We start from the raw sequence: 67,468 nt of genomic DNA, 5'->3' as shown, positions 1-67,468 counted from the left end.
GCCTGGGATTGGGCCACTGGGCCACCACCCTGGTAAGAGGATACATCTTTGCCTCATCCTACCCTAAGGATCAATAAAGCTTTGGGGACAGACGTAAGCCAGGCACTGAAGGTTGTGGGTTTGGATTAGTGACAGCCCAGGGGTTTGCAAATAGTTTTCCAGCCCTGCGTTCCAGCCCCCAACCCCAACCCGTCATTTTCTGTGCGCAGAACAAAGTTGAGGCTGGAACTGGAATCTATGTTGGAATCCCACAGCCCTTTTAACAGGAGCAGTTATCAGTCCTGGAGGTGGGGCAGTGGGGGACAGACCAAAAAATATCCTTCAAGGCCTCGCTGACCAGAGGGAATAAAATCCCAGTTTGTTCCACTCTCCATGGCCTTGGCTGCCCCATGTTGGGGAAGAGGCTGAGCCCAGGCTGAGGGCACCCCTCACTCCCGTATCATACCCCAGAGCCTCTTCACTAGAAGATGACGAATCTGGGGCACTTCAGCAGTGCATCCCCTCCTGCCCACTGGGCCCGGCCCAGGGGAGTGAGGGTCTCAGTGCCCACAGGGGACTTGGTGGGGGCCCCGTGCTGATGGGACCTCCCACCATTTTCTCCTTCTAAGAAGCAACAGCTGTTCCCTATTTTCCCTTTAAAGGAGGCTTGTTGGTGGAGGTATGTTACGGCCAAGGAACCAAACCAAACGAACCAGTTCAATATGAATCACACTGCAGTGCCAGGCACTGGGATGGTACCCTGGCGGCTGTGGGCAGTGGAGACAATGCTGGGCTGGCAGTCTGGAAACCAGGGTCTCAGTGCCAGCTGTAAGGTGAACAGTAGGACTTCGGGCATGTCCCCTGACTTGAGCCTGTTTCCTTCCCTACAAAATGGGGTGAACAGCACCCAGCCCGCAGTGCAGTGTGGGGGAAAGCACAGCCCTCCACACAGCACCACTGTCATCACTACTGCTACCGCCCGCCCGATCCCTGCCCTCAGGACAGGCTGGGCAGGTGCCTCCACCCCACCTCCCAGAGGCCAGCCTTCCCGCCCTCCCTGCTCCCGGAGGACACAGGGACATGGTGTAACCGGCTGTCCTCAGGGGACTGGGGTGTCCTCCCCCTTAGGCTCCAGGGACAACAGCTAGAGCAGAGTGATCAATCAGGGAACAAGGTTCAAGACCAACAGGCAGGGCCAGATGGAGGTGGGAATGAGGGCAGCCAGGTGCTCAGGGCAAAAATGAGGCCCCTCCTGGCCCGAGGGAGGGGGCAGGCACTGTGCTGGGCCTCTCCACATGCCTGCCCTCTACCCCACAAAGGCCCGGGCTCTCCCCGTCCTCAGCCCCCAGGGCTGGAAGGCAAAGGGCAGGGAAGAGCAACAAGGGGCCCGAGGCCCCTCTGAGGGGCTGAAGGTGACTCAGAAATCAGAACAAAAAAGGCCAAAAGGTTTTTACTCTGTGAACCCTGGGGAGGGCCAGGCAGAGCACAAGGTGTCCACAGGAGGATGAGAGAAAGGAGGGTTGGGGCCTGCAGTCTTGCTTTGCAGTGGGGGCAGGGGTGAGGGGAGATGAAGGCCCGGCGTGCCCTCCCCACAGGGTCCAGAGGGCTCCAGTCCTGGGCCCCAGCGACACCTGCCGCTCCTGAGTTCACACTGCGTTCTCGGCAGTCCCGAAGCCGCACGGCCTGCCTGAAGCCTGGCCAGGACAGAAATGCCTGGCAGAGGGAAAGGCCAGCGTGGGCTGACCGCAGCTATCCGAGTTCTTCCCAGAGCTGTGCCTCTCCCCGACAGGAGAGGACCCAGCGAGGCCGGGAGGACCCGGGGCCGGGAGAGCCGTCTTTGCCTGCCAGAGCCGAGCCTCAGATTCTTCCACCTCCACGTCAGGAGTCTGGGTTCAGGGGCTGCCAGGTTAGGCTCAAAGCTCATCAGGGGGGCTGTGTGTGAGGGGAGATGCCTGCTGGATGCCCTCGTCCTCCTCGGGGCCGGGGTCTCCCAGCTCCTTCCTCTGTTTGCTGCCGCTGCCACCGGAGGCCTTGGCCCTGCTGCTCTTCTTCTTGGACTTCTTCCCTCCCAGCGCGGCTGTGTCCCCCTTCTTGCCGGACCACTGCTCTGCTAGGCAACCTGGGGTGAGGAGGAGAGACTGGTTTGCTGGGCGAGGAGCACTGCTTGGGGAGCTGCGGGAGTGGCAGCTGGAATGGCTGCCTGACATCCAAGTCCCTATCCCACCTCCCTGTGGCCCAGGCCCCACTGGGCCCCGGAGTTCTCTGCGTGTTGCTCTGTACCTGTTTGGTGCCTCTCACCCACCGTGTCACGTCAAGCTCCCAGGGGACAGTGATGTCTTTATTTTAATTTTTTTAAACTGATTTCAGAGAGGGGTAGGGGGAGAAAGACATCGATCGGCTGCCTCCTGTACTACCCCTGGGATTGAACCTGCACCCTGGGCATGTGCCCTGACAGGGAATCGAACCCACCATCTTTCGGTGTACAGGACTGTCAGGAACCAAGAGTCGGTCAAAGGATTAACTCTGACCTTCAGTAAGTTACTGAAACTAGGCCCACTTCCTCTTGCCTGAGGACAAAGCATTCCTTCTGTAGCCGCCCTTCAACTGCCACACCCTTTATCTATAGTTACGACTTTAGCCGATATCTAGGTCAGCCCCCACCCCTCCTAGGCATCCACCCTTCTAGAAATCACATATAAGGAACGCTGTAAAAATAAAGTTTTGAGGCTTGATCAGAAACCCCTTTGTCTTGCCTCCATTCTTTGCGTCCCTTGTCTGTCTCTCATTCTCTTAGGTGCGCCGCCTCGGTACCCCCGCTAGAAGACCCCGCAGGTCGGGGAAACAGGACGCCGCCCAGCCAACCGAGCCACCCAGCCAGGGCAACACCCTCTCTTTCGTATTTCTTTTCCGTCCCCCCTCCCCACCTCCCCTGAGGGGGAGCACACAATGAAATCGAGGGCCACCCACCCTGCCTCCTCCCTCCCTCCCTCCCTCAGACTCACTGGTGTCCTTGCCCTTCAGCACGTGGTTGGCGCAGAGGAACTGCGTCAGGTCCTCCTCCTGGTGGTTCCGGTACCAGTCCTCGATCACCTCCTCAAACTCCTCCACCAGCACGTCGCACTGTAATCACAACCCTCGCGTTGGCAAGGCCCCGGCGCTGGGTCCCTTCAGAGGAGCTCAGCGGGGCCTCAGCCACACGAGACAGGCGGGCGGCCGGGTTCTCCTGAGCAGACATGGGGAGAGGCCCCATGTCCCGTGGTGGCCTTCTCAGCAGCAGAGCCGTCCCCACCCCCGGGGGCGCAGCGGCCGAAGGGCCTACCTGCTTCTTGAGGTCGGCCACCTCTGCAGAGGTCTCGTTCCACAGCTCGTAGGGGATGTCCATCACCACCTTGACCCCTTTGTGTACCAGGTTGTGTAGCGTCTCAAACGTCTCTGACATGCCCTGGAAGAGGCGACCGGACATGAGAGGGAGTCCCTTCCTGCCTCCTGCCCTCCTCGGCGGGGGCTGCTGGAGGCCCAAGACCAGCTCCGAGAAGCCAAGACCTCTAAGGTTCCTCACACTTGACCTCACCCTCCTCTCCCCTCTTTTAGGCGTACCTCCCTTAACCCCCACACGTGCACGCATGCACACGCACCCGCACACACGCCCTGTCCTGCCTCCCCACACCTTATTCTTTCCAACAGGTCTGCTGTTGCCCTCAGGCCCTCTGAATGGACACTCCTCCTTTTCCAGGAAATACACATTTGTCTTGGCTGCCCCCGTGCGCTGTGGCTGGGCTCACTCACTCCCCACACCCAGGCCCGCTCCCTGCTGGGGGTTCTTCTAGGGCTTGTCTCTCTCCTTGCTGGGGAGAGGGCGAAGGCAAGGCAGGAAAGACTCTGTTCCATTTCTGCCAGCTACCTAGGTTTCTCCCCGGAGACAACAAACTACCTTTCCAGAGATAATGCATACAAATACATGCCAACAGACATACAGATGCATCCTCCTCGCCCCACCCACACTTTTTTACACAGCAGTAATATATGTGTCACACACTATTCTGCCTTTTTTATCTAGTGATACACGCTGGAGAAAATCTTAGCTCAGTCCCTGCAGAGCTACCTCGTCCTTTGTTTCTCGGGTGTGTAACAGGCCACTGAACGGCCAATCCATCTATTTAGCCACGCCCTGTCTGACGGATGGTTAGGCTGTTTCTAACTTTCCTGTTATGAAAAAGAACTTTTAACATTCTTACATTAAAGCAAACACGAATTTATTATCAACTAGGGTACAAGATTCATGCAAATTTTATTTTAAAATAGTTTATTGATTTTGAGAGAAGAAGGGAGAGAAACATCGAAGTGAGAGCACAACATCGATAGGCTGCCTCCTGCATACCCTCCACCGGGGATGGAGCCTGCAACCTGGGCATGTGCCCTGCCTGGCCACCAACCCGGAGACCCTTTGGTGTATGGGACGACGCCCAACCAACTGTGCCACACCAGCCAGGGCGAAATTCATACTGATCTCCTTTGCTAGGAGGGGACTCTGGTGAAGCGATGTGCCAGGAGCTGAAGACGTAGACGCAGAAGTGTGGGCCTTGTTGTAAAAAGCTCCTTCTCCAGGGAGAGAAGCATTGGTGGTGTAGTAAGTGCCTTACACGTCACAGAGGCATCTGGATGGAGGGTGAGGTATGTGCCCTGGGGTCCCAGAGGAGGGCCAGGGTAATCACCGCCAAGAGTCTCTGGGCTCTTCTCTAAACCCTGATTTCCTGACTTCTCCCTGCACTGGGGCTTTAGGCCCCCCCGGGGGCTGCACTTTGGGCATTTCCGCCAGTCTGGACTGAGGCAGGATCCTGACGGGCAGGCCCAGCCGTTAGGAGTGTGCCTATCGCCCAGGAAAAGGCAGGCCACCCGGGACAGGCGGAGTGCAAACAGCAATCCACAAGGAGTGGGAAGAGGCCACGGAGGGAAGCTCCAGGGCAGGGTCCTCAATCACAGCCACACCAGCAGACGCACTCAGCCGCACGCAGGCCCCGCCCCCGCAGGGAACAAGGACAAGCACAATCCCACCTTGGCAAACCGGTTGCTGCCGGTCCTCTCCTTGTGCAGGCTATAGTCCAGGAGCCTCTTGCAAATGGTCTCAGTGACTTCGATTAACCGTAAGTCCCTGTGGAGACAGCAGCACGAGGGGCTGAGTCCCCCTCCCAGCCCCAGTGGGTCAGTGTCCGTCCCTCCAGCCCTGCTACCCCAACGCCTGCGCATCTCACCAACGGGAAGTCAGAGCTGGAAGGAAGATAGGTCATCTGGTCTGGGTGCTCTGAAATGCTGGAACACAGACCAGAGAGACAAAATTTTAACAGCTCTACGGGAAGGAATTTTTTTTTTTATAAAGCTCAAAGATTCTGTAGGTTTTTTGTGTTTTTTTTTTTTTTTTATAAAGCAAAATGTATAAAATTTTGATGTTAAAATATCACTTAATTTTGAAAGGATGACCATAGCTGATGGAAGTTTTATGTCGTTGTTCTTTTTTTTAATTTGTTTTTGATATTTATACCTGGCAAAATTCAATGTTGGTAATCTCGTGTTACCAATATTTTTTAAATTGCATTGGTCCATGAAATCCAAGAGTCTGGGAGTGACAGGCTAACTGGTACGGATGAGGAATGTGAAGCCAGAGCAGTTAAGGGATTTAGGAAAGCCGCCGAATTAGTTGGTCGCAGAACCCGTGGGTAAATTTAGGTCTCAGAGCTGCCTCCCTCTGGTGGGTCTGCCTGGCTAGAAGGGAGAAGGGAACTCCAGGCCGATGAAGCCTTGAGGAACAAAGCAGGCCGGGCCAGTGGGTCCCCATTCACTTACGACTTGGTGTATTTGACCCCGGAGGCCTTCCGGTCCAGGATGCCGTAGCCTGTGTCAAGGACCTCCTTGGTCTTGCCAGTTTCCTCAAAGGCTGACTTCAGCTCCACGGCGACATATTTACACACTGGGAGAGGGAGGCACAGCACAGCCGACTGAGTGCACGTGTCCTCTGGGAGCCAGCTCCCAGCAAAAGACTCAAGTCAATGCCTCTCCCAGCCTGGGCGAGTCCGCTGGGGCAGAGGAGGAGTTGGCAGTGCCCCATGTCCACCCTTGGCCCTTATACCACCAACTTCATTCCTCCCAGCTCCTTTCTTTTCCTCTGACCCCCACAATCATTTTAGTTTTAAAATTTTCAAACATATAGAAAAGCCGGGCCCTAACCGGTTTGGCTCAGTGGATAGAGCGTCGGTCTGCAGACTGAAGGGTCCCAGGTTCGATTCCGGTTAAGGGCATGTACCTTGGTTGCAGGCACATCCCCAGTAGGGAGTGTGCAGGAGGCAGCTGACTGATGTTTCTCTCTCACTGATCTTTCTAACTCTCTCTCCCTCTCCCTTCCTCTCTGTAAAAAATCAATAAAATATATTTTTTAAAAATACATGGAAGAGTACCATGAACATATACTATATACCTTCCGTTCATATTCAACAGTGGTTCATGATTTACCACTGGCTCTCTCCAATATATAACATAAAACAATGTGATAATATATCTCAACAATTTACGGAGTGAGCAAAAGTAGGTTTACAGTTGTGTCACATAAATAATACAATAATTAATTAATACAAGAATACACTGTTTTGCATGCTCACAACTGTGAACTACTTTGCCCACACCTGTATACATTGTGGTTTTGTTGTATACATTGTTTGTGCTAAGCCATTTTGAAAGCAAGTTGCAAACATCATGATCTTTCACCCCTGAATAGGTGATCACACATCTCCTGAGAAAAAGTACCTTCTCCTACCTAACCGCAAAACAATTTTGATTACTTGGAAAATGGACAATAATTCCAAGGTCATCTAATACTTAGTCCATATTCAAATTTCCCCAATTGCCCCCTAAATGTCTCCTATGACTGTTTTATCGCTGGATTTCACATGTTGTGCAACACCAGCTCTCTATTCCCGCAATGGTACCCTCCGGAGGCCTTGTTTCTATTTTTTCCTCCCTTCCAGGGACTCAGTCTAATGGAGCAGAAAGAAGTATAAACAAATAGTTCTCACTGCATAAGGAAGGCTGCGGCTGCCACTTCAGTGCCTCAAACCTTAGGAAATGCTTACTGCCCTCCAGGGGCCCTGGGGATTTTCTGCCCATTCTCCCAACTTCACCATAAAAGTCTCCTCCAAGAGGAATCCTTTTTTGTACAAGCCCACCTGCTCTTTCTTTCTTTTTTTAATCCTCACCTAGAGAGGAAGGGGAGAGAGAAAGAAACATGGATGTGGGAGAGAACCATCCATTGGCTGTCTCCCATACCGACCCTGACCGGAAATCGAACGCACAACCTAGATATGTGCCCTGACTAGGAATCGAACCCGCCACCTTTCAGCGTACGGACGACACTCCAACCAACTGAGCCCCCGCCATGGCTAATCCCACCTGCTCTGGGTTTCACCCCAGGACTGTGCAGCCTTTGGTCCTTTCCCGTGCCTCTCTAATCAGACCACAGGAGTACCCAAAGTGAGTGCATGTCCTGGATTTGTTCTGTATTCCTCTAGTCTGGGACTCTGTATGTGTTGGATACATGATAGGTATTGCTGAGGGAGGCTGTGTTTGTGGCTGAGCAGCTTCTGATGCCTCTGAAGAGACTACAGCCATCAGGGTTGTTATAACACGGACGGTAGAGTTCGGTAGAAAACCAATTACTACCACCAAAACAAATGCATGCCCTGGAGGCTTGCGTGGTGAAACTGTGTAACATATATATTAGTACACGGCTTGGAGAACTTGGGACACACGAAAATTCCAACATATAAGCTGGTGATCTCAGAGTCTGCAATGAATTGAGGGCGACTCATTTCCCTGGCTCTCCATCCAGGACCATCTGGGCTCCCTTCCCTCTCTGTCCTGCATGTTGTGCAAGGTCATCACTTTTCTGGCTCCTCTGCCCCCCCTCTCCCACGCCCTCAGCCTGTAGTATTCCAGGCCCAGAAGGTTGGAACCCATCAACCTCCCTCTCTTGTACTCATCAGCCAAAACCTTGCTTCTCAACTCTTCCAAACTTTCCCTCTTCAAGACCCCCCTCTGGGGATCCAGACTTGGGGGAGACTCATGGCGCCCACCCCAGACACTCCTGGACATGCACTGGCTCTTTTTCTGGGCAAGTTCTCCTTTCTCTGTGCCAAGGCCTGTTCCACTCGGGCTACTGAGCCAGGAGGCAGGCTTTGTGGGCCAGACACGGTCAGCATTTAATAACAAAATGATAAATGAAAGTAAATACACTATTAAGAGCCTAAGGGTTGGAGTTTGCCAAGCCATCCGGTGACTAAAAATCTTTTGAAGTAATCTTGCTCAATTACCTACAAAACAAGGTTGTGCTAAAATGGTCTCAAAGATCCTTGCCCAGCCCTACGCTTCTATGATCTGTGAATGCCTCTAAGGAAAAGAAATGTGAGCTTCTGAGCATAATCTGAGACACAGCAGGGGCTCTTTGGTATCAGAATAAAATAGCGAACAGAGAAGAGGAAGTGAAACCCCCAAAGGGTCTCCGTGGGCACTGGGGGCAGAGGGAAAGGAAAGCATCACAGCCCGCGGTCTATCCAAGGGAGAGAGGGAGAAGGTACCCGCTGGACTGCATCCCGGAAAACTCCCGCCCCCGACGGCGGCCCATCTCTGAAGCACCTCACCTTCCATCTCTCAAATGGAAGGATTATGTGTTCTAAACCCTTCCCGCCCCCCACTTCCCAGTGCTTAGGGGACATCTGGCCTGCTGTAGGCTGGGAATTGGGATGAAACAGATTCATAGCCAACTTTCTGGGTGGCCTGGGGTTAGGGAGGTGGGAAGGACGGAGGAGAATGGAAGGGAGGAAGGAAAGGTGGGCCCTTCACAGTCCGGATCTCTGCTTCATGTGCCAGCACCCTTTCTCTCTCTCCCCCTCTGGTTCCACACCTACACCCCTAGGTCTTTGGGATGCTCTCTTTTTCTATATTCCTAAAATCTTCCTCCCTCACAAAGTCCCCCCAGGTTCTAGTCTCTCAAAGAGACCTCTTAAGCCTCAGCCCCTCCTCCTTCCTCCACCCCCCCCCCCTCACAGCTCCCGTTTATTTATATTTATTCCAAAAATATCGGAGAGAAGGTCTCTGTCCTCAGGGAGCTCACAGCTGGTGCGGAGGCAGCCAGTCCCACAGATCGGGCTGTGGTGAGGGCACAGGAGGGTTCGGGTTCTTCCCCTCGGACCAGTCAGATGAACCCTTTCAGTTCCTCAAACCCGGCCTCTGCGGGGCGGTTTCCTGCGTGGGGCCCTCTCTTGTTACTTCTCTTCGCCCGGCCAACTCCTACTTTCTCTGCGCTTCCTCTGCGGAGCCTCTCCTGGCTCCCCTCTGCACCCAGCCTTCCCCCACCCCTGGGAGACTGGCTGGGGCTCACCTGGCCCCCAAACCCTGCATTTCATCTATCCAGGCATCTACTGCCCTGATGATAGTTGTTTGTTTTTACGGGTTTGTGAGCTCCAGGTGCACCGACACCCGCTCTTTCGCCCGCCCGTGTACCCCGGGGTCCCGCTCAGGAGCCAAGACCTTCCACCCCGAGCGTTCCCGCAAGCCCGGCCCCTCCCTCCCGCGGGGCGCTCCGCGGGCCCCGCCCCTCACCTTCGCATTTGCTGGGCAGGCGAACCCAGTCGGTCTCCTCGGCTTGGGCCTGGCTCGGGCCCAGCTCCGGGGCCGGCAGCAGCAGCAGGGGGAGCAGCAGAAGCCAGCGGGCCCCGGGCCGGGGCGCGGGCTCAGGCAGTGGCTCCATGGCCCAGCCGGACCCGACCCGGAGGGCTGCGCTTCCCACGGGCGCGCGCCGGGCAGCTTCTCGCAGACGCTTCCTGGACAGCACACGTGCCTCGCACCCGGGCCCCTGCGAGCCCAGCCCCCTCCCTCCGCTGGCCGCCGGCCCGCCCCAGAGCCCACGGAGGCCCGCGGGCTGCGCAGCCAATGGGCTTTTCGGGGTTCGCCCTCTAGCAAATGGAAGGATGAGCTCTTTTCGGTTTGGGCCAATGAGAGAGAGGATGGTGTCCTCGGTGACCAATGGCAACATCTTTTCCCACCCCCTAACGGAGGCTCGGGGCGGGGCTGGACTAGGACGGTGTGTGTGTGTGTGTGTGTGTGTGTGTGTGTGTGTGTGTGTGTGTGTGTGTGTGTGTGTGTGTGTGTGTGTGTGTGTGTGTGTGTGTGTGTGTGTGTGTGTGTGTGTGTGTGTGTGTGTGTGTGTGTGTGTGTGTGTGTTTCTCTCTGTGTGTGTGTGTGTTTGTGTGTGTGTGTGGTGTGTTTCTGTGTGTGTGGTGTGTTTCTGTGTGTGTGTGTTTCTGTGTGTGTGTGTGTGAGTGTGTGTGTCTGTGTGTGTCTGTGTTTCTCTGTGTGTGTGTGTGAGTGTGTGTGTGTGTGGTGTGTTTGTGTGTGTGTGTGGTGTGTTTGTGTGTGTGTGGTGTGTTTGTGTGTGTGTGTGGTGTGTTTGTGTGTGTGTGTGTGGTGTGTTTGTGTGTGTGTGTGTGGTGTGTTTGTGTGTGTGTGTGTCTGTGTTTCTCTCTGTGTGTGTGTCTGTGTTTCTGTGTGTGTGTGTGTCTGTTTCTGTGTGTGTGTGTGGTATGTTTGTGTGTGTGTCTGTGTGTGTGTGGTGTGTTTGTGTGTGTGTTTGTGTGTGTGTGTGTGTGTGTGTGTGTGTGGCGGGGTGGGGGCGGGGGGAAAGCGGCTGGGGGAGCAGCCGCTGGGCCGAGTCAGGGGTGCGGCTTGCTGGTCCTAGAAGAGGTGGGAAAGGCGTCCTCGCGGGCTCTCCGCTTCCTTCCACGTCACTTCCCCCCGGGGGTATAATGCAGAGCTCCTACTGAGCAGCTGTTCCTAAGTTTTATTATTATTATTGTGGTTGTTGCTACTGCCAGCCACTCTCATAGGCGCTGTGGGTGAGAGCCGACGACTCAAACAGCCCCCCGCCTTTAAATAGCTTTTTTCGTGCCCAGTGTCCCTAGATTTGTCCCAGTGAGAACTAAACACACCACTTCCCATCTGATCCTCGCTTTCTAGCGCGGTGATGACTAAGTGATCCTTCTAGCGGCTACCGGAGGCTCGCCGGCTCCTGGGAAGTTCAAATAGGTTAATGGAATTAAAGCTTATTGAGCAGATTGTGAAAAGTTCACGCATTAATTCTCGTAACATCAGTTCTTTAATGCCCTATTATTTATTTCTTTGGATTCTGAGCTCATAGAAGGCAGGAACTTGATTTACCTAGGTCCAGGAGCCCTCCTGAAAAATAACATTAAACCAGTCTCGGTGGGGGTGTAGTCTGGGGCAGGGCAGGATTGGGGGCATTGGGGCAAAATGGGGAGGGGTGTTGAAGCTAAGGGAACCCTGCTTCCAGAATGGGGAGACATTTACTGAGGCCAGAATTAGTGTGGCAGGAGCCCTGAGCTCAGCGTCGGGGCTGGAAACTGGGAAGGGATGATGACGGGATGAAGTCTGAGGCTACGGCTAGACAGGCCCCCACCCTGACCCAGCCCACCCCTCTCAGTCTGTGTGTTGGGGAAGCAGCTGGCCCTGTGGGGATGGTGGACAGATTCATCCCTAGAAGTTGTGGGACACCCCCCCCCCCCAATAATCCAAAAGGAGGTGGGAGAATCTTCTGACAGGCTGGTGAGAGGTGGGCAGTGGAGGAGACAGTGAGGGTTTTCATGGACCAGCAGCTAAGAGGGCACAGAGGCTCAAGGAAGCTGGCGGTGTCATTGACACCACATGGGGGGGTGGGGGGCGGTATTAGAGCATAGCTTCCCACCGACACCTTGGGGGAGACCGATAGCACCACCGGTCCAATAGGCTGCTCTGTGCGGCCCGGGGGCATCCACGCAGCAGCACGCCGTGGTGCCGGGGCTGATTCACTAGAGGAGCCTCTGGGAAGGGCGGTGCTGAAGGAACAGGGGACACGCCGCTTACACCCCTCATGGAGCCCCGTGTTCTATCAGTGCAAGAACCCTCTTTAGGAAAAACAAAACAAAAGAAAAGCCGCTTCAGCGCCTGGCTGAGTTGATGTTCAGTGAATGCTTGTGAAATGAATAATGACCTTTACTTGATTAATAAGAGTAAGCTTGGAGTGACCGACAATGCTCTTGGCGTTGAGCATACTCACTCCCCTTACTCTGGGGTCCTGGCCCTGCTCACCCCAGTCGTGTCTGCACAAGACTTCCCATCAGGCCCAGCACCCGCATTCCTGGGCTCCTGGGCTGCACGCCCCACCTCTCACAGAGCTTGGGCCAGGGTGAGGAGCCAGAAGGGGCCTGGCCTCATGCTTGGCGGGGGAGTAAGGAGACAGGCGGGACAGTGCCCTCCCCAGCCCCCAGCCCGGCGCTGCAATTCCCAGGGTCTTGCCCTCGGGAAGCCCTCCTCCTCTGGGAAGGCCTCCCAGATTTCTGCCTCCTCTAAACCTGCCAAATTGCCTCCTCCCAGAGAAGACGTGAATGAAAACACTTCCCGTTTGCTTGTGTCACTTAAGTTCTCCTTTAATCGTCCTCAGTGTTCTGCATCTCAAATATCAGTCTCCGTCCTCAGGGGGCTCCCAGTCGGATGGGAGAGACGCAGCCTTTCCCCCAGACCGGCCTCAGTGGAAGGAGGGAGACCGCCCGGCCCCCCGGAAGCTCAGGCCCAGGAGGAGGCAGGTCGCAGTATCCTCCGAGGCGGGAGGTCCTGAGCTCTGGGCGCTGGGTGGGCAGAGAGCACCCCTCCTCCCAGACGGGGCTCCCGCCAGGGTCGGGACCCGGAGGGCGGGTGTGAACCCCGCGGCGGCCCCGCCCGGGGCTGCCAGGCCGGCGGGGCAGAAGGCCTGAGCCCTCGGCCTCTCCCGGCCGCGACTGCAGTCGGCGGGGGCGGGGGCGGGGGCGGGGGCGCTCCTACCCGCCCAGGCTGCGGGCGGGCGGCCGGCGCGGGGAGCGGGGGGTCCAGCGGGCGGGCCTCGGCGGGCGGGGCGCGCAGGCGGCTGCAGGTCAGGAGCAGGTCAAACAGCAGCAGCTTGAGGAGCAGCAGCCGCAGCGCCCCCAGCCGCAGCGCGCGGCCCGGCGTCCCTGCGGGAGGGGAAGGGGCAGGCTGGGCCCGGGGCTCCTCAGCACCCCACCCCTGCGAATGCTCCCCCGAGAAGAGGGGCCTTGCCCTCTGCCCTTGCCATTCCTCCTCCATGTCGTCCCCCAATTTCAGGGCAGGTCCTTCCTGGTGTCTAACCGCAACTCCTCCTGGGAATAACAAATCCCTGCCTAACCTTCATTTTCTTATATCCCCCAGCCAGGGGGGTGCAGGCCAGGCAGGACTCAGCGTCGCTGCAGAGAGGAGCCCGCTCAGAAGTCTCCTTTGGCCAGGAAGAGACCCGGACGGTGGCCATGGCCGCAGGTGGTGGGAGTGACAGTCTCCCGCGACTCCCCGGGGACTCCCGAGGCCCTGATGCTGACGTTCACCTGGGCTGCCCTTCTCACAGTGCTCACCTGTGCTTCTCAGCTGGTGTCCAGGGACTGGGCTGGGGTCAGAGATCTTACCCACGGGTGGACAGAGGCCCAGGCTGGCCAGGGCACCAACCCAGCCAGACAGCCTCCTCAGGGAACCCCTACCAACCCCCAGTAGGACCCATCAGGCCAGATCCCAACAGCACCTACGGTCCTGGCCCCCAGTACTCACCCCCAAGAGGTTCCCAGAGGCAGGTCCTCGCTGAGGAAGTCTCTCCTGCCAGCCAAGGAGAAGGGAGTGAGACTTGGGATGGGCGGTTCCCTGCACCCCAGTACCGTGCCCTCCGCCCCAGTACTGTGCCCCGGCCCTGACGCAGGGCCCTGTTCATGGCATGTTGGATAAATGGACAAAGGAACCGGCAGTGGGAACCTGAGCCCATTCGCTGCAAGTCCTCCGAGGGGCCCAGGTCTCCCTGGCTCCCTGCCGCCCCCTGTTCTGCGTCCCTGGGAGGCGAGCTGCCGCAGCACTCCCGGACAAGGAATCGGTTTCTCAGCAGCCTTTGGAAGGCAGACAATTCGTTCAACAAATATTATGTTAAAACCAACATAATCCAAAAAGAGGAAGTCATCTGGTTGTTAATAAAGTAATAATAGCCCGGCCGGCGTGGCTTAGTGGTTGAGCGTCGACCTATGAACCAGGAGGTCACAGTTCGATTCTCAGTCAGGGCACATGCCCGAGTTGTGGGCTCGATCCCCAGTGTGGAGCGAGCAGGAGGCAGCTGATCAATGATTCTCTCTCATCACTGATGTTTCTATCTCTCCCCCTCTCCCTTTCTCTCTGAAATCAATAAAAAAAATATTTTTTTAAAGAATAAAGTAATAATAATAGATGACTTTGGACATATTACTTAACTTCTCTGTCCCCGAAAAGATGAGGGAAATTATATGACTTCATAAATGTAAAGTGTTTACAATAAATGGTACCTGGCAAGAGTAAGTACTGAATAAGTGGTAGCAATTAATTATTTACTCATTGTTTGGGTCTAATAGGTAGGTAATAGGTAGGGTGTCATATATAGGGTGATATTAGATATTAATCTTAGGTATATATAGAGAGAGTAGCCCTAGGTAGTAGGGTTAAGCTATATACCTTAATATATATCTCAATCCTAGGAGGGAGGAGGCATTACCACCTCGTGGAAGACATGCATCAGAGCCTAGATTTGGGTGAGATGTCACAGTTGCAAATCCCAGGCCTCAGGGCCTCAGGTGTCCCTGCTCTGAGCCCAGGCACCCCTTCACCTTGTTGGTCGTCACTTGGACACCCCTCGTGCCCCCATGGTCTGGGCCTGCCTTCCTTCCCCCCAAATCCTGGGTCCAGGGTGAGTGAAAGGGGCAGGGGGCATTCACAGGCCCCGGGCTCTGTCCCCACCTGACAGCTGTAGGGGCTGTGTGCTCTGGCTATGATCCCCAGCCCCAGGCCCGGTGTGACAGACCAAGGTTTCCCAGGATGCCAGCTCCTCCGAGGGCAGGGAGAGCTGGGCCACGCTAGTCCAGGTGCCGTCTGCAGCTGGGGAAGGGCCGTAGGTGAAGGCGTCCAGGGCGCTGCCGTTGCCAGCGGAGAACCAGATGGGGCTCTCAAGGCCAGGGGGGGCCGCATCGAGGACCAGGCAGACCACCAGCACCTGCTGCTTCCCACCCACCTGCATCGTGATGGGTGGGGCCAGCGAGGGGAAGGGGGTGCCGCCCACACCTGTAAGAGAGCATGCACCTGTGGGGGCCTAGATCTGTCCGTGCCCTCCCAGGCCAGCATCTCACTGTAGGCTTCTATGCTTCTATCTGTCCTTTCACCATCCATCTGTCCCTCCATCCTCTCAACCAGCCCTCTCTCCTTGCGTTTTCCCCTCTAAACACCCTTCCTTCCCTCCACCCTTTCATCCACCTCTCTATTCATTCACTCTTTTTCCATCATCCATGTTTTCTACAGAGATTCTCTCTACTTTCCATCTATATGTCCATCCGTCCATCCATCCATCCATCATCTTTCCATCACCCATCTATCATATCTGAACCTTTCTGTGCAAGGCATTAGGGATACAACATTAATTTATATACAACATTAAATTATATATAATAATTTATATATACATTGTCCCCACTTTCAAAGAACTCAGACTCATGGGAAACAAACATGCATAATACCTGGTTGTGCCAGCCTCAGGAGAGAGGTTGCCTCTGGGGAGGAAGGAGAGGAAATATGATCTGGAATGAGATTAAAGGGGCTTCAAATGTATCTGTAACTTTTGAAAAAAAATCTAGTTCAGCCCGACTGGCGTGGCTCAGTGGTTGAGTGGCAACCTATGAACCAGGAGGCCACAGTTCGATTCCTGCTCAGGGCACTTGCCTGGATTGCAGGCTTGATCCCCAGTAGGGGGCATGCAGGGGGCATCCGATCGATGTTTCTCTCTCATCATTGATGTTTCTATCTTTCCCTCTCCCTTCCTCTCAATAAAAAAATACACTTTTAAAAATATAGTTCAAATATGGCAAGATTATAACCATTTGTTAATCTGAGTGGCATATGGAAGGGTGTTTGTTGTATTATTCACCCCAGGACATGCTTAGAGAGAGGAAGGGAGAGAAACATTGATGTGAGAGAAACAGCCTCGACCGGGGATCGAACCTGCAATCCAGGTAGATCTGTCCTTTATTTTCCTGAATAGTCCTAATTTTCCACAAACTTGGTCTTTTCAGTAAGGATGATTCATTTAATATATAACAATGTTATTTTTGAACAGTTGGATATTTGCTCATAAAAATTAAATCTTAAAGGTTAAAACCTCCAAACAAATTAAAACTGTGAGTTAAGCCCTAGCTGGTTTGGCTCAGTGGATAGAGTTGTCGACTTGTGGACTGAAGGGTCCTGGGTTCGATTCCAGTCAAGGGCATGTACCTTGGTTGCAGGTTCGAACCCTGGCCCTGGCCAGGGCGCTTGCGGGAGGCAACCAATTGATGTGTCTCTCTCACATTGATGTTTCTCTCTCTCTGTCTCTCCCCCTCCCTCCCACTCTCTCTAAAAATCAATGGGAAAATATCCTTGGGTGAGGATTAACAAAAAAACAACACAACACACACACACACACACACACACACACTCACACCCCACAACTCTAAGTGTAGCCAGGCCAAAGAAATGCGCAGGCTGCGGGGACCCGTTCCAGGGAATTTTGTGGGGACGTAGGGGTGTGGAGTGCTCACATAGGATTTCTTGAAGGTCAAATAACTGACCTGTAGCATGTGGATGGTTAGTAGCCCACTCAGGATTTGAGCTCAGATCTTGGAGACTCCAAGTCCCACATATCACCCCACTTGGAAGGATGACTAAGATTTTGGTACGTGACAAAGTGGACCCACCTGGAACGTGGCCTCGGATAGAGTTGGTTTGTCTCATGCACTTAATATACTGAGCCTCAATGGTCCCATCAATATAATGGGGTTAATAACACCAGCCCCACAGAGTTGTTGTGTAGAATAAAGTTCATGAATGTAAAACACATGGCAGATGAGTATTCGCATTCTTATCGATGCTATCATTAATAAGGTATCACAAACAGAGGGAGGAGTGAGCTCCAGGAACCGCAGCTCCTGAGCCTGCGCAGTTGCACCGGTAGAGACACTCCCCAAGGTAAGTTAAGCATCTCCCTCCTCCACAAAGCCTCCCAGGATTGCTCCTCCTCACCCTGGCTGCGTCCTTCCCGGAGCTCAGTCGCCTGCCCTGGGCATGCCCTTCTCCACATGGGTATGGTTGGCCTCCTTAGGAGGGAGAGCTGTGACGCACTGGGTCAGTTTTAGCTCAAGGAGATGTCTTGATTCAAAGGTCAAGGACTCCCCCCGACCCCCCAAACACACATGCAAATTTGCACAGGCTCTAGACGAAGCTGGAATTCTCACAATTCTAGTCCTTTGGCTCCAGCCTTGATCTTTGGAGGCCTGGGGGTACATACACCCGGGAAGTCACTGAGGCCTTGGGACTTCTCCTGAGACCCCATTGATATGGGGGAGCTGGGAGTGAACACGAGGCACTCTGAACCCTGGTGGAAAGGGCACCCTGAGGGCAGGAGACCTGGACAGGAAGGGCAGGAGGGTCCTTACAACATTGCCCAGGTCCCATCGCTCCATATCGCATAACAGCCCTGGCTACTCCACCCGGCCCCCATGGACACCCGCCAGCTTGCTTTGTTTCTCTAAACCCCCAAGAGGTGACTACTCCCTACCAACACTGTGGACCCCAGGGGAGCAGGACGTGGGGCCCCAGAGCAAGGAAGCTGGGAGGTAGAGTGCAATGGGGAAGGGAAGATGGGCTTCTGGTGAGACCCTCCCAGAGGCCCCAGTGCCTCTGTTCTGCCTCCCTGCACCTCACCCACACCCGGACGCCCAGAGGGAGAGGGTGGTTCGGGGCAGACAAGTGGGGCACAGAGAGAGAAGCAGGCAGGGACTCACCTGCGGGCAGGGCTGGACACCCGAGGGCCAAGAGAAGCAGCAGCCAAGCCCCGGCCATGGCCCATTTGATAGGAGGCAGGTCACAGCTGCAGACCTGAGGTGTGGGCTGGGGGAGCCGGCACCCACAAGGCTGCCTCCCAGGCCACAGGCCCAGCTGCACCTCAGCTGCTCCACCACGGAGCCGTTTCCCTCCAGAGGGGCCCCTCCCACTCCACCGGGGCCCCCAAACCCCATCCTCTCTCATGGGCCAGGGAGCTCAGGCTGCCACTCCCACAGCAGGAGCTGGGCGCCCACATCCTTCCCATCTGAAGAGCACCCCGCCGTCACTGGTCCTGCCATCTGTAGGGTACAGAGCACGAGGCAGCATGTCAAGGGCTTAACACACAGCACTTCATGCCGTCCCCCTAACTACGGTGCGTCCCATTTCACAGGTGAGGCGACTGAGGTCAGAGAAACTGAGTGACCCGCCCAAGGCCATCCAGCTGGCAGGGGCAGAGCCAGGGCTTGAGCTGTTCCTGGTGGCTGCCCAAAAAGCCCCGTAAACTCATTTCCGTGTCACTCTGCCCCTTTTAAATAGAATTGACGTTTTAGAGCAATTTCAAGTTCACAACAAAATTGAGCAGAAGGTTCAAAGGTTTCCGATGTAATCCCTGCACTGTCACGTAAAACCCCTTAAAAAAAAAACTTGTTATAAATGCCATTTGCAGTGACTCCACTAAACTTTAGCTAGGTATCATTTTGATCCTAAAACTTCCCATCTAGGTATATACCCTAATGAAATAATAAGAGATTTGGTCATTTTAAGACAAAGATGTATGCACACAAAAAAACACAAAAGAGCAGGCCCTGGCCGGTGGTGCTCAGTGGTCAGAGCGTTGGCCCGTGCATGGAGGGGTCGTGAGTTCAATTCCCGGTCAAGGGCACATACCTGGGTTGCAGGTTCGATCCCTGGTCAGGCACATTTGGGAGGAAACCAATGCCTCTCTCACATTGATATTTCTCTCTCCTCCCTTCCTTCCTCTCCCTCCCACTCTCTAAACAGCAATGAAAATAAAGGGGACATATGTAATACTTTCAGCAATAAAGAATTATTTAAAAAATAAAAATAAATAAAAGTAATGTATATTTTAATTTCCATTGTAAGATTAATTGGATTTGAGGGAAGCAACTTTACTTGGGGGAAAGAGTAGAGTTATTAGCATTTTATCCATTTCCTCATAAGAAAAAAAAAGCAATGCAAAAATATCTGCTAGGGGTGGGGATGGAGTAACAAAAACCAAAAACAAATGCAAGAGCAATTACAAACAACCCAATTGCTCAATGCTGGGGAGGAGTTAAATTAACTCAAGTTTGGCATATTTATGTTAGTCAGTATTATGCAGCAGCTTTTCAAATCATGTTTTCAAAGAATGTTTGTGACATGGGATGTAGAATAGAGTTTGCTTCAGAGTGTGGGCCGTGAAGGCAGACCACCTGGCTTTCAACCCCGACTGGTCATTCAGGAGTTGTGTGACGTTCACCAAATTACTTACTTCCCTAATCCTCCACTTCTGAACTAGTTTAAGTGGGTTGGAAAATAATTATCTTATTTGTTTTTATTAATCTTTAAAGAAATGTATGTAAAGTTCACATGTTTAAACAATTATTTTTATTCATTGCAGAGAGGAAGTGGGGGGCGGGGGAGAGAGAGAGAGATGAAAACATCCATGAGAGAGAGTCATGGATCAGCTGCCTCCTGCACGCCTGCGCCTGGGGTTCCAGCCCAGAATCTGGGCATGTGCACTGACCGGGAATCAAACTGTGACCTCTTGGTTCATGGGTGGATGTTCAACCACTGAGCCAGACAGTTCATATTCCTTTCAATGTTTAGTATTAGAAGTGCTTTAGGTTTTAGAAGTATTGTGATATTTTTGTGCCCACAAATATACTGTAGACACAACTCATGCTTATATCGCTTAGCCTATGGTAAAGATTACTTTTCTTATGCATCATTTTGCTTAAAGTCAGTTTAAAAGAACCTATGGACAATGAAGACTGTGCATAGCAAGAAGTCATAAATGATATCTTTTTCTTTATATATGTAAATACATAGTTATATACACAGGAAGTTTAAACAAACAGTCTCCAAATCTAAGGAGAAATAATATACTCAATTTTGCATAAGAAATATGTAACTATTCCTAGGAGAAAGCTTTTCAAATGTTCGCACTGTTATTTCTCTGTGGTAGGTTTTTGAATAATTTCCTTTTCATCTTTCTAATTGTTTATTTCCGAAATTTTCTACAATAAATCTGAATTATGTTAAAAATCAGGAAATAAACATTATTTTAATATATATTTTATTAGACTTCAGAGAGGAAGGGACAGGGAGAAAGAAAGACATAGAATTATCAATGATAAGAGAGAATCATTGATCAGCTGCCCTTTGCATGCCCAACATTGGGGATGGAGTATGCACCCCGGGCAGGTGCCCGGACCCAGAATCAAATGGTGACATCTTGATTCCTAGGTCAATACTCAACCCAGAACCATGGCGGTCGGGCAGGAAATAAACGTGATGACAAATAGAACTACAGATGTACTCTAGTTTATTGAACCTTTATTGTTAGGCATTTGGGACAGGAGACAGGTGTGATCACACAGCAGTTTCCAAACCCATAGTCATGTCCTTCAAGCACTGGGCGGTAGTGAGCGCTGGGTCTCGGCGTCTTGTCCAATCTTCCAGATGACCAGGTGCAGGCAGGCGCTGGCGTCCTCGCGGGAGCTGTGGCCATGCACGCCGTCCTGGATGACGCGTCCGAGGTAGTGGGCCGCCAGGCTGCGCAGGGAGCGCCTGTAGGGGAGGCCCAGGCGGTGCGGGAAGAGCACGGAGGTGTCCAGCACGGTGCTGTGGATGAGCTTCAAGGCCAGCAGGTCGCTGTGCAGGCTGTGTCCGATGAGGATGGTGTCGGCGTGGAGGAGGGTGAGCAAGACGGCCTGCACGTCGCGCAGCGAGACGCTGGTGCGGGCCAGGTGAGCCGCGGTCACTCCCGAGAACCTGGTGTTGTAGTCGACGATGTCCCGCTGGGGCCTGACGAAGGTGTCGAACACCACGCTCCCGGCGCTGTCCACCACGGTGACGCGGGTCAGCTCCAGGCCGGCGGTGGTGTAGGACATCTCGCAGTCCAGGGCGTAGATGCCGGGGTGAGCGCCCGGGGGCAGGTCTTTGGCAGAGGTCTGCACGAAGCCCTGCAGGTCCTCCTGGCGGCCGTCCCGCACGTGCTGCTGGGCCACCTGGCAGCCAGGGGAGCCGATGGCGGCCGAGCAGCAGGTGTACTGGACCTCCCAGCGCCCAGCCGCGGGAGTGGGGCGCAGCCGCCCCCAGTGGTAGTGACAGGCTTCCTGGCGCACACAGCGGCCCGAGGGCGCCACGAGGTACTGGGTGCCACAGCGGCAGCAGAGCCTGCGGGAGGGGTCTTGGGGCGGCTTCTCCTGGTTGGTGAAGAGCACGGCGCCCCCGGGCGTCTCGGGGTGCGGGAAGGGGTAGCCCAGCTCCTTCAGCTGGGCCTGGGTGAGCAGGTGCTCCTTGAGGCGCTGGTACAGGGCGGCCCCTTTCCCGGGATCCTCCCCGCGGGGGCTGTCCGGGCGCTGGAGGGACAAGCAGGTCTGGGTGTCCATCTTGCCCCCCAGATCCACGTCCCGGGACACAGCGCTGCGGCCCCCGGTTTGGCAGGGCCCGGGCCCGGGGCCGGGGGCCAGGCCGCGCAGCTTGTGGAAGGTGCTGGCGGCCAGCTTGCGGTACTTCCTCTTGCTGGGGCTCTGGCGGTAGGCCGCCTTCTCCTCCTTGAGCGCCTCCTCGATGGCTTCCTGGGTGGAGGGGCAGAACTTGAGACACTGGTCCAGGAACAGGCCGAGGTAGCGTTGACGGGTGACAGCCGGGACCTTGTCCCCACCCTCCTCTGGTGGAACAGGCTTCAGAGAACTCTGCACAGGGGGGCCGCGGGCCAGGCGCTTGGGGGGCCCGGTGCTGGAGGCCATGGACGCCTGGCCCGAGGGGGCGCGTGTCTCTGGGAGCTGGCTGCCCAGCCCCTGGGCCTTGGGGGGCGGGCTGCTGCTGCTGCTGTCCGGGAGGGGCCTCTTGGCACCTGCAGCCAGGCGGGGCTTGGGGACCAGGGCCATCCTCCTCCTGTCGCCGTCTGCAGCTGAGATGTGGATGGAGGAGTGCTTCGGGGCCGGCTGCTCGGCAGCCTGGGGCAGGCTGGCTGAGTCCCTGGAGGCCTGGAGGTCACACAGCTCCTGGGCGGTGGGCAGCCTGGTGCGGGGGGCCAGGCCTCTCCTCACGGACTCTGGCTGGATGATGAGAAACTTGGGGGCCCAGCTGTCTGTTGGGGGCCCCGAAGGCCGGCCGCCAGGGCCAGTAGGCTGGTGGCAGGGAGGCAGGGGCACCAGGGTTGGGGCTGGGCAGGAGGCACCCAGCCCGGCCTCCAGAGCTTGCAGGTGTCCGGGAGGAAACCAGCTGGGTGCCGTGGCCCTCAGCAGGCCTGGAGCTCGCGCTGTCCCACTTCTTCCGGGCGAAGACATGGTCCTGCTCTGCTGGGCTCTGGTGTCTAATGGCTTAGGCTCGGAACCCTCTCCCCTTATATAGGCAGAAAGCCCCGCCTCCCAGCAGATTGACTCGCTAACCCAATGAATTCTACTTGATCTCATGTCCTTTCTTCTGCTTACAGAACTCTATCCTGAACCCACCCTACTTAATCTGATCTTCTCTGGACTGGCTTCTAGAATCCCAGAGCTCCTTGGGGACCCCATGCACAGGAGGGAGCTCCCAGTCCAGAGGGTGGGCCCCATCCTCTGCTCAGTCCTCCCTGTGCCAGGCCACTGAGGGCCCCTCACTCACCCCAAAACCACTCCCGTCTCTGTGCCACGGGGTCGGGGGGGGGGGGTAGCCAAGGCTCACAGAGGTCAAGACCACGCAGGGCAAGTCAGGTGCACGACAGGGACCAGTCACTGTGACCTTGTGGGAGGGCTCACCCGCATCTCCCTCTCCCTGCTCTGGTCAATCCCCACCATCCTGTTCCCGCCCACCCAGGCCAGCTTGAGCACAACTCTGATTGAATGTGGGTCCCTGCACTCATCTGCCAGGACCCGAGGCCTGTTGGATTGCGTCTCTTTGCCTTGCTCAGTGAGAGAGAGGTCCTCTATGTCCTCTGACAGGTGGTTAGACGAAATGGCTCCTTATCCCCCGCCTTCTCTTCTGTTGGGGGGCTGGAACACGTGTTCATCCCTCCATAAGTAAGGTGACCAGACGTCTCGCTTTTGGCAGGACTGTCCCGATTTTTAACAATTTGTCCCGCGTCCCTTGGCGATTTGAAAAAGTCCCGATTTTTGGAAAGAATGCACGACAAGCTAGGGAACGGCGGGAGAACGGGAAGGGAATATACGGTTTTTGGCGGCCATGTGGCTATTTAGCCAGGCTATGAGTTTTATATTATTTTTGTAATGTTAAACTTTAATAATAACAAATAATTGTTGAGAACTGCTTATCCAAGTTCGCATTGTTGATCAGTTGTTAGAATTTGACCACCATTGTTTGGACTTAATGAACAATGGCATTTTTTGGGATTGGCAACGACGAAAACATTTTGTAACCATCTCTCAGACGATACACATCGTGCTGCGTGCTAGTAAGCTAGTTAAACAAGTGATGTCATTACAAATCAGCTATTCAGATAATTTAGGTAAGTAATTTATTTATTTATTTCATAAATACATAAATTTTCTTGAATTTAGCAGACAGTACTCGTATTATTATTATTATTATTATGTTTTTTTAAATGTCCTCAGGTGAGGATTATTAAAAAATATATATATTTTATTGATTTTTTTTTTTTTTACAGAGAGGAAGGGAGAGGGAGAGGGAGAGTTAGAAACATTGATGAGAGAGAAACATCGATCAGCTGCCTCTTGCACACCCCTACTGGGGATGTGGCCACAACCAAGGCACATGCCCTTGACCGGAATTGAACCTGGGGCATTTCAGTCCGAAGGCTGACGCTCTATTTGCTGAGCCAAACCGGTTTCGGCAAAATTAAAATAATTTTTAAAATATAGTTACTTTATAACAATCAAATTAATTTAATTTATAAACTAACAAAATATTTTCATGTAATTATGTACCTACTTACTCTGTTTTTAAGCAATATGTATATAATTTATGATATAATTTTAAATTATTTTTTTTTAGATTTTTAACATAATGAGTAAGAAAAGAGGATGCAAATTCAATGATGATCTAAGAATTTAATTTCCTTTAATTAAAAAAACCAAAAGCGACTACAATAGAGACCAAATTTTTAATCAAGAACCCTACTCCCCCCACTTCCCCCCCTCCTTCCCCGGTCAATGGAGTCCCGCTTTACCAATGTTAAAATCTGGTCACCTTATCCATAAGGCTCGTCCCCTCTTTTCTCATCTGGCTAAAGGGAACCTCCGTACCCATGAAACACCCTAACTCTCCCTCCTTCCCCCCCAGTCCCTGGCTGCTACATTCCACTTTGGTTCTCTGTGCATTTGACCACCTCATGAAAGTGGAATTCCACAGAACCTGTCCTTGTGGGCCTGGCTGATTTCAGGAGGCATCATACCTCAAGGGTCATCGTCCATGTGGGAGCATGTGTCAGAATGTCCTTCCTTTTATAAAGCTGAGCACTGTTCCCTGGTCCCCGTCTGTAATCCCTTTGTTTCTCATCCTTCCACCTCTCAATGCACCTCCCTCAGGGCTGCTTCCACTCTGAGACGGTGTGAACACAGGGGCCCACCATCCCTTCAGGCCCCTGCTTTCCCTTTTTGTGTGTAAATACCCAGAGGGGGCATTGCTGGCCCATTTGTGATTTTATTTAATTTTTTCCTTTTCATTTGCTAATAATCCTCACCAGAGGATATTTTTTCCATTGATTTTAGAGGGAATTAAAAGGGAGGGAAGGGGAGATATAGAGGGAAAGTGAGAGAGAGAGAGGGAGGAGAGAGAGAGAGAGAGACAGACATTGATTGGTTGCCTCCCCCACACCCTTGCCTGGGAGCTGGTGGTCAAACCCTCCACTGAGGTGTGTGCCCTTGAGCGGAAATGGAACCCTCGACCCTTTGATCCAAGGGCTGATGCTCCGGCCACTGAGAAAACCGGACAGGGCTGTTCATTGTATTTATTTTTTATTATCGTTATGATTTCTAAATATATATTTTTTAAAATTATATCTCACAGAGGAAGGGAGAGGGAAGGAGAGAGAGAAAGAGAGACATAAATGATGAGAGAATCATTGATCAGATGCCCCCTGCATGCCCCACATTGGGGATGGAGCCTGCAACCGGTGATGACAAATAGAACGACAGATGTACTCTAGTTTATTGCACCATTCCTTTATTGTAAGACATGTGGGCAGGAGACAGGTGTGATCTCTCAGAAACCCCAAACCCATAGTCATGTCCTTCAAGCACTGGGCGGTAGTGAGCGCCGGGTCTCGGCGTCTCGTCCAATCTTCCAGATGACCAGGTGCAGGCAGGCGCTGGCGTCCTCGCTGGAGCTGTGGCCATGCACGCCGTCCTGGATGACGCGTCCGAGGTAGTGGGCCGCCAGGCTGCGCAGGGAGCGCCTGTAGGGGAGGCCCAGGCGGTGCGGGAAGAGCACGGAGGTGTCCAGCACGGTGCTGTGGATGAGCTTCAAGGCCAGCAGGTCGCTGTGCAGGCTGTGTCCGATGAGGATGGTGTCGGCGTGGAGGAGGGTGAGCAAGACGGCCTGCACGTCGCGCAGCGAGACGCTGGTGCGGGCCAGGTGAGCCGCGGTCACTCCCGAGAACCTGGTGTTGTAGTCGACGATGTCCCGCTGGGGCCTGACGAAGGTGTCGAACACCACGCTCCCGGCGCTGTCCACCACGGTGACGCGGGTCAGCTCCAGGCCGGCGGTGGTGTAGGACATCTCGCAGTCCAGGGCGTAGATGCCGGGGTGAGCGCCCGGGGGCAGGTCTTTGGCAGAGGTCTGCACGAAGCCCTGCAGGTCCTCCTGGCGGCCGTCCCGCACGTGCTGCTGGGCCACCTGGCAGCCAGGGGAGCCGATGGCGGCCGAGCAGCAGGTGTACTGGACCTCCCAGCGCCCAGCCGCGGGAGTGGGGCGCAGCCGCCCCCAGTGGTAGTGACAGGCTTCCTGGCGCACACAGCGGCCCGAGGGCGCCACGAGGTACTGGGTGCCACAGCGGCAGCAGAGCCTGCGGGAGGGGTCTTGGGGCGGCTTCTCCTGGTTGGTGAAGAGGACGGCGCCCCCGGGCGTCTCGGGGTGCGGGAAGGGGTAGCCCAGCTCCTTCAGCTGGGCCTGGGTGAGCAGGTGCTCCTTGAGGCGCTGGTACAGGGCGGCCCCTTTCCCGGGATCTTCCCCGCGGGGGCTGTCCGGGCGCTGGAGGGACAAGCAGGTCTGGGTGTCCATCTTGCCCCCCAGATCCACGTCCCGGGACACAGCGCTGCGGCCCCCGGTTTGGCAGGGCCCGGGCCCGGGGCCGGGGGCCAGGCCGCGCAGCTTGTGGAAGGTGCTGGCGGCCAGCTTGCGGTACTTCCTCTTGCTGGGGCTCTGGCGGTAGGCCGCCTTCTCCTCCTTGAGCGCCTCCTCGATGGCTTCCTGGGTGGAGGGGCAGAACTTGAGACACTGGTCCAGGAACAGGCCGAGGTAGCGTTGACGGGTGACAGAGGGGACCTTGTCCCCACCCTCTTCTGGTGGAACAGGCTTCAGAGAACTCTGCACAGGGGGGCCGCGGGCCAGGCGCTTGGGGGGCCCGGTGCTGGAGGCCATGGACGCCTGGCCCGAGGGGGCGCGTGTCTCTGGGAGCTGGCTGCCCAGCCCCTGGGCCTTGGGGGGCGGGCTGCTGCTGCTGCTGTCCGGGAGGGGCCTCTTGGCACCTGCAGCCAGGCGGGGCTTGGGGACCAGGGCCATCCTCCTCCTGTCGCCGTCTGCAGCTGAGATGTGGATGGAGGAGTGCTTCGGGGCCGGCTGCTGGGCAGCCTGGGGCAGGCTGGCTGAGTCCCTGGAGGCCTGGAGGTCACACAGCTCCTGGGCGGTGGGCAGCCTGGTGCGGGGGGCCAGGCCTCTCCTCACGGACTCTGGCTGGATGATGAGAAACTTGGGGGCCCAGCTGTCTGTTGGGGGCCCCGAAGGCCGGCCGCCAGGGCCAGTAGGCTGGTGGCAGGGAGGCAGGGGCACCAGGGTTGGGGCTGGGCAGGAGGCACCCAGCCCGGCCTCCAGAGCTTGCAGGTGTCCGGGAGGAAACCAGCTGGGTGCCGTGGCCCTCAGCAGGCCTGGAGCTCGCGCTGTCCCACTTCTTCCGGGCGAAGACATGGTCCTGCTCTGCTGGGCTCTGGTGTCTAATGGCTTAGGCTCGGAACCCTCTCCCCTTATATAGGCAGAAAGCCCCGCCTCCCAGCAGATTGACGCGCTAACCCAATGAATTCTACTTGATCTCATGTCCTTTCGTCTGCTTACAGATCTCTATCCTGAACCCACCCTACTTAATCTGATCTTCTCTGGACTGGCTTCTAGAATCTCAGAGCTCCTTGGGGACCCCATGCACAGGAGGGAGCTCCCAGTCCAGAGGGTGGGCCCCATCCTCTGCTCAGCCCTCCCTGTGCCAGGCCACTGAGGGCCCCTCACTCACCCCACAACCACTCCCGTCTCTGGACCACGGGGGGTGGGGGGCTAGGCAAGGCTCACAGAGGTCAAGACCACACAGGGCAAGTCAGGAGCACGACAGGGACCAGGCACTGTGACCTTGTGGGAGGGCTCACCCGCATCTCACTCTCCCTGCTCTCCTCGACCCCCCCCCCCTCCAACCCTGCCAGCGTGGATCATAATCTGATTGAAGGTGGGTCCCTGCACTCCTCTGCCAGGACTGGAGGCGTGTTGGACTGCATCTCCTTGCCTTGCCTGGTGAGATGAGAGGTCCTCTCTGTTACCTTCCCACGGGACAGAGTGGTCAGACGCAATGGCTCCTTATCCCCCGCCTTCTCTTCTCTGGGGGCTGGAACAGGTGTTCATCCCTCCATAAGGCTCGCCCCCCATGTTTCATCTGGCTAAAGGGAACCTCTGTACCCGTGAAACACCCTAACTCTCCCTCCTTCCCCCCTAGACCCTGGCTGCTACATGTGCATTTGACCACCTCATGAAAGGAGAATTCCACAGAACATGCCCTTGTGGGCCTGGCTGATTTCCGGAGGCATCATACCTCAAGGGTCATCGTCCATGTGGGAGCATGTGTCAGGATGTCCTTCCTTTTAGAAAGCTGAACACTGTTCCCTGGTCCCCGTCTGTAATCCCTTTGTTTCTAATCCTTCCATCTCTCAATGCACCTCCCTCAGGGCTGCTTCCACTCTGAGACGGTGTGAACACAGGGGCCCACAATCCCTTCAGGCCCCTGCTTTCCCTTTGTGTGTAAATACCCAGAGGGGGCATTGCTGGCCCATTTGGTAATTTTATTTAATTTTTACTTTTACATTTGCTAATAATCCTCAGCAGAGGATATTTTTTCCATTGATTTTTAGAGAGAGTTGGAAGGGAGGGAAGGGGAGAGAGAGAGGGGAAGTAAGAGAGAGAGAGAGACATTGATTGGTTGCCTCTCCCACATCCTTGCCTGGGAGCTGGGGATCAAATCCACCACTGAGGTGTGTGCCCTTGAGTGGAAATGGAACCCTCGACCCTTTGATCCAAGGGCTGATGCTCTGACCACTGAGAAACCGGACAGGGCTGTTCATTTTATTTATTTGTTATTATCGTTATGATTTCTAAATATATATATTTTAAAATTATATCTCAGAGAGAAAGGGAGTGATGGAGAAAGGAAGAGAGAGAGAGAGAGAGAGAGAGAGAGAGAAAGATCAATGATGAGGGAATCATTGATTGGCTGCCTCTTGCATGTCCCATGTGTGGATGGAGCCTGCAACCTTGGCAGGTTCCCGAACCCGGAATCAAACCGTGACCTCCTGCTTCCTAGGTCGATGCTCATCCCAGAGCCATGGCGGCCTGTAGGGAGGTCTCTATGGTGAAGCCTTGTCCTGACCTGTGGCAAGGCCACTAACAAGTCCCAGTCTGGAGGGCAGAGCTCTCCTGGCATAATTAAGCCTGACCTTGTAGCCCTCCCTAATTCCTTCCTAAGCAGCTAATGGGCTGTGGGAGGTGCGGCAAGTGTTACCAAAACAAGAGCATTTGTATGTTGGAGAGTGGGAATTTTTGAGCACTACTGAGGCCGTGGACTATGCCCCAGATAGAGTTGTCTGTGCTGACACTAGGCCAGGCCTTGAGATAGGGTCACATGGCCCCTTCCTAGCACGTAGGCCTTCTTTCATAGATCATTGTCAGCTTTCTGACGAAGAGGATGACCCTTTGAATAACGTGGTCTTCAGTGGCATGACTCTGACGTTGCTTGGGAAAAACTGTTTTGTCTTGGGTTGCTTGTTCTGCAAAAGAGGGATGTGGTAAATGGGTTTCAAAGCAGTCCTACACAAAGGGTCACTGCTGCTCTCCAGTCTCCCTGCATGGAGAATGGGAGAGCAGTCAGCCGGCCAGGTAATAAAGGCTTTCTAAATTTTAATTTGGTCTGGACTCCAGTGGTTGTTCACTCGAGTTCCCTCCACAACATTGTATACCTGCTAATCTACCCTTGTTTTAATCAGACTATAAAACAAAGCATCGGCTTGCAGGCTGCACCTTTGGTGTGCTCATCCAGGCACGGAGATCCATGGGTGCCTAGCTGTATTCTCTGGTGTGTCTTTTCTTCAATCCTTCACCCACCGCCCCTCCTCAGGTTCACCCTTGGCAGTCCTGGCCTGGCACATGTGGCTTTATGTGGGGCCTGAGTACGGGGGAACTACAATTGCAAGATGAAAGCATGCTCCAGTGAAGCACATGCAGAAAGCTAAAAATAAGGTAAGGAGCGCAGTTTATGCAGTTTAGTAATAGCTAGGTGTAAAAAATGGGAAATTCAGGATGGCAGGAAAAGAACTTATACGTATGTATGCTTAAAGCTATGCTCCAAGCACGGGGCTGTTCTGTTAGACATCATCAGCTCCTTGATTTGTTGGATTCTGTAAATCAAACTTGCCCCTGGTTCCCAGAAGAAGGAAGGGTAAATGTAGAGACATGGTAGAAGGTAGGAAAGCAACTTAGAGAGCATTACATAGCTGAAGGTCCAGAGGGAATTCCTGCCTCTACTTTCAGTCCGTGGTCCCTGACTACCAGGGACCAACTCCGGAAAAGGAATGGGTGAATGTGGCAGGGGAAGGAAGAATGGAAGGCTACCATGGATGCCTCCGCTGCTTCTTCCAGTCCCTGGGGGTACAGCTCCTGTGGGGAGAGCCCTCAGCACAATGTTCTTCCTCCCCAAAGTGAATGAGAATCCGAGGAGGAGGCAGCAAGGGAACAGCGCCTGCGGGAATGGGAAGGCGGGGGTCAGGTGCAAGCATTTGGGGAGTTTACTGTTGCTCATAAGCCTCTCCTTTTACCCCCAAACAAGCAGAAACAAATATAGTGCCTTTGTCTTTACTCCAGCGGACTCTGCAGGAGGCCAGGCAGGCTGGGGAAGACACTTCAGGATTTAGTCTATACCCTGATCAGCCTGACCCTCAGAATGCAGGTCAGACGCTCCGTGGCCGTCAGTCTATACCTTTTAAATCTTTGAAGGAGTTGAAGACTTCTTGTTCTATGTGTGGACCAACTTCCCCTTGTGTGCGGGGGTTACTAGATACAATATCTGAGGAGGCTACGGCGCCTAGTGATTGGAACACTGTCTCAAAGGCTGGTCTCTCACCTGGAGATTAGTCATCATGGAAATGCAATTGGGCAGAGCTTAGTGGGGAGCAGGCTAACAGCCACCCAGCTCCTGGGGAAGCCGTTACAATTAATTTGCTCATGGGCACCAGACCTCTTGGGCTTTGCAGGCTCAGTTGGTAAACCTCATGCAAGCTTCTCAGCAGATAAATATCTGTGCCACCAAAGCCTGGAGCAGCTGCCACCAAAAGGGGTAACACTTCTAGACGTAAGTAAAATTAGGCAAGGCCCAGAGGAGCCATATCAGGATGTGTGGCTGCTTGTTCCAAGCAGTAGGCAGGGTTGTGGCTGACCCTGAGGCTGGAATGATACTCATGAAACAATTGGCTGTTGAAAATACAAATGGAGTGTGTCAGGAGGCTTTACCTACAGGAAGAATGGTACTGAACCTGATTTCATCCGTGTTTGTGCTGACATTGGACCAGCCTACATTCAAGGAGCAGTATTAGCTGCTGCATTAAAAGAAATGTTCACTGGTCAGCAGAAAAAGAAAGGGGATGCGTTAACTGTGGTAAGCTAGGGCATTTTTCTCAAGACTGCAATGATAGAAATGGAAGTCAAAAGGCTAAGGGAGAGGAAACAAGCAGCCTGGGCTATGTCCAAGATGCAGGAGAGGAAAGCATTGGGTAAATGAATTCTGCTCTGAGACTGATCTTGAAGATGACTTAATGCCCCCTAGGCAGGGAGACTTCAATCAAGGCCAGCCCCGGCTCCACCAAACAGTAGGGACCTTACCTTTGACCCCAATGCAGTCTTTCCAGCCTCCTCAATCCCAAAGCCAACTGTTGGAAACCTGAACTGTGCCAACCTGTTTCCTGCAGGATTGGACCTCAGTCCCACCTCTGGATATGTACTAACCCCAGAGATGGGGCCTCAGTCCATTGCTTCTGCCCAGTTGGGAGTGTGCATGCTCTTCTTCCCAAGGGCATGATGGGATTAATTTTAGGGAGAAGCAATTTAACATTGAAAGGATTTCAAATTCTCCCTGGGATGATAGATCAGGACTATACTGGAGAAATTAAAGTATTAGCACAAACATTGCTATCTAATAAAAGAGAAACATGCAACTTGATTGTACCTCTGCTACACCCACAAGCCAAGACCACCAGCCAATCAGGAGCAAGTATGCAAATTAACCCAACAAATATGGCAGCAGCCACCGAGCAAGCAGGAGCAAGCAGGAAGCTTGGATTGCCCCCAGAGATGGAGGAAGCCAAGCTTCCCGCCTGCCCTGCCTGACCTGGCCTCTGCTCAAGGCTACAAAGTTTCAATTAAGAAGATAAATAAATTCCAGGTCCCAGGCCCTCTGCTTGTTTCGCCGGGGTGTGTGGCTGGCCTGCAAACCACCACAGGCTCCTTGCCCAGGCCGCCCCATGCCCCAAGGGAACCCCCACCCTGATCCAGAACACCCTTCAGGGAAAACGTGCTTCCCCACCACCTGTGCACCAGGCCTCTATCATATCTAATAAAAGAATATTATGCAAATTGACCATCACTCCAACACACAAGATGTCTGCACCCCTGTGGTCAAAGATGGCTGCCCCCATGTGGACACAAATTGTCTGCTACAAGATGGCCAGCAGAGGAGGACAGTTCGGAGGGACCAGGCCTGCAAGGGAGGGCAGTTGGGGGCGATCAGGCCTGCAGGGGAGGGCAGTTATGGGTGACCAGGCCAGCAGAGGAGGGAAGTTGGGGGCGACCCTGCCTGCAGAGGAGGGCAGTTAGGGGAGACCAGGCCTGCAGGGGAGGGCAATTAGGGGTGATCAGGCCTGCAGGGGAGGACAGTTAGGGGCAATCAGGATGGCAGGGGAGCAGTTAGGAATCAATCAGGCTAGCAGGGGAGTGGTTAGGGGAGTGATCAGACTGGCAGGCAGAAGCAGTTAGGGGCAATCAGGAAGGCATGCTGGCGTGAGAGGGATGTGCGACTGTCTGTTTAGGTTTGATCCCCCTACCGGGATCGTGCCTAAACAGGTAGTCGGACATCCCTTGAGGGGTCCCAGATTAGAGAGGGTGCAGGCTGGGCTGAGGGACACCGCCCACCCTGTGCATGAATTTCGTGCACTAGGCCTCTCGTTAATACTATAATTCAGGTCTTTTGTGAAACAAAAATAGCATAAATTCTCCTTCGGTCTTACTATCCAGAAGGGCAATCTTTAACTGGTCAGCCCCCTGGTGCAGTGCGCTTTGGGTCCAGCAATGCCATATACTGGGCAAGAATAGTTAAGCAGGGCTGGCCTGAGTTAGAATTAGTATTAATGGGAAGCCTTTTAAATTATAGATACGGGGTCTGATGTGTCAATCATCATTTACAGACATTGGCCTCAGCCCTGGCTTTAATGCCGTGGCTTCTGAATTGCCAGGAGTGGGGCCTGTTACTCAACCCTTGCAGAGTGCTCAGCTCCTTTGATGGGAAGATCCAGATGGAAATACAGGTTGTTTTCAACCTTATGTATTGCAACAGTTACCTGTTAACCTATGGGGTCGGGTGATGCTAGAGCAGATGGGGTTTTAATAACAAGTCCCAGTTCCATTGTGACTTCTCAAATGCTTACTCAAGGATTTCACCCCCTAAAGGCACTAGGAGAAAATCATCCAAGGGAGACGGTCATGTATCCCAGTGTCCACTAGAAAGGGGAGGCACGGATTAGGTTACTAGAATTTTCAACAGGGGCCTCGATCGTCTCTCTGACCCAGTAAAAGCAGCCACAATTACCTGGCTTGCAGATACCCCTGTCTGGATTGATCAATGGCCCCTATTAGGAGAGAAGTTAAAAGCTGCACAAGAGTTGGTTTGAGAACAGCTTTACACAGGGCATACTGAACCCACTCACAGTCAATGCAACACACCCATATTGGTAATGAAAAAATCTGGCAAATGGAGACTATTGCAAGCCCTAAGGGCAATTAGTGAAACCATGGAGATTATGGGACCCCTTCAGTCGGGGTTACCATCCCCTATAGGTATCCCATTGCAATATCAATATTGGTATTAGATCTTAAGGACCGCTCTTTTAACTGTTCCTCTTCATCCTGAGGATTGCAAGAGATTTGCATTTAGTGTTTGTGTAATTAATATTAACAAACCCATAAAGAGGTATCAATGGAAAGTATTGCCCCAAGGCATGACCAATAGTCCTACATTATGTCAGGATTTTCTGGCCGTAGCCATACATCCTGTAAAGAAAAAATATCCCGAGGCTTATATTATTCATTATATGGATGACATTCTCTTAGTTCATAACAATGAAACACTTCCAAATACTATATATATATAAATATAAATATATATATATATATATATATATATATATATATATATCCATACACACACATAATATATATATTTGTGGGATTCCCTGCTAAAGTATGCATAGTATCTGAAAAGGTTCAAAGGACATTTCCTTTTTCTTATCTTGGTAGCATTATTGAGGGAAAACAATAAAATCTCAGAAAATTCAAATTGAGACAGACACGTTATTTACATTAGATGACTTTCAGAAATTATTAGGAGATATTAACTGGGTTTGACCTGCTTTAAAATTAACCACTGCTGGCTTAAGCCCTTTGTTTCATATACTTAGGGGAGATTCATCTCCGTCATCCCCGCGCTGCTAGACAGAGGAAGCCAAGACAGCCTTCGTAAAGTTGAGGCTGCCTTAAGTTCAGCACCACTTACTGAATGACTCCCTTCCCTTACAGGTTTTACTTTTCCCTACGGACACACACACCCACTGGGGTCATTTGGCAAGCTCCTGGAGGTGTTGTATGACGATATTGGGCCCATTCTCCAACTAAGGTATTAACTCCCTTTCATGATTTGGTTTCCCAGCTAATAGCTTGAGCCCACCTTCGAACAGGCCAGTTAGTTGGCTGAGACCTGACCTCATTGTAGTGCCATTTACAGCTACACAGCACGACTGGCTCTGGCAAGGATGAACAAGTTGACAAGTTGCACTTGCTAATTACTGCAGACAGGTTGATAACCATTATCCTACAAATAACGTCTACATTTTCTTTCAGTTACTACCTTTACCTTCCCAATGATAGCAAAGTCACACCCTATACCTGAGGCATTAACCATTTTGACAGATGGATCCAGTTCTGGAAAGGCTGGGTACCATTGCAGCAGGGGAGCAAAGGTCCTTTAAACCTATTATATTTCAGCAAAACGGGTAGAAATACAAGCTCTTATTTATGCCTTGACAGACTTTGCTATGGAGATCTTCAAAGTATATATAGATAGTGCTTATGTGGTAAGTAAGGCCAACATTATTGAAACAGCTACTATAGGGCACACTAATTCAGTGGACCTTTCTCATTTATTTTCAGCCTTGAAAAGGTTATTAGAGAACAACAATTTCCCTGCTTTATTGGTCATATCCAATCTCATTCAGGTCTCCCTGGTCTGTTAGTTATAGGCAATGACACTATTGATCACCTCCTGCTGTAATATAAGAGCCTATGCCATTTTCTCTTGCCCATGCATTGCATCATCAAAATGCTGCTGCCTTGCACAAACCATTCGGTATTTCTTGGGGTCTGGCTCCTCAAATTGTTAAGCAGTGCTCTCCGTGTGTAATTCAATGCTCTGTACAATCATTAGGAGTTAATCCTAGGGGTCTTAAACCTAATCAAATCTGGCAAATAAATGTCACCCCCGACTTGGAGTTTGGTAACCATAGATGGGTACATGTTAATGTAGATACCTGCTCCCGCTTTATCTTTGAGACTCCCCAAAAGGGAGAGAGTTCCAAGCATGTAACTAGTCATTATTTAGCTGCCTTTGCAGTACTACGAACTCCCTTAGGGCTAAAAACAGATAATGTACCCACATATGCTAGTTGTGCTTTTAGCACTTTTGTGAGCAATATCAAATTTGTCATAAAACTGGTATCCCTAACAAACCTCAAGGTCAAGCTAAAGAGGAAAGAGCCAATCATAGTCTTAAAATGCAATTACTAAAACAAAAAAAGGGGGAGACAGATGTTATGTGTCACGTCAAAAGAACCTCAGTCATGATCTTTATACTTAAATTTTTTGAATTTTGATGCAGAGTGTCGTACAGTTGCCGAAAGGCACCGGGCCTCCAATACAATAGCCTCCACTGGGGTAGTCTAATGTAGTGGTCGCCAAACTGCGGCTCACGAGCCCCTTGCAGCTAGCTCTTTGGCTCCTTGAGTGTGGCTCTTCCACAAAATACCACGGCCTGGGTGAGTCTATTTTGAAGAAGTGGCGTTAGAAGAAGTTTAAGTTTAAAAAATTTGGCTCTCAAAAATAATTTCAATCGTTGTACTGTAGATATTTGTCTCTGTTGACTAATGAGTTTGCCGACCGCCCTAGTGGAAGGATGCACAAATTGAACAAAGGTTTGGGCCAGATCTAGTAATGATGTGGGGCAGTAGTTGTGCTAGTATCTTTCCAGAAGGAACAGCGCAGCACAGCCATTTTGGGTGCAAGAGTGTTTTGTGTGTCACCACAATGGACCCACAGAAGCTCTGTGTCCCTTTGTTCAAAAGACCAAGTTGCCCCGATGACAGCAATGGGGAAGAAGAAGAAATTGAAGGCTAAGCAAGGGGCCAAACGGGGACAGCTGAAGAAGCTAAAAACTGAGGCCCAAGAAGATGGAAGAAAAGGAAGACCTGGAAGCTACTCCCTCAACCATGGTTCCAGCTATGCTCGCACTGCTTAGCTACCAGTCTTCTGCAAAGTCTTACACAGCCAAGTCCACGGACTCTGAATATATATACGCCAGCAGCCAAAGAAATTTCATTTAGTTGCTAAAAATGTTAACATGTCTGTAGTTTGATGTCTCTTTTATTGCTGTTGCTTGAGCATTGCTTTGTTATTGTTTAATAGCAAGAGATATGTTCAAGCTTATTTTAATTGTATTAGCTTAAAAACAAAAAAATAAAAAGGGGAGAGGTATGGAAAGAGTCTATGGGGAAGCCTCTGGCTGACCTGTAGCAAGGCCACCAAATAGGCATGGCCTGGAGGGCAGAGCTTCCTAACAAAATGAAGCCTGACCTGGTAGCCCTCCCTAATTCCTTCCTAAGTAGCTAATGGGCTGAGGGAGGTGCAGCAAGTGATGCCAAAACTAGAACATTTGTATAAATGTTAATCTACCCTTGTTTTAATCAGACTATAAAATAAAGCATAGGCTTGCAGGCTGGGTCTTTTGTGTCCTCATCCAGGCATGGAAGATCCACCTAGCCCCAGCATATTCTCTTTGTCTTTTCTTCAATCCTTCACTGCCCCTCCGCAGGTTCACCCTTGGCCTTGCTGGCATGGCACAGTAGCCAAGAAGGAAATAAACGTGATGAAAAATAAAACTACTGATGTACTCTAGTTTATTGAACCATTCCTTTATTGTTAAAATTTGGGGGCAAGAGATATGTGTGATCACACAGCAGTTTCCAAATTCATACTCATGTCCTTCAAATGCTGGGTGGCGGTCAGCGGTGGGTCTCAGAGACTTGTCCAATCTTCCAGATGATCAGGGGCATGCGGGCGCTGTATGTTGTACACCACCTGTACTGCGCTGTCAACCACAGTGACACTAGTCAGCTCCAGGCCTGAGGTTGTGTAGGACATCTCAGGGTGATGTCAGAATGAGCGCCTCGGGGAAGCTCTTTGGCAAAGGTCTGCACGAAGCCCTGTAGGTCCTCCAGGCTGCTGGCCTGATGTCATCTGTGCCTTTGGGAGCTGGCTGCCCAGCCTCTGGGTCTTGGCAGGCGGGCTGCTACTGCTGTTGCTGGACAGGAGGGGCCTCTTGGCACCTGCAGCCAGGCAGTTCTTGGGGACCAGGGCCCCCCTCCTCTTGTCCCCGCCAGCAGCTGAGATGTGGATGGAGGAGTGCTTCAGAGCCGGCTGCTGGCAGCCTGGAGCAGGCTGGCTGACTCCCTGGAGGCCTGCTCTGCCTGCCCCACCAGGTCACACAGCTCCTGGGCGGTGGGCAGCCTGGTACGGGGGAGCAGGCCTCTCCTCACGGACTCTGGCTGGATGATGAGAAATTTGGGGGCCCAGCTGTCTGTTGGGGGCACCGAGGGCAGGCCGCCAGGGCCAGTAGGCTGGTGGCAGGGAGGCAGGGGCACCAGGGTTGGGGCTGGGCAGGAGGCACCCAGCCCGGCCTCCAGAGCTTGCAGGTGTCCGGGAGGAAACCAGCTGGGTGCCGTGGCCCTCAGCAGGCCTGGAGCTCGCGCTGTCCCACTTCTTCCGGGCGAAGACATGGTCCTGCTCTGCTGGGCTCTGGTGTCTAATGGCTTAGGGTGGGAGCCCTCCGCCCTTATATAGGCAGAAAGCCCCGCCTCCCAGCAGATTGACGCGCTAACCCAATGAATTCTACTTGATCTCATGTCCTTTCTTCTGCTTACAGAACTCTATCCTGAACCCACCCTACTTAATCTGATATTCTCTGAACTGGCTTCTAGAATCCCCCAGGTCCCTGGCGACCCCATCCACAGGAGGGAGCCCCCAGTCAAGAGGGTGAGCCCCATCTTCTGCTCAGCCCTCCCTGTGCTAGGTCACGGAGTGCCTCACTTTCACCCCACAACCACTCCTGTCTCTGGGCCAAGGTGGGGGAAGGCAAGGCTCACAGAGGTGAAGACCACACAACGCAAGTCGGGAGCAAGACAGGGACCAGTCACTGTGACCTTGTGGGAGGGCTCACCCACATCTCACACTCCCTGCTCTGGTTAATCCCACCATCCTGTTCCCTTCCCACATCCAGCATGAACACAACTCTGATTGAACGTGGATCCCTGAACTCATCTGCCAGGACCTGAGTAGTGTCGGACTGCGTCTCCTTGCCTTCCTAGGTGAGAGAGAGGTCCTCTATGTCGCCTGACCAGGGGACAGAGTGGTCAGACGCAATGGCTCCTTGTCCTCCGGTTCTCTTCTATTGGGGGGATGGGGGGGTTGGAACACGTGTTCATCCCTCCGTAAGTCTCCCCCCCACTTTTTTCATTTGGCTAAAGGGAACCTCTGTACCCATGAAACACCCTAACTGTCCCTCCTTCCCCCTCAGTCCCTGGCTGCTACATTCCACTTTCTGTCTCTGTGCATGTGACCACCTCATGAAAATGGAATTCCACAGAACATATCCTTTTGGGCCTGGCTGATTTCAGGAGGCATCATACCTCAAGGGTCATCGTCCCTGTGGGGGCATGTGTCAGGATGTCCTTCCTTTTAGAAAGCTGAACACTGTTCCCTGGTCCCCGTCTGTAATCCCTTTGTTTCTCATCCTTCCATCTCTCAATGCACCTCCCTCAGGGCTGCTTCCACTCTGAGACGGTGTGAACACAGGGGCCCACCATCCCTTCAGGCCCCTGCTTTCCCTTTTTGTGTGTAAATACCCAGAGGGGGCATTGCTGGCCCATTTGGTAATTTTATTTAATTTTTTCCTTTCCATTTGCTAATAATCCTCAGCAGAGGATATTTTTCCTTTGATTTTTAGAGAGAGTTGGAAGGGAGGGCGGGGAGAGAGAGAGGGGAAGTAAGAGAGAGAGAGACATTGATTGGTTGCCTCCCCCACACCCTTGCCTGAGAGACATTGATTGGTTGCCTCCCCCACACATACCTCAAACCCACGACTGAGGTATGTGCCCTTGAGCAGAAATACAACCCTCGACCCTTTGATCCAAGCGCTGATGCTCCGACCACTGAGAAAACCGGACAGGGCTGTTCATTTTATTTATTTTTTATTATCGTTATGATTTCTAAATATATATATTTTAAAATTATATCTCAGAGAGAAAGGGAGAGGGAAGGAGAGAGAGAAAGAGAGACATAAATGATGAGAGAATCATTGATCAGATGCCCCCTGCATGCCCCACATTGGGGATGGAGCCTGCAACCGGTGATGACAAATAGAACGACAGATGTACTCTAGTTTATTGCACCATTCCTTTATTGTAAGACATGTGGGCAGGAGACATGTGTGATCTCTCAGAAACCCCAAACCCATAGTCATGTCCTTCAAGCACTGGGCGGTAGTGAGCGCTGGGTCTCGGCGTCTCGTCCAATCTTCCAGATGACCAGGTGCAGGCAGGCGCTGGCGTCCTCGCTGGAGCTGTGGCCATGCACGCCGTCCTGGATGACGCGTCCGAGGTAGTGGGCCGCCAGGCTGCGCAGGGAGCGCCTGTAGGGGAGGCCCAGGCGGTGCGGGAAGAGCACGGAGGTGTCCAGCACGGTGCTGTGGATGAGCTTCAAGGCCAGCAGGTCGCTGTGCAGGCTGTGTCCGATGAGGATGGTGTCGGCGTGGAGGAGGGTGAGCAAGACGGCCTGCACGTCGCGCAGCGAGACGCTGGTGCGGGCCAGGTGAGCCGCGGTCACTCCCGAGAACCTGGTGTTGTAGTCGACGATGTCCCGCTGGGGCCTGACGAAGGTGTCGAACACCACGCTCCCGGCGCTGTCCACCACGGTGACGCGGGTCAGCTCCAGGCCGGCGGTGGTGTAGGACATCTCGCAGTCCAGGGCGTAGATGCCGGGGTGAGCGCCCGGGGGCAGGTCTTTGGCAGAGGTCTGCACGAAGCCCTGCAGGTCCTCCTGGCGGCCGTCCCGCACGTGCTGCTGGGCCACCTGGCAGCCAGGGGAGCCGATGGCGGCCGAGCAGCAGGTGTACTGGACCTCCCAGCGCCCAGCCGCGGGAGTGGGGCGCAGCCGCCCCCAGTGGTAGTGACAGGCTTCCTGGCGCACACAGCGGCCCGAGGGCGCCACGAGGTACTGGGTGCCACAGCGGCAGCAGAGCCTGCGGGAGGGGTCTTGGGGCGGCTTCTCCTGGTTGGTGAAGAGGACGGCGCCCCCGGGCGTCTCGGGGTGCGGGAAGGGGTAGCCCAGCTCCTTCAGCTGGGCCTGGGTGAGCAGGTGCTCCTTGAGGCGCTGGTACAGGGCGGCCCCTTTCCCGGGATCTTCCCCGCGGGGGCTGTCCGGGCGCTGGAGGGACAAGCAGGTCTGGGTGTCCATCTTGCCCCCCAGATCCACGTCCCGGGACACAGCGCTGCGGCCCCCGGTTTGGCAGGGCCCGGGCCCGGGGCCGGGGGCCAGGCCGCGCAGCTTGTGGAAGGTGCTGGCGGCCAGCTTGCGGTACTTCCTCTTGCTGGGGCTCTGGCGGTAGGCCGCCTTCTCCTCCTTGAGCGCCTCCTCGATGGCTTCCTGGGTGGAGGGGCAGAACTTGAGACACTGGTCCAGGAACAGGCCGAGGTAGCGTTGACGGGTGACAGCGGGGACCTTGTCCCCACCCTCTTCTGGTGGAACAGGCTTCAGAGAACTCTGCACAGGGGGGCCGCGGGCCAGGCGCTTGGGGGGCCCGGTGCTGGAGGCCATGGACGCCTGGCCCGAGGGGGCGCGTGTCTCTGGGAGCTGGCTGCCCAGCCCCTGGGCCTTGGGGGGCGGGCTGCTGCTGCTGCTGTCCGGGAGGGGCCTCTTGGCACCTGCAGCCAGGCGGGGCTTGGGGACCAGGGCCATCCTCCTCCTGTCGCCGTCTGCAGCTGAGATGTGGATGGAGGAGTGCTTCGGGGCCGGCTGCTGGGCAGCCTGGGGCAGGCTGGCTGAGTCCCTGGAGGCCTGGAGGTCACACAGCTCCTGGGCGGTGGGCAGCCTGGTGCGGGGGGCCAGGCCTCTCCTCACGGACTCTGGCTGGATGATGAGAAACTTGGGGGCCCAGCTGTCTGTTGGGGGCCCCGAAGGCCGGCCGCCAGGGCCAGTAGGCTGGTGGCAGGGAGGCAGGGGCACCAGGGTTGGGGCTGGGCAGGAGGCACCCAGCCCGGCCTCCAGAGCTTGCAGGTGTCCGGGAGGAAACCAGCTGGGTGCCGTGGCCCTCAGCAGGCCTGGAGCTCGCGCTGTCCCACTTCTTCCGGGCGAAGACATGGTCCTGCTCTGCTGGGCTCTGGTGTCTAATGGCTTAGGCTCGGAACCCTCTCCCCTTATATAGGCAGAAAGCCCCGCCTCCCAGCAGATTGACTCGCTAACCCAATGAATTCTACTTGATCTCATGTCCTTTCGTCTGCTTACAGATCTCTATCCTGAACCCACCCTACTTAATCTGATCTTCTCTGGACTGGCTTCTAGAATCTCAGAGCTCCTTGGGGACCCCATGCACAGGAGGGAGCTCCCAGTCCAGAGGGTGGGCCCCATCCTCTGCTCAGCCCTCCCTGTGCCAGGCCACTGAGGGCCCCTCACTCACTCCACAACCACTCCCGTCTCTGGGCCACGGGGGGTGGGGGGCTAGGCAAGGCTCACAGAGGTCAAGACCACACAGGGCAAGTCAGGAGCACGACAGGGACCAGGCACTGTGACCTTGTGGGAGGGCTCACCCGCATCTCACTCTCCCTGCTCTCCTCGACCCCCCCCCCTCCAACCCTGCCAGCGTGGATCATAATCTGATTGAAGGTGGGTCCCTGCACTCCTCTGCCAGGACTGGAGGCGTGTTGGACTGCATCTCCTTGCCTTGCCTGGTGAGATGAGAGGTCCTCTCCGTTACCTTCCCAGGGGACAGAGTGGTCAGACGCAATGGCTCCTTATCCCCCGCCTTCTCTTCTCTGGGGGCTGGAACAGGTGTTCATCCCTCCATAAGGCTCGCCCCCCATGTTTCATCTGGCTAAAGGGAACCTCTGTACCCGTGAAACACCCTAACTCTCCCTCCTTCCCCCCTAGACCCTGGCTGCTACATGTGCATTTGACCACCTCATGAAAGGAGAATTCCACAGAACATGCCCTTGTGGGCCTGGCTGATTTCCGGAGGCATCATACCTCAAGGGTCATCGTCCATGTGGGAGCATGTGTCAGGATGTCCTTCCTTTTAGAAAGCTGAACACTGTTCCCTGGTCCCCGTCTGTAATCCCTTTGTTTCTAATCCTTCCATCTCTCAATGCACCTCCCTCAGGGCTGCTTCCACTCTGAGACGGTGTGAACACAGGGGCCCACCATCCCTTCAGGCCCCTGCTTTCCCTTTGTGTGTAAATACCCAGAGGGGGCATTGCTGGCCCATTTGGTAATTTTATTTAATTTTTACTTTTACATTTGCTAATAATCCTCACCAGAGGATATTTTTTCCATTGATTTTTAGAGAGAGTTGGAAGGGAGGGAAGGGGAGAGAGAGAGGGGAAGTAAGAGAGAGAGAGAGACATTGATTGGTTGCCTCTCCCACATCCTTGCCTGGGAGCTGGGGATCAAATCCACCACTGAGGTGTGTGCCCTTGAGTGGAAATGGAACCCTCGACCCTTTGATCCAAGGGCTGATGCTCTGACCACTGAGAAACCGGACAGGGCTGTTCATTTTATTTATTTGTTATTATCGTTATGATTTCTAAATATATATATTTTAAAATTATATCTCAGAGAGAAAGGGAGTGATGGAGGGAGGAAGAGAGAGAGAGAGAGAGAGAGAGAGAGAGAGAGAGAGAGAGAGAGAAAGATCAATGATGAGGGAATCATTGATTGGCTGCCTCTTGCATGTCCCATGTGTGGATGGAGCCTGCAACCTTGGCAGGTTCCCGAACCCGGAGTCAAACCGTGACCTCCTGCTTCCTAGGTCGATGCTCATCCCAGAGCCATGGCGGCCTGTAGGGAGGTCTCTATGGTGAAGCCTTGTCCTGACCTGTGGCAAGGCCACTAACAAGTCCCAGTCTGGAGGGCAGAGCTCTCCTGGCATAATTAAGCCTGACCTTGTAGCCCTCCCTAATTCCTTCCTAAGCAGCTAATGGGCTGTGGGAGGTGCGGCAAGTGTTACCAAAACAAGAGCATTTGTATGTTGGAGAGTGGGAATTTTTGAGCACTACTGAGGCCGTGGACTATGCCCCAGATAGAGTTGTCTGTGCTGACACTAGACCAGGCCTTGAGATAGGGTCACATGGCCCCTTCCTAGCACGTAGGCCTTCTTTCATAGATCATTGTCAGCTTTCTGACGAAGAGGATGACCCTTTGAATAACGTGGTCTTCAGTGGCATGACTCTGACGTTGCTTGGGAAAATCTGTTTTGTCTTGGGTTGCTTGTTCTGCAAAAGAGGGATGTGGTAAATGGGTTTCAAAGCGGTCCTACACAAAGGGTCACTGCTGCTCTCCAGTCTCCCTGCATGGAGAATGGGAGAGCAGTCAGCCGGCCAGCTAATAAAGGCTTTCTAAATTTTAATTTGGTCTGGACTCCAGTGGTTGTTCACTCGAGTTCCCTCCACAACATTGTATACCTGCTAATCTACCCTTGTTTTAATCAGACTATAAAACAAAGCATCGGCTTGCAGGCTGCACCTTTGCTGTGCTCATCCAGGCACGGAGATCCATGGGTGCCTAGCTGTATTCTCTGGTGTGTCTTTTCTTCAATCCTTCACCCACCGCCCCTCCTCAGGTTCACCCTTGGCAGTCCTGGCGTGGCACATGTGGCTTTATGTGGGGCCTGAGTACGGGGGAACTACAATTGCAAGATGAAAGCATGCTCCAGTGAAGCACATGCAGAAAGCTAAAAATAAGGTAAGGAGCGCACTTTATGCAGTTTAGTAACAACTAGGTGTAAAAAATGGGAAATTCAGGATGGCAGGAAAAGAACTTATACGTATGTATGCTTAAAGCTATGCTCCAAGCACGGGGCTGTTCTGTTAGACATCATCAGCTCCTTGATTTGTTGGATTCTGTAAATCAAACTTGCCCCTGGTTCCCAGAAGAAGGAAGGGTAAATGTAGAGACATGGTAGAAGGTAGGAAAGCAACTTAGAGACCATTACATAGCTGAAGGTCCAGAGGGAATTCCTGCCTCTACTTTCAGTCCGTGGTCCCTGACTACCAGGGACCAACTCCGGAAAAGGAATGGGTGAATGTGGCAGGGGAAGGAAGAATGGAAGGCTACCATGGATGCCTCCGCTGCTTCTTCCAGTCCCTGGGGGTACAGCTCCTGTGGGGAGAGCCCTCAGCACAATGTTCTTCCTCCCCAAAGTGAATGAGAATCCGAGGAGGAGGCAGCAAGGGAACAGCGCCTGCGGGAAGGGGAAGGTGGGGGTCAGGTGCAAGCATTTGGGGAGTTTACTGTTGCTCATAAGCCTCTCCTTTTACCCCCAAACAAGCAGAAACAAATATAGTGCCTTTGTCTTTACTCCAGCGGACTCTGCAGGAGGCCAGGCAGGCTGGGGAAGACACTTCAGGATTTAGTCTATACCCTGATCAGCCTGACCCTCAGAATGCAGGTCAGACGCTCCGTGGCCGTCAGTCTATACCTTTTAAATCTTTGAAGGAGTTGAAGACTTCTTGTTCTATGTGTGGACCAACTTCCCCTTGTGTGCGGGGGTTACTAGATGCAATATCTGAGGAGGCTACGGCGCCTAGTGATTGGAACACTGTCTCAAAGGCTCGTCTCTCACCTGGAGATTAGTCATCATGGAAATGCAATTGGGCAGAGCTTAGTGGGGAGCAGGCAAACAGCCACCCAGCTCCTGGGGAAGCCGTTCCAATTAATTTGCTCATGGGCACCAGACCTCTTGGGGCTTTGCAGGCTCAGTTGGTAAACCTCATGCAAGCTTCTCAGCAGATAAATATCTGTGCCACCAAAGCCTGGAGCAGCTGCCACCAAAAGGGGTAACACTTCTAGACGTAAGTAAAATTAGGCAAGGCCCAGAGGAGCCATATCAGGATGTGTGGCTGCTTGTTCCAAGCAGTAGGCAAGGGTTGTGGCTGACCCTGAGGCTGGAATGATACTCATGAAACAATTGGCTGTTGAAAATACACATGGAGTATGTCAGGAGGCTTTACCTACAGGAAGAATGGTGCTGAACCTGATTTCATCCGTGTTTGTGCTGACATTGGACCAGCCTACATTCAAGGAGCAGTATTAGCTGCTGCATTAAAAGAAATGTTCACTGGTCAGCAGAAAAAGAAAGAGGATGCGTTAACTGTGGTAAGCTAGGGCATTTTTCTCAAGACTGCAATGAGAGAAATGGAAGTCAAAAGGCTAAGGGAGAGGAAACAAGCAGCCTGGGCTATGTCCCAGATGCAGGAGAGGAAAGCATTGGGTAAATGAACGCTGCTCTGAGACTGATCTTGAAGATGACTTAATGCCCCCTAGGCAGGGAGACTTCAATCAAGGCCAGCCCCGGCTCCACCAAACAGTAGGGACCTTACCTTTGACCCCAATGCAGTCTTTCCAGCCTCCTCAATCCCAAAGCCAACTGTTGGAAACCTGAACTGTGCCAACCTGTTTCCTGCAGGATTGGACCTCAGTCCCACCTCTGGATATGTACTAACCCCAGAGATGGGGCCTCAGTCCATTGCTTCTGCCCAGTTGGGAGTGTGCATGCTCTTCTTCCCGAGGGCATGATGGGATTAATTTTAGGGAGAAGCAATTTAACATTGAAAGGATTTCAAATTCTCCCTGGGATGATAGATCAGGACTATACTGGAGAAATTAAAGTATTAGCACAAACATTGCTATCTAATAAAAGAGAAACATGCAACTTGATTGTACCTCTGCTACACCCACAAGCCAAGACCACCTGCCAATCAGGAGCAAGTATGCAAATTAACCCAACAAATATGGCAGCAGCCACCGAGCAAGCAGGAGCAAGCAGGAAGCTTGGATTGCCCCCAGAGATGGAGGAAGCCAAGCTTCCTGCCTGCCCTGCTGGACCTGCCCTCTGCTCAAGGCTACAAAGTTTCAATTATAGAAGATAAGTAAATCCCAGATCCCAGGGCCTCTGCTTGTTTCGCTGTGGTGGCTGGCCTGCAAACCACCACAGGCTCCTTGCCCAGGCCGCCCCACGCCCCAAGGGAACCCCCACCCTGATCCAGAACACCCTTCAGGGAAAACGTGCTTCCCCACCACCTGTGCACCAGGCCTCTATCATATCTAATAAAAGAATATTATGCAAGTTGACCATCACTCCAATACACAAGATGTCTGCACCCCTGTGGTCAAAGATGGCTGCCCCCATGTGGACACAAATTGTCTGCTACAAGATGGCCAGCAGAGGAGGACATTTGGGAGAGACCAGGCCTGCAGGGGAGGGCAGTTACAGGTGACCAGGCCAGCAGAGGAGTGAAGTTGGGGGCGACCCTGCCTACAGGGAAGAGCAATTGGGGGGAGACCAGGCCTGCAGGGGAGGGCAGTTAGGGGTGATCAGGCTTGCAGGGGAGGACAGTTAGGGCAATCAGGATGGCAGGGGAGCAGTTAGGCATCAATCAGGCTAGCAGGGGAGTGCTTAGTGGGTGATCAGCCTGGTAGGCAGAAGCGGTTAGGGGCAATCAGGAAGGCATGCTGGCGTGCAGTTGGGCGCCAGCAGTCCTGGATTGTGAGAGGGATGTGCGACTGTCTGTTTAGGTTTGATCCCCCTACCGGGATCGTGCCTAAACAGGTAGTCGGACATCCCTTGAGGGGTCCCACATTAGAGAGGGTGCAGGCTGCGCTGAGGGACACCGCCCACCCTGTGCATGAATTTCGTGCACTAGGCCTCTAGTTAATACTATAATTCAGGTCTTTCCAGAAACAAAAATAGCATAAATTCTCCTTCGGTCTTACTATCCAGAAGGGCAGTCTTTAACCGGTCAGCCCTGTGGTGCAGTGGGCTTTGGGTCCAGCAATGCTATATACTGGGCAAGAATAGTTAAGCAGGGCCGGCCTGAGTTAGAATTAGTATTAATGGGAAGCCTTTTAAATTATAGATACGGGGTCTGATGTGTCAATCATCATTTACAGACATTGGCCTCAGCCCTGGCTTTAATGCCGTGGCTTCTGAATTGCCAGGAGTGGGGCCTGTTACTCAACCCTTGCAGAGTGCTCAGCTCCTTTGATGGGAAGATCCAGATGGAAATACAGGTTGTTTTCAACCTTATGTATTGCAACAGTTACCTGTTAACCTATGGGGTCGGGTGATGCTAGAGCAGATGGGGTTTTAATAACAAGTCCCAGTTCCATTGTGACTTCTCATATGCTTACTCAAGGATTTCACCCCCTAAAGGCACTAGGAGAAAATCATCCAAGGGAGACGGTCATGTATCCCAGTGTCCACTAGAAAGGGGAGGCACGGATTAGGTTACTAGAATTTTCAACAGGGGCCTCGATCGTCTCTCTGACCCAGTAAAAGCAGCCACAATTACCTGGCTTGCAGATACCCCTGTCTGGATTGATCAATGGCCCCTATTAGGAGAGAAGTTAAAAGCTGCACAAGAGATGGTTTGAGAACAGCTTGAGGCAGGACATATTGAACCCACTCACAGCCCATGGAACACACCCATATTTGTAATGAAAAAATCTGGTAAATGGAGACTATTGCAAGCCCTAAGGGCAATTACTGAAACCATGGAGATTATGGGGCCCCTTCAGTCGGGGTTACCATCCCCTACATGTATCCCATTGCAACATCAATATTGGTATTAGATCTTAAGGACTGCTCTCTTTACTGTTCCTCTTCATCCTGAGGATTGCAAAAGATTTGCATTTAGTGTCCCTATAATAAATATTAACGAACCCGTAAAGAGGTATCAATGGAAAGTATTGCCTCAAGGCATGGCCAATAGTCCTACATTATGTCAGGATTTTGTGGTCTTACCCATACATCCTATAAGGAAAAAATATTCTGAGGCTTATATTATTCATTATATGGATGACATTCTCTTAGCTCATAACAATGAAACGCTTCTAAATACTACATTATATATATATATATATATATATATATATATATATACACACACACACACACACACACACACACACACACACACACATGCAGGATTCCCTGCTGGAGTTTGCATAGCACCTGAAAAGGTTCAAAGGACATTTCCTTTTTCTTATCTTGGTAGCATTATTGAGGGAAAACAATAAAATCTCAGAAAATTCAAAATCCGACAGACACGTTATTTACATTAGATGACTTTCAGAAATTATAAGGAGATATTAACTGGGTTCGACCTGCTTTAAAATTGACCACTGCTGGCTTAAGCCCTTTGTTTCATATACTTAGGGGAGATTCATCTCCGTCATCCCCGCGCTGCTAGACAGAGGAAGCCAAGACAGCCTTCGTAAAGCTGAGGCTGCCTTAAGTTCAGCACCACTTACTGAATTACTCCCTTCCCTTACAGGTTTTACTTTTCCCTACGGACACACACACCCACTGGGGTCATTTGGCAAGCTCCCAGAGGTGTTGAATGACGATATTGGGCCCATTCTCCAACTAAGGTATTAACTCCCTTTCATGATTTGGTTTCCCAGCTAATAGCTGGAGCTCACCTTCAAACAGGGTAGTTAGTGGGCTGAGACCCTGACCTCATTGTAGTGCCATTTACAGCTACACAGCAAGACTGGCTCTGGCAAGGATCAACAAGTTGACCTGTTGCACTTGCTAATTCCTCCATACAGATTGATAAACATTATTCTGCAAATAAAGTCTTACATTTTCTCTCAGTTACTACCTTTACCTTCCCAAAGATTGTGAAGTCACATCCTATATACCTCAGGCATTAACCATTTTTTCTTTTCTTTCTTTTTTTTCTAGGCATTAACCATTTTTACAGATGGATCCAGTTGTGGAAAGGCTGGATTCTACTGCAGCAGGGGAGCAAAGGTCCTTCAAACCTCTTATATTTCAGCACGACGGGTAGAAATACAAGGTCTTATGTTTGCCTTGACAAACTTTGCTACGGAGCCCATCAACGTATTTAGTGATAGTGCTTATGTGGTAAGTATGGTCAAAATTATTGAAACAGCTACTATAGGGCACACTAATTCGTGGGACCTTTTTAATTTATTTTTCAGCCTTGAAAAGGTTATTAGAGAACAATTTCCCTTCTTTATTGGTCATATCCAATCTCATTCAGGTCTCCCTGGTCCGTTAGCTATAGGCAATGACGCTTTTGATTGCCTCCTTGCTGTCATACAAGAGGCTACCCCATTTTCTCTTGCCCAGTCCTCCCATGCATCGCATCATCAAAATGCTGCTGCCTTGTGCAAACCATTTCATATTTCTCGGGGACAAGCTTTTCAAATTAGTAAGCATTGCTCTCCCTTTGTAATTCATTGCTCTGTACAATCTTTGGGGTTAATCCTAGGGATCTTAAACCTAATCAAATCTGGCAAATGGATGTCACCCATGTCTTGGTAAGCATAGATGGGTACATGTTAATGTAGATACCTGCTCCCGCTTTATCTTTGAGACTCCCCAAAAGGGAGAGAGTGCCAAGCACGTAATTAGTCATTATTTAGCCACCTTTGCAGTACTAGGAACTCGCTTAGGTATAAACACAGACAATGGACCCACATATGCTAGTTCTGCTTTTCAGCACTTTTTTGAGCAATATCAAATTTGTCATAAAACTGGTATCCCTAACAACCCTCAAGGTCAAGCTAAAGTGGAAAGAGCCAATTATTAAAACAAAAAAAGGGGAAAGGGATGTTATGTGTCACCTCAAAACAAACTCAGTCATACTCTTTATACTGAAATTTTTTTGAGTTTTGATGCAGAGGGTCGTAGAGCAGCCGTAAGGCACCAGGCCTCCAAGACAATAGCCTCCGCTGGGGTAGCCTAGTGCAGTGGTCAGCAAACTGTGGCTCACGAGCCACGTGTAGCTCTTTGGCCCCTTGAGTGTGGCTCTTCCACAAAATACCATGGCCTGGATGAGTGTATTTTGAAGAAGTGGCGTTAGAAGAAGTTTAAATTTAAAAAATTTGGTTCTCAAAAGAAATTTCAATTGGTGTACTGTTGATATTTGGCTCTGTTGACTAATGAGTTTACCGACTGCCCTAGTGGAAGGATGCACAAATTGGACAATTTTTGGGCCAGATCCAGTAATGATGTGGGGCAGTAGTTGTGCTAGTATCTTTCCAGAAGGAGAGGTGCAGCCATTTTGGGTGCTAGAGTGTTTCGTGTGTCACCACAATGGACCCACAGAAGCTCTGTGTCCCTTTGTTCAAAAGACAGAGTTGCCCCGATGGCAGCAATGGGGAAGAAGAAGAAATTGAAGGCTAAGCAAGGGGCCAAGGGGCCAAACGGGGACAGCTGAAGAAGCTAACAACTGAGGCCCAGCAGATGGAAGAAAAGGAAGACCTGGAAGCTACTCCCTCAACCATGGTTCCGGCTATGCTCGCACTGGTTAGCTACCAGTCTTCTGCTAAGTCTTGCACATCCAGGTCCGAGGACTCTGAATACGCCAGCAGCCAAAGAAATTTCATTTAGTAGCTAAAAATGTTAACATGTCTGTAGTTTGATGTCTCTTTTATTGCTCTGTTGCTTTAGCATTTCTTTGTTATTGTTTAATAGCAAGAGATATGTTCAAGCTTATTTTAATTGTAGTAGCTTAAAAGCAAAAATAAAAAGGGGAGAGGTATGGAACGAGTCTATGGGGAAGCCTCTGGCTGACCTGTAGCAAGGCCACCAAATAGGCAAGGCCTGGAGGGCAGAGCTTCCTAACAAAATGAAGCCTGACCTGGTAGCCCTCCCTAATTCCTTCCTAAGTAGCTAATGGGCTGAGGGAGGTGCAGCAAATGATGCCAAAACTAGAACATTTGTATAAATGTTAATCTACCCTTGTTTTAATCAGACTATAAAATAAAGCATAGGCTTGCAGGCTGGGTCTTTTGTGTCCTCATCCAGGCATGGAAGATCCACCTAGCCCCAGCATATTCTCTTTGTCTTTTCTTCAATCCTTCACTGCCCCTCCGCAGGTTCACCCTTGGCCTGGCTGGCATGGCACAGTAGCCAAGAAGGAAATAAACGTGATGAAAAATAAAACTACTGATGTACTCTAGTTTATGGAACCATTCCTTTATTGTTAAACTTTGGGGGCAAGAGATATGTGTGATCACACAGCAGTTTTTAAATTCATACTCATGTTCTTCAAATGCTGGGTGGCGGTCAGCGGTGGGTCTCAGAGTCTTGTCCAATCTTCCAGATAACCAGGTGCATTCAGGCGCTGCATTTGTACACCACCTGTTCTGCGATGTCTACTAAGGTGACACGGGTCAGCTCCAGGCCTGAAGTCGTGTAGGACATCTCACAGTCCAGGGTGTAGATGTCGGAATGAGCGCTGTTGGGAAGCCCTGCAGGCCCTCCTGAAGGCTGTCCCACAGGTGCTGCCTGATGTGATGTCATCCGCAGATTCAGGAACTGGCTACCCAGCCCCTGGGCCTTGGGGGGCGGGCTGCTGCTGCTGGCCGGGAGGGGCCTCTTGGCACCTGCAGCCAGGCAGGGCTTGGGGACCAGGACAAACCTCCTCTTGTCACCGCCAGCAGCTGAGATGTGGATGGAGGAGTGCTTCAGAGCCGGCTGTTGGCAGCCTGGCAAAGGCTGGCTGACTCCCTGGAGGCCTGCTCTGCCTGCCCCACCAGGTCACACAGCTCCTGGGCGGTGGGCAGCCTGGTACGGGGGGCCAGGCCTCTCCTCACGGACTCTGGCTGGATGATGAGAAACTTGGGGGCCCAGCTGTCTGTTGGGGGCCCCGAAGGCCGGCCGCCAGGGCCAGTAGGCTGGTGGCAGGGAGGCAGGGGCACCAGGGTTGGGGCTGGGCAGGAGGCACCCAGCCCGGCCTCCAGAGCTTGCAGGTGTCCGGGAGGAAACCAGCTGGGTGCCGTGGCCCTCAGCAGGCCTGGAGCTCGCGCTGTCCCACTTCTTCCGGGCGAAGACATGGTCCTGCTCTGCTGGGCTCTGGTGTCTAATGGCTTAGGCTGGGAGCCCTCTCCCCTTATATAGGCAGAAAGCCCCGCCTCCCAGCAGATTGACGCGCTAACCCAATGAATTCTACTTGATCTCATGTCCTTTCTTCTGCTTACAGAACTCTATCCTGAACCCACCCTACTTAATCTGATCTTCTCTGGACTGGCTTCTAGAATCCCAGAGCTCCTTGGGGACCCCATGCACAGGAGGGAGCTCCCAGTCCAGAGGGTGGGCCCCATCCTCTGCTCAGTCCTCCCTGTGCCAGGCCACTGAGGGCCCCTCACTCACCCCAAAACCACTCCCGTCTCTGTGCCACGGGGTCGGGGGGGGGGGGTAGCCAAGGCTCACAGAGGTCAAGACCACACAGGGCAAGTCAGGTGCACGACAGGGACCAGGCACTGTGACCTTGTGGGAGGGCTCACCCGCATCTCACTCTCCCTGCTCTCCTCGACCCCCCCCCCCCCGCCAACCCTGCCAGCGTGGATCATAATCTGATTGAATGTGGGTCCCTGCACTCATCTGCCAGGACCCGAGGCCTGTTGGATTGCGTCTCTTTGCCTTGCTCAGTGAGAGAGAGGTCCTCTATGTCCTCTGACAGGTGGTTAGACGAAATGGCTCCTTATCCCCCGCCTTCTCTTCTGTTGGGGGGCTGGAACACGTGTTCATCCCTCCATAAGTAAGGTGACCAGACGTCTCGCTTTTGGCAGGACTGTCCCGATTTTTAACAATTTGTCCCGCGTCCCTTGGCGATTTGAAAAAGTCCCGATTTTTGGAAAGAATGCACGACAAGCTAGGGAACGGCGGGAGAACGGGAAGGGAATATACGGTTTTTGGCGGCCATGTGGCTATTTAGCCAGCCTATGAGTTTTATATTATTTTTGTAATGTTAAACTTTAATAATAACAAATAATTGTTGAGAACTGCTTATCCAAGTTCGCATTGTTGATCAGTTGTTAGAATTTGACCACCATTGTTTGGACTTAATGAACAATGGCATTTTTTGGGATTGGCAACGACGAAAACATTTTGTAACCATCTCTCAGACGATACACATCGTGCTGCGTGCTAGTAAGCTAGTTAAACAAGTGATGTCATTACAAATCAGCTATTCAGATAATTTAGGTAAGTAATTTATTTATTTATTTCATAAATACATAAATTTTCTTGAATTTAGCAGACAGTACTCGTATTATTATTATTATTATTATTATGTTTATTTAAATGTCCTCAGGTGAGGATTATTAAAAAATATATATATTTTATTGATTTTTTTTTTTTTTTACAGAGAGGAAGGGAGAGGGAGAGGGAGAGTTAGAAACATTGATGAGAGAGAAACATCGATCAGCTGCCTCTTGCACACCCCTACTGGGGATGTGCCCACAACCAAGGCACATGCCCTTGACCGGAATTGAACCTGGGGCATTTCAGTCCGAAGGCTGACGCTCTATTTGCTGAGCCAAACCGGTTTCGGCAAAATTAAAATAATTTTTAAAATATAGTTACTTTATAACAATCAAATTAATTTAATTTATAAACTAACAAAATATTTTCATGTAATTATGTACCTACTTACTCTGTTTTTAAGCAATATGTATATAATTTATAATATAATTTTAAATTATTTTTTTTTAGATTTTTAACATAATGAGTAAGAAAAGAGGATGCAAATTCAATGATGATCTAAGAATTTAATTTCCTTTAATTAAAAAAACCAAAAGCGACTACAATAGAGACCAAATTTTTAATCAAGAACCCTACTCCCCCCACTTCCCCCCCTCCCTCCCCGGTCAATGGAGTCCCGCTTTACCAATGTTAAAATCTGGTCACCTTATCCATAAGGCTCGTCCCCTCTTTTCTCATCTGGCTAAAGGGAACCTCCGTACCCATGAAACACCCTAACTCTCCCTCCTTCCCCCCCAGTCCCTGGCTGCTACATTCCACTTTGGTTCTCTGTGCATTTGACCACCTCATGAAAGTGGAATTCCACAGAACCTGTCCTTGTGTGCCTGGCTGATTTCAGGAGGCATCATACCTCAAGGGTCATCGTCCATGTGGGAGCATGTGTCAGAATGTCCTTCCTTTTATAAAGCTGAGCACTGTTCCCTGGTCCCCGTCTGTAATCCCTTTGTTTCTCATCCTTCCACCTCTCAATGCACCTCCCTCAGGGCTGCTTCCACTCTGAGACGGTGTGAACACAGGGGCCCACCATCCCTTCAGGCCCCTGCTTTCCCTTTTTGTGTGTAAATACCCAGAGGGGGCATTGCTGGCCCATTTGGTGATTTTATTTAATTTTTTCATTTTCATTTGCTAATAATCCTCACCAGAGGATATTTTTTCCATTGATTTTAGAGGGAATTAAAAGGGAGGGAAGGGGAGATATAGAGGGAAAGTGAGAGAGAGAGAGAGAGAGAGAGAGAGACATTGATTGGTTGCCTCCCCCACACCCTTGCCTGGGAGCTGGGGGTCAAACCCTCCACTGAGGTATGTGTCCTTGAGCGGAAATGGAACCCTCGACCCTTTGATCCAAGGGCTGATGCTCCGGCCACTGAGAAAACCGGACAGGGCTGTTCATTGTATTTATTTTTTATCATCGTTATGATTTCTAAATATATATACTTTAAAATTATATCTCACAGAGGAAGGGAGAGGGAAGGAGAGAGAGAAAGAGAGACATAAATGATGAGAGAATCATTGATCAGATGCCCCCTGCATGCCCCACATTGGGGATGGAGCCTGCAACCGGTGATGACAAAGAACTACAGATGTACTCTAGTTTATTGAACCTTTATTGTTAGGCATTTGGGAAAGGAGACAGGTGTGATCACACAGCAGTTTCCAAACCCATAGTCATGTCCTTCAAGCACTGGGCGGTAGTGAGCGCTGGGTCTCGGCGTCTTGTCCAATCTTCCAGATGACCAGGTGCAGGCAGGCGCTGGCGTCCTCGCTGGAGCTGTGGCCATGCACGCCGTCCTGGATGACGCGTCCGAGGTAGTGGGCCGCCAGGCTGCGCAGGGAGCGCCTGTAGGGGAGGCCCAGGCGGTGCGGGAAGAGCACGGAGGTGTCCAGCACGGTGCTGTGGATGAGCTTCAAGGCCAGCAGGTCGCTGTGCAGGCTGTGTCCGATGAGGATGGTGTCGGCGTGGAGGAGGGTGAGCAAGACGGCCTGCACGTCGCGCAGCGAGACGCTGGTGCGGGCCAGGTGAGCCGCGGTCACTCCCGAGAACCTGGTGTTGTAGTCGACGATGTCCCGCTGGGGCCTGACGAAGGTGTCGAACACCACGCTCCCGGCGCTGTCCACCACGGTGACGCGGGTCAGCTCCAGGCCGGCGGTGGTGTAGGACATCTCGCAGTCCAGGGCGTAGATGCCGGGGTGAGCGCCCGGGGGCAGGTCTTTGGCAGAGGTCTGCACGAAGCCCTGCAGGTCCTCCTGGCGGCCGTCCCGCACGTGCTGCTGGGCCACCTGGCAGCCAGGGGAGCCGATGGCGGCCGAGCAGCAGGTGTACTGGACCTCCCAGCGCCCAGCCGCGGGAGTGGGGCGCAGCCGCCCCCAGTGGTAGTGACAGGCTTCCTGGCGCACACAGCGGCCCGAGGGCGCCACGAGGTACTGGGTGCCACAGCGGCAGCAGAGCCTGCGGGAGGGGTCTTGGGGCGGCTTCTCCTGGTTGGTGAAGAGGACGGCGCCCCCGGGCGTCTCGGGGTGCGGGAAGGGGTAGCCCAGCTCCTTCAGCTGGGCCTGGGTGAGCAGGTGCTCCTTGAGGCGCTGGTACAGGGCGGCCCCTTTCCCGGGATCTTCCCCGCGGGGGCTGTCCGGGCGCTGGAGGGACAAGCAGGTCTGGGTGTCCATCTTGCCCCCCAGATCCACGTCCCGGGACACAGCGCTGCGGCCCCCGGTTTGGCAGGGCCCGGGCCCGGGGCCGGGGGCCAGGCCGCGCAGCTTGTGGAAGGTGCTGGCGGCCAGCTTGCGGTACTTCCTCTTGCTGGGGCTCTGGCGGTAGGCCGCCTTCTCCTCCTTGAGCGCCTCCTCGATGGCTTCCTGGGTGGAGGGGCAGAACTTGAGACACTGGTCCAGGAACAGGCCGAGGTAGCGTTGACGGGTGACAGAGGGGACCTTGTCCCCACCCTCTTCTGGTGGAACAGGCTTCAGAGAACTCTGCACAGGGGGGCCGCGGGCCAGGCGCTTGGGGGGCCCGGTGCTGGAGGCCATGGACGCCTGGCCCGAGGGGGCGCGTGTCTCTGGGAGCTGGCTGCCCAGCCCCTGGGCCTTGGGGGGCGGGCTGCTGCTGCTGCTGTCCGGGAGGGGCCTCTTGGCACCTGCAGCCAGGCGGGGCTTGGGGACCAGGGCCATCCTCCTCCTGTCGCCGTCTGCAGCTGAGATGTGGATGGAGGAGTGCTTCGGGGCCGGCTGCTGGGCAGCCTGGGGCAGGCTGGCTGAGTCCCTGGAGGCCTGGAGGTCACACAGCTCCTGGGCGGTGGGCAGCCTGGTGCGGGGGGCCAGGCCTCTCCTCACGGACTCTGGCTGGATGATGAGAAACTTGGGGGCCCAGCTGTCTGTTGGGGGCCCCGAAGGCCGGCCGCCAGGGCCAGTAGGCTGGTGGCAGGGAGGCAGGGGCACCAGGGTTGGGGCTGGGCAGGAGGCACCCAGCCCGGCCTCCAGAGCTTGCAGGTGTCCGGGAGGAAACCAGCTGGGTGCCGTGGCCCTCAGCAGGCCTGGAGCTCGCGCTGTCCCACTTCTTCCGGGCGAAGACATGGTCCTGCTCTGCTGGGCTCTGGTGTCTAATGGCTTAGGCTCGGAACCCTCTCCCCTTATATAGGCAGAAAGCCCCGCCTCCCAGCAGATTGACGCGCTAACCCAATGAATTCTACTTGATCTCATGTCCTTTCTTCTGCTTACAGAACTCTATCCTGAACCCACCCTACTTAATCTGATCTTCTCTGGACTGGCTTCTAGAATCCCAGAGCTCCTTGGGGACCCCATGCACAGGAGGGAGCTCCCAGTCCAGAGGGTGGGCCCCATCCTCTGCTCAGTCCTCCCTGTGCCAGGCCACTGAGGGCCCCTCACTCACCCCAAAACCACTCCCGTCTCTGTGCCACGGGGTCGGGGGGGGGGGGGTAGCCAAGGCTCACAGAGGTCAAGACCACGCAGGGCAAGTCAGGTGCACGACAGGGACCAGGCACTGTGACCTTGTGGGAGGGCTCACCCGCATCTCCCTCTCCCTGCTCTGGTCAATCCCCACCATCCTGTTCCCGCCCACCCAGGCCAGCTTGAGCACAACTCTGATTGAATGTGGGTCCCTGCACTCATCTGCCAGGACCCGAGGCCTGTTGGATTGCGTCTCTTTGCCTTGCTCAGTGAGAGAGAGGTCCTCTATGTCCTCTGACAGGTGGTTAGACGAAATGGCTCCTTATCCCCCGCCTTCTCTTCTGTTGGGGGGCTGGAACACGTGTTCATCCCTCCATAAGTAAGGTGACCAGACGTCTCGCTTTTGGCAGGACTGTCCCGATTTTTAACAATTTGTCCCGCGTCCCTTGGCGATTTGAAAAAGTCCCGATTTTTGGAAAGAATGCACGACAAGCTAGGGAACGGCGGGAGAACGGGAAGGGAATATACGGTTTTTGGCGGCCATGTGGCTATTTAGCCAGCCTATGAGTTTTATATTATTTTTGTAATGTTAAACTTTAATAATAACAAATAATTGTTGAGAACTGCTTATCCAAGTTCGCATTGTTGATCAGTTGTTAGAATTTGACCACCATTGTTTGGACTTAATGAACAATGGCATTTTTTGGGATTGGCAACGACGAAAACATTTTGTAACCATCTCTCAGACGATACACATCGTGCTGCGTGCTAGTAAGCTAGTTAAACAAGTGATGTCATTACAAATCAGCTATTCAGATAATTTAGGTAAGTAATTTATTTATTTATTTCATAAATACATAAATTTTCTTGAATTTAGCAGACAGTACTCGTATTATTATTATTATTATTATGTTTTTTTAAATGTCCTCAGGTGAGGATTATTAAAAAATATATATATTTTATTGATTTTTTTTTTTTTTTACAGAGAGGAAGGGAGAGGGAGAGGGAGAGTTAGAAACATTGATGAGAGAGAAACATCGATCAGCTGCCTCTTGCACACCCCCTACTGGGGATGTGCCCACAACCAAGGCACATGCCCTTGACCGGAATTGAACCTGGGGCATTTCAGTCCGAAGGCTGACGCTCTATTTGCTGAGCCAAACCGGTTTCGGCAAAATTAAAATAATTTTTAAAATATAGTTACTTTATAACAATCAAATTAATTTAATTTATAAACTAACAAAATATTTTCATGTAATTATGTACCTACTTACTCTGTTTTTAAGCAATATGTATATAATTTATGATATAATTTTAAATTATTTTTTTTTAGATTTTTAACATAATGAGTAAGAAAAGAGGATGCAAATTCAATGATGATCTAAGAATTTAATTTCCTTTAATTAAAAAAACCAAAAGCGATTACAATAGAGACCAAATTTTTAATCAAGAACCCTACTCCCCCCACTTCCCCCCCTCCCTCCCCGGTCAATGGTGTCCCGCTTTACCAATGTTAAAATCTGGTCACCTTATCCATAAGGCTCGTCCCCTCTTTTCTCATCTGGCTAAAGGGAACCTCCGTACCCATGAAACACCCTAACTCTCCCTCCTTCCCCCCCAGTCCCTGGCTGCTACATTCCACTTTGGTTCTCTGTGCATTTGACCACCTCATGAAAGTGGAATTCCACAGAACCTGTCCTTGTGTGCCTGGCTGATTTCAGGAGGCATCATACCTCAAGGGTCATCGTCCATGTGGGAGCATGTGTCAGGATGTCCTTCCTTTTATAAAGCTGAGCACTGTTCCCTGGTCCCCGTCTGTAATCCCTTTGTTTCTCATCCTTCCACCTCTCAATGCACCTCCCTCAGGGCTGCTTCCACTCTGAGACGGTGTGAACACAGGGGCCCACCATCCCTTCAGGCCCCTGCTTTCCCTTTTTGTGTGTAAATACCCAGAGGGGGCATTGCTGGCCCATTTGTGATTTTATTTAATTTTTTCATTTTCATTTGCTAATAATCCTCACCAGAGGATATTTTTTCCATTGATTTTAGAGGGAATTAAAAGGGAGGGAAGGGGAGATATAGAGGGAAAGTGAGAGAGAGAGAGAGAGACATTGATTGGTTGCCTCCCCCACACCCTTGCCTGGGAGCTTGGGGTCAAACCCTCCACTGAGGTGTGTGTCCTTGAGCGGAAATGGAACCCTCGACCCTTTGATCCAAGGGCTGATGCTCCGGCCACTGAGAAAACCGGACAGGGCTGTTCATTGTATTTATTTTTTATCATCGTTATGATTTCTAAATATATATACTTTAAAATTATATCTCACAGAGGAAGGGAGAGGGAAGGAGAGAGAGAAAGAGAGACATAAATGATGAGAGAATCATTGATCAGATGCCCCCTGCATGCCCCACATTGGGGATGGAGCCTGCAACCGGTGATGACAAAGAACTACAGATGTACTCTAGTTTATTGAACCTTTATTGTTAGGCATTTGGGAAAGGAGACAGGTGTGATCACACAGCAGTTTCCAAACCCATAGTCATGTCCTTCAAGCACTGGGCGGTAGTGAGCGCCGGGTCTCGGCGTCTCGTCCAATCTTCCAGATGACCAGGTGCAGGCAGGCGCTGGCGTCCTCGCTGGAGCTGTGGCCATGCACGCCGTCCTGGATGACGCGTCCGAGGTAGTGGGCCGCCAGGCTGCGCAGGGAGCGCCTGTAGGGGAGGCCCAGGCGGTGCGGGAAGAGCACGGAGGTGTCCAGCACGGTGCTGTGGATGAGCTTCAAGGCCAGCAGGTCGCTGTGCAGGCTGTGTCCGATGAGGATGGTGTCGGCGTGGAGGAGGGTGAGCAAGACGGCCTGCACGTCGCGCAGCGAGACGCTGGTGCGGGCCAGGTGAGCCGCGGTCACTCCCGAGAACCTGGTGTTGTAGTCGACGATGTCCCGCTGGGGCCTGACGAAGGTGTCGAACACCACGCTCCCGGCGCTGTCCACCACGGTGACGCGGGTCAGCTCCAGGCCGGCGGTGGTGTAGGACATCTCGCAGTCCAGGGCGTAGATGCCGGGGTGAGCGCCCGGGGGCAGGTCTTTGGCAGAGGTCTGCACGAAGCCCTGCAGGTCCTCCTGGCGGCCGTCCCGCACGTGCTGCTGGGCCACCTGGCAGCCAGGGGAGCCGATGGCGGCCGAGCAGCAGGTGTACTGGACCTCCCAGCGCCCAGCCGCGGGAGTGGGGCGCAGCCGCCCCCAGTGGTAGTGACAGGCTTCCTGGCGCACACAGCGGCCCGAGGGCGCCACGAGGTACTGGGTGCCACAGCGGCAGCAGAGCCTGCGGGAGGGGTCTTGGGGCGGCTTCTCCTGGTTGGTGAAGAGGACGGCGCCCCCGGGCGTCTCGGGGTGCGGGAAGGGGTAGCCCAGCTCCTTCAGCTGGGCCTGGGTGAGCAGGTGCTCCTTGAGGCGCTGGTACAGGGCGGCCCCTTTCCCGGGATCTTCCCCGCGGGGGCTGTCCGGGCGCTGGAGGGACAAGCAGGTCTGGGTGTCCATCTTGCCCCCCAGATCCACGTCCCGGGACACAGCGCTGCGGCCCCCGGTTTGGCAGGGCCCGGGCCCGGGGCCGGGGGCCAGGCCGCGCAGCTTGTGGAAGGTGCTGGCGGCCAGCTTGCGGTACTTCCTCTTGCTGGGGCTCTGGCGGTAGGCCGCCTTCTCCTCCTTGAGCGCCTCCTCGATGGCTTCCTGGGTGGAGGGGCAGAACTTGAGACACTGGTCCAGGAACAGGCCGAGGTAGCGTTGACGGGTGACAGAGGGGACCTTGTCCCCACCCTCTTCTGGTGGAACAGGCTTCAGAGAACTCTGCACAGGGGGGCCGCGGGCCAGGCGCTTGGGGGGCCCGGTGCTGGAGGCCATGGACGCCTGGCCCGAGGGGGCGCGTGTCTCTGGGAGCTGGCTGCCCAGCCCCTGGGCCTTGGGGGGCGGGCTGCTGCTGCTGCTGTCCGGGAGGGGCCTCTTGGCACCTGCAGCCAGGCGGGGCTTGGGGACCAGGGCCATCCTCCTCCTGTCGCCGTCTGCAGCTGAGATGTGGATGGAGGAGTGCTTCGGGGCCGGCTGCTGGGCAGCCTGGGGCAGGCTGGCTGAGTCCCTGGAGGCCTGGAGGTCACACAGCTCCTGGGCGGTGGGCAGCCTGGTGCGGGGGGCCAGGCCTCTCCTCACGGACTCTGGCTGGATGATGAGAAACTTGGGGGCCCAGCTGTCTGTTGGGGGCCCCGAAGGCCGGCCGCCAGGGCCAGTAGGCTGGTGGCAGGGAGGCAGGGGCACCAGGGTTGGGGCTGGGCAGGAGGCACCCAGCCCGGCCTCCAGAGCTTGCAGGTGTCCGGGAGGAAACCAGCTGGGTGCCGTGGCCCTCAGCAGGCCTGGAGCTCGCGCTGTCCCACTTCTTCCGGGCGAAGACATGGTCCTGCTCTGCTGGGCTCTGGTGTCTAATGGCTTAGGCTCGGAACCCTCTCCCCTTATATAGGCAGAAAGCCCCGCCTCCCAGCAGATTGACGCGCTAACCCAATGAATTCTACTTGATCTCATGTCCTTTCTTCTGCTTACAGAACTCTATCCTGAACCCACCCTACTTAATCTGATCTTCTCTGGACTGGCTTCTAGAATCCCAGAGCTCCTTGGGGACCCCATGCACAGGAGGGAGCTCCCAGTCCAGAGGGTGGGCCCCATCCTCTGCTCAGTCCTCCCTGTGCCAGGCCACTGAGTGCCCCTCACTCACCCCACAACCACTCCCGTCTCTGGGCCACGGGGGGTGGGGGGATAGGCAAGGCTCACAGAGGTCAAGACCACGCAGGGCAAGTCAGGTGCACGACAGGGACCAGGCACTGTGACCTTGTGGGAGGGCTCACCCGCATCTCCCTCTCCCTGCTCTCCTCGACCCCCCCCCCCGCCCACCCAGGCCAGCTGGAGCACAACTCTGATTGAATGTGGGTCCCTGCACTCCTCTGCCAGGACTGGAGGCGTGTTGGACTGCATCTCCTTGCCTTGCCTGGTGAGATGAGAGGTCCTCTCCGTTACCTTCCCAGGGGACAGAGTGGTCAGACGCAATGGCTCCTTATCCCCCGCCTTCTCTTCTCTGGGGGCTGGAACAGGTGTTCATCCCTCCATAAGGCTCGCCCCCCATGTTTCATCTGGCTAAAGGGAACCTCTGTACCCGTGAAACACCCTAACTCTCCCTCCTTCCCCCCTAGACCCTGGCTGCTACATGTGCATTTGACCACCTCATGAAAGGAGAATTCCACAGAACATGCCCTTGTGGGCCTGGCTGATTTCCGGAGGCATCATACCTCAAGGGTCATCGTCCATGTGGGAGCATGTGTCAGGATGTCCTTCCTTTTAGAAAGCTGAACACTGTTCCCTGGTCCCCGTCTGTAATCCCTTTGTTTCTAATCCTTCCATCTCTCAATGCACCTCCCTCAGGGCTGCTTCCACTCTGAGACGGTGTGAACACAGGGGCCCACCATCCCTTCAGGCCCCTGCTTTCCCTTTTTGTGTGTAAATACCCAGAGGGGGCATTGCTGGCCCATTTGGTAATTTTATTTAATTTTTACTTTTACATTTGCTAATAATCCTCACCAGAGGATATTTTTTCCATTGATTTTTAGAGAGAGTTGGAAGGGAGGGAAGGGGAGAGAGGGAGGGGAAGTAAGAGAGAGAGAGAGACATTGATTGGTTGCCTCCCCCACATCCTTGCCTGGGAGCTGGGGATCAAATCCACCACTGAGGTGTGTGCCCTTGAGTGGAAATGGAACCCTCGACCCTTTGATCCAAGGGCTGATGCTCTGACCACTGAGAAACCGGACAGGGCTGTTCATTTTATTTATTTGTTATTATTGTTATGATTTCTAAATATATATATTTTAAAATTATATCTCAGAGAGAAAGGGAGTGATGGAGAAAGGAAGAGAGAGAGAGATAGAGAGAGAGAGAGAGAGAGAGAGAGAGAGAGAGAGAGAGAGAGAAAGATCAATGATGAGGGAATCATTGATTGGCTGCCTCTTGCATGTCCCATGTGTGGATGGAGCCTGCAACCTTGGCAGGTTCCCGAACCCGGAGTCAAACCGTGACCTCCGGCTTCCTAGGTCGATGCTCATCCCAGAGCCATGGCGGCCTGTAGGGAGGTCTCTATGGTGAAGCCTTGTCCTGACCTGTGGCAAGGCCACTAACAAGTCCCAGTCTGGAGGGCAGAGCTCTCCTGGCATAATTAAGCCTGACCTTGTAGCCCTCCCTATTTCCTTCCTAAGCAGCTAATGGGCTGTGGGAGGTGCGGCAAGTGTTACCAAAACAAGAGCATTTGTATGTTGGAGAGTGGGAATTTTTGAGCACTACTGAGGCCGTGGACTATGCCCCAGATAGAGTTGTCTGTGCTGACACTAGGCCAGGCCTTGAGATGGGGTCTCATGGCCCCTTCCTAGCACGTAGGCCTTCTTTCATAGATCACTGTCAGCTTTCTGACGAAGAGGATGACCCTTTGAATAACGTGGTCTTCAGTGGCATGACTCTGACGTTGCTTGGGAAAAACTGTTTTGTCTTGGGTTGCTTGTTCTGCAAAAGAGGGATGTGGTAAATGGGTTTCAAAGCAGTCCTACACAAAGGGTCACTGCTGCTCTCCAGTCTCCCTGCATGGAGAATGGGAGAGCAGTCAGCCGGCCAGCTAATAAAGGCTTTCTAAATTTTAATTTGGTCTGGACTCCAGTGGTTGTTCACTCGAGTTCGCTCCACAACATTGTATACCTGCTAATCTACCCTTGTTTTAATCAGACTATAAAACAAAGCATCGGCTTGCAGGCTGCACCTTTGGTGTGCTCCTCCAGGCACGGAGATCCATGGGTGCCTAGCTGTATTCTCTGGTGTGTCTTTTCTTCAATCCTTCACCCACCGCCCCTCCTCAGGTTCACCCTTGGCAGTCCTGGCCTGGCACATGTGGCTTTATGTGGGGCCTGAGTATGGGTGAACTACAATTGCAAGATGAAAGCATGCTCCAGTGAAGCACATGCAGAAAGCTAAAAATAAGGTAAGGAGCGCAGTTTATGCGGTTTAGTAATAGCTAGGTGTAAAAAATGGGAAATTCAGGATGGCAGGAAAAGAACTTATACGTATGTATGCTTAAAGCTATGCTCCAAGCACGGGGCTGTTCTGTTAGACATCATCAGCTCCTTGATTTGTTGGATTCTGTAAATCAAACTTGCCCCTGGTTCCCAGAAGAAGGAAGGGTAAATGTAGAGACATGGGAGAAGGTAGGAAAGCAACTTAGAGAGCATTACATAGCTGAAGGTCCAGAGGGAATTCCTGCCTCTACTTTCAGTCCGTGGTCCCTGACTACCAGGGACCAACTCCGGAAAAGGAATGGGTGAATGTGGCAGGGGAAGGAAGAATGGAAGGCTACCATGGATGCCTCCGCTGCTTCTTCCAGTCCCTGGGGGTACAGCTCCTGTGGGGAGAGCCCTCAGCACAATGTTCTTCCTCCCCAAAGTGAATGAGAATCCGAGGAGGAGGCAGCAAGGGAACAGCGCCTGCGGGAAGGGGAAGGCGGGGGTCAGGTGCAAGCATTTGGGGAGTTTACTGTTGCTCATAAGCCTCTCCTTTTACCCCCAAACAAGCAGAAACAAATATAGTGCCTTTGTCTTTACTCCAGCGGACTCTGCAGGAGGCCAGGCAGGCTGGGGAAGACACTTCAGGATTTAGTCTATACCCTGATCAGCCTGATCCTCAGAATGCAGGTCAGACGCTCCGTGGCCGTCAGTCTATACCTTTTAAATCTTTGAAGGAGTTGAAGACTTCTTGTTCTATGTGTGGACCAACTTCCCCTTGTGTGCGGGGGTTACTAGGTACAATATCTGAGGAGGCTACGGCGCCTAGTGATTGGAACACTGTCTCAAAGGCTGGTCTCTCACCTGGAGATTAGTCATCATGGAAATGGAATGGGCAGAGCTTAGTGGGGAGCAGGCTAACAGCCACCCAGCTCCTGGGGAAGCCGTTACAATTAATTTGCTCATGGGCACCAGACCTCTTGGGGCTTTGCAGGCTCAGTTGGTAAACCTCATGCAAGCTTCTCAGCAGATAAATATCTGTGCCACCAAAGCCTGGAGCAGCTGCCAACAAAAGGGAAACATCTCTAGACGTAAGTAAAATTAGGCAAGGCCCAGAGGAGCCATATCAAGATGTGTGGCTGCTTGTTCCAAGCAGTAGGCAGGGTTGTGGCTGACCCTGAGGCTGGAATGATACTCATGAAACAATTAGCTGTTGAAAATACAAATGGAGTGTGTCAGGAGGCTTTATGTCCCTATAGGAGAATGGTACTGAACCTGATTTCATCCGTGTTTGTGCTGACATTGGACCAGCCTACATTCAAGGAGCAGTATTAGCTGCTGCATTAAAAGAAATGTTCACTGATCAGCAGAAAAAGAAAGGGGGATGCATTAACTGTGATAAGCTAGGGCATTTTTCTCAAGACTGCAATGATAGAAATGGAAGTCAAAAGGCTAAGGGAGATTAAACAAGCAGCCTGGGCTTTGTCCAAGATGGAGGAGAGGAAAGCATTGGGTAAATGAATGCTGCTCTGAGACTGATCTTGAAGATGACTTAACACCCCCTAGGCAGGGAGACTTCAAACGGGGCCAGCCCCAGCCCCACCAAACAGTAGGGGCCTTATTTTTGACCCCACTGTAGCCTTTCCAGGGGGCTCAGTCCCAAAGCCAACCATTGGAAACCTGAACTGTGCCACCCCGGGACCTGCAGGATTGGACCTCAGTCCCACCTCCGGATATGTACTAACCCCAGAGATGGGGCCTCATTGCTTCTGCCCAGTTGGGAGTGTGCATGCTCTTCTTCCCAAGGGCATGATGGGATTAATGGAGAAGCAATTTAACATTGAAAGGATTTCAAATTCTCCCTGGGATGATAGATCAGGACTATACTGGAGAAATTAAAGTATTAGCACAAACATTGCTATCTAATAAAAGAGAAACACGCAACTTGATTGTACCTCTGCTACACCCACAAGCCAAGCCCACCAGCCAATCAGGAGTGAGTATGCAAATTAACCCAACAAATATGGCAGCAGCCACCGAGCAAGCAGGAGCAAGCAGGAAGCTTGGATTGCCCCCAGATATGGAGGAAGCCAAGCTTCCCGCCTGCCCTGCCTGACCTGGCCTCTGCTCAAGGCTACAAAGTTTCAATTAAGAAGATAAATAAATTCCAGGTCCCAGGCCCTCTGCTTGTTTCGCCGGGGTGTGTGGCTGGCCTGCAAACCACCACAGGCCGCTTGCCCAGGCCGCCCCATGCCCCAAGGGAACCCCCACCCTGATCCTGGACACCCTTCAAGGCAAACGTGCACCAGGCCTGTGCACGAGGCCTCTATCATATCTAATAAAAGAATATTATGCAAATTGACAATCACTCAAACACACAAGATGTCTGCACCCCTGTGGTCAAAGATGGCTGCCCCCATGTGGACACAAATTGTCTGCTACAAGATGGCCAGCAGAGGAGTACAGTTCGGAGGGACCAGGCCTGCAAGGGAGGGCAGTTGGGGGCGATCAAGCCTGCAGGGGAGGGCAGTTATGGGTGACCAGGCCGGCAGAGGAGGGAAGTTGGGGGCGACCCTGCCTACAGGGAAGAGCAATTGGGGGGGAGACCAGGCCTGCAGGGGAGGGCAGTTAGGGGTGACCAGGCCTGCAGGGGAAGACAGTTAGGGGCAATCAGGATGGCAGGGGAGCAGTTAGGCATCAATCAGGCTAGCAGGGGAGTGCTTAGTGGGTGATCAGGCTGGTAGGCAGAAGCGGTTAGGGCAATCAAGAAGGCAGGCTGGCATGCATTTTGGCGCCAGCAGTCCTGGATTGTGAGAGGGATGTGCGACTGTCTGTTTAGGTTTGATCCCCCTACCGGGATCGGGCCTAAACAGGTAGTCGGACATCCCTTGAGGGGTCCCAGATTGGAGAGGGTGCAGGCTGGGCTGAGGGACACTGCCTACCCCGTGCAT

The 67,468-nt window shown here is 53.0% G+C and overlaps 7 protein-coding genes across 9 annotated transcripts; all 7 read right to left on the bottom strand.

Moving 5' to 3' along the window:
- Positions 1-1,403: 1,403 nt before the first annotated feature.
- On the bottom strand, positions 1,404-9,936 carry CNPY3 (canopy FGF signaling regulator 3). 3 transcript variants are annotated; one of them, XM_028128051.2, is made up of 7 exons: positions 9,622-9,921; positions 5,818-5,941; positions 5,237-5,286; positions 5,032-5,177; positions 3,299-3,421; positions 2,982-3,099; positions 1,404-2,098 (listed from the first exon to the last, which is right to left on the bottom strand). In XM_028128051.2, exons 1-7 carry the CDS (start codon positions 9,767-9,769, stop codon positions 1,893-1,895), a joined length of 915 nt encoding a protein of 304 aa, XP_027983852.1. In that variant the 5' UTR covers positions 9,770-9,921; the 3' UTR covers positions 1,404-1,892. The 3 variants fall into 3 exon arrangements, with proteins under 3 accessions (XP_027983852.1, XP_008151519.1, XP_054577848.1); XM_008153297.3 differs by lacking the exon at positions 5,237-5,286 and having other exon boundaries at positions 5,032-5,128; positions 9,622-9,915; XM_054721873.1 differs by lacking the exons at positions 1,404-2,098; positions 2,982-3,099; positions 3,299-3,421 and having other exon boundaries at positions 5,038-5,128; positions 5,229-5,286; positions 9,622-9,936.
- A 1,129-nt stretch (positions 9,937-11,065) lies between these two features.
- On the bottom strand, positions 11,066-17,985 carry PTCRA (pre T cell antigen receptor alpha). The gene is made up of 6 exons (XM_054722327.1): positions 17,928-17,985; positions 15,630-15,662; positions 14,860-15,180; positions 13,660-13,704; positions 12,892-13,058; positions 11,066-11,086 (listed from the first exon to the last, which is right to left on the bottom strand). The coding sequence occupies exons 1-6, from the start codon at positions 17,983-17,985 to the stop codon at positions 11,066-11,068; spliced, it is 645 nt and encodes a 214-aa protein (XP_054578302.1).
- Positions 17,986-20,597: 2,612 nt separating this feature from the next.
- Positions 20,598-24,562, bottom strand: LOC129150545 (RNA exonuclease 1 homolog). The gene is made up of 2 exons (XM_054722326.1): positions 24,551-24,562; positions 20,598-22,328 (listed from the first exon to the last, which is right to left on the bottom strand). Exons 1-2 carry the CDS (start codon positions 24,560-24,562, stop codon positions 20,598-20,600), a joined length of 1,743 nt encoding a protein of 580 aa, XP_054578301.1.
- Positions 24,563-25,389: 827 nt separating this feature from the next.
- Positions 25,390-32,742, bottom strand: LOC129150544 (RNA exonuclease 1 homolog). Its single transcript, XM_054722325.1, has 3 exons — positions 32,712-32,742; positions 27,831-27,958; positions 25,390-27,048 (listed from the first exon to the last, which is right to left on the bottom strand). The coding sequence occupies exons 1-3, from the start codon at positions 32,740-32,742 to the stop codon at positions 25,390-25,392; spliced, it is 1,818 nt and encodes a 605-aa protein (XP_054578300.1).
- A 6,990-nt stretch (positions 32,743-39,732) lies between these two features.
- On the bottom strand, positions 39,733-47,095 carry LOC129150543 (RNA exonuclease 1 homolog). Its single transcript, XM_054722324.1, has 3 exons — positions 47,065-47,095; positions 42,173-42,300; positions 39,733-41,391 (listed from the first exon to the last, which is right to left on the bottom strand). The coding sequence occupies exons 1-3, from the start codon at positions 47,093-47,095 to the stop codon at positions 39,733-39,735; spliced, it is 1,818 nt and encodes a 605-aa protein (XP_054578299.1).
- An 8,136-nt stretch (positions 47,096-55,231) lies between these two features.
- LOC129150542 (RNA exonuclease 1 homolog) lies at positions 55,232-59,199 on the bottom strand. The gene is made up of 2 exons (XM_054722323.1): positions 59,188-59,199; positions 55,232-56,962 (listed from the first exon to the last, which is right to left on the bottom strand). Exons 1-2 carry the CDS (start codon positions 59,197-59,199, stop codon positions 55,232-55,234), a joined length of 1,743 nt encoding a protein of 580 aa, XP_054578298.1.
- Positions 59,200-60,000: 801 nt separating this feature from the next.
- Positions 60,001-63,003, bottom strand: LOC129150541 (RNA exonuclease 1 homolog). The gene is made up of 3 exons (XM_054722322.1): positions 62,991-63,003; positions 62,443-62,570; positions 60,001-61,659 (listed from the first exon to the last, which is right to left on the bottom strand). The coding sequence occupies exons 1-3, from the start codon at positions 63,001-63,003 to the stop codon at positions 60,001-60,003; spliced, it is 1,800 nt and encodes a 599-aa protein (XP_054578297.1).
- Between the last annotated feature and the right edge of the window lie 4,465 nt (positions 63,004-67,468).

The sequence above is a fragment of the Eptesicus fuscus genome, chromosome 10 (genome assembly GCF_027574615.1).
Source record: "Eptesicus fuscus isolate TK198812 chromosome 10, DD_ASM_mEF_20220401, whole genome shotgun sequence".
Taxonomy (NCBI): domain Eukaryota; kingdom Metazoa; phylum Chordata; class Mammalia; order Chiroptera; family Vespertilionidae; genus Eptesicus; species Eptesicus fuscus.
The sequence above is the reverse complement of the archived record's forward strand: the minus strand, read 5'-3'. Positions and strand labels throughout refer to the sequence as shown.

Excerpts from the sequence above, each read along its gene's own strand:
- CNPY3 (XM_028128051.2), bottom strand. The coding sequence starts at position 9,769 with ATGGAGCCACTGCCTGAGCCCGCGCCCCGGCCCGGGGCCCGCTGGCTT. Across the intron at positions 5,287-5,817 it reads GGGGTCAAATACACCAAGTC|CATTTCAGAGCACCCAGACC; the intron begins GTAAGTGAATGG and ends TCTGTGTTCCAG. Across the intron at positions 2,099-2,981 it reads GCTGAAGGGCAAGGACACCA|GTTGCCTAGCAGAGCAGTGG; the intron begins GTGAGTCTGAGG and ends TCCTCACCCCAG.
- PTCRA (XM_054722327.1), bottom strand. The coding sequence starts at position 17,985 with ATGGCCGGGGCTTGGCTGCTGCTTCTCTTGGCCCTCGGGTGTCCAGCC. Across the intron at positions 15,663-17,927 it reads GTGTCCAGCCCTGCCCGCAG|AGGCAACCTCTCTCCTGAGG; the intron begins GTGAGTCCCTGC and ends CTTCCTCCCCAG. Across the intron at positions 11,087-12,891 it reads CCCGCCCGCAGCCTGGGCGG|GAGCCGGCGAGCCTCCGGTA; the intron begins GTAGGAGCGCCC and ends TGAACTTCCCAG.
- LOC129150544 (XM_054722325.1), bottom strand. The coding sequence starts at position 32,742 with ATGTCCGACTACCTGTTTAGGCACGATCCCG. Across the intron at positions 27,959-32,711 it reads CCTGTTTAGGCACGATCCCG|CCCCCAGAGAAGAGAAGGCG; the intron begins GTAGGGGGATCA and ends CACCTGTTCCAG. Across the intron at positions 27,049-27,830 it reads TGCAGTCCAACACGCCTCCA|CCAGAGTCCGTGAGGAGAGG; the intron begins GTCCTGGCAGAG and ends CTCATCATCCAG.
- LOC129150543 (XM_054722324.1), bottom strand. The coding sequence starts at position 47,095 with ATGTCCGACTACCTGTTTAGGCACGATCCCG. Across the intron at positions 42,301-47,064 it reads CCTGTTTAGGCACGATCCCG|CCCCCAGAGAAGAGAAGGCG; the intron begins GTAGGGGGATCA and ends CACCTGTTCCAG. Across the intron at positions 41,392-42,172 it reads TGCAGTCCAACACGCCTCCA|CCAGAGTCCGTGAGGAGAGG; the intron begins GTCCTGGCAGAG and ends CTCATCATCCAG.
- LOC129150541 (XM_054722322.1), bottom strand. Across the intron at positions 61,660-62,442 it reads TGCAGTCCAACACGCCTCCA|CCAGAGTCCGTGAGGAGAGG; the intron begins GTCCTGGCAGAG and ends CTCATCATCCAG.